A 57264-nucleotide genomic window follows, 5' to 3' on the forward strand; every position below is an offset into this window, starting at 1 on the left:
ACTGCAAGCTAAAAAGAAGCTGACTTGACAAACCCCGGAGACAGATGGTGTGATTTAATTGTTAGGCCTATAGCTTTTTAAAGAAATGCCTACATCTCTGGCACACAGACTAAAACTTAGGTCCAAAGTCTTAGGATAAATACGCAATTAAGTATCTCTTTAAGTATTAAGTATTACATTTTGAATTTCTAGGATACAGAGAATAAAATATACTAGGAGATACTACCAAAGTTCACATTTTACTCAAAATTCGAACCATGTGCCAAACAATTAATTTTTATCATATAATAATATATGAGCTGTTGTTGATGCAAGAGACTTCCATTTAACTGTAATAGCACTAGAGTTGACCAGGGTAGAAGTTTCACGAACTGATTTGTATTGAATCAGACATTCGAATGACAGCACCACATTTAAACTCACTGAGCTCTTCAGTACAACCCGTTTTATTACCAGTGTTTGTCTTTAGAGATTGCATGTGTTTGATTTTTTTTTTTTTTTTTTTTTTTTTACACCTCTTAGCCATGGTGTGGTCAAAACACCTGGACTAAATAATTGGGAGGGGTTTCCCCATACCTTGGCTGTAAATGCCCATTTTAATCTCCACTCTTCTCCAGACTAGCATGGATCTATGGATTTAGACAGCATTCTCCCAAGAGTCCACAAGGTGTCTAAATCTGATGTTTATCTAGGCCATAAGGTGTATTCACACATGGTGCAAACTTTCAAAGAGTCTGCATAGGAAGTAGGTTTCAGCAACCTTCCTTGTGGAATTTCCCAAATACACACGGCAGCTTAAAAGAAAAGGTATGATTTTGATTAAGAATTTTAATTTAAATTTAATTACCATATGTTCTGCATGGCATGAGAGGTGTGTTGAATTGTAACTTTTGTTTTAACATTGATTATAACTTGTTCAATAACAGTAGGTCTGCTGGCTACGACAGTATAACTTTTTCTGTAATCTGTATTGTAAATTGCATACTTCTACCCTGGAGGGCAGGAGCCTATCTGATGGCATCAGGTAAAAAAACTAACAAAAAACAGCAAAAAAACCCAAACCTTTGAGTGCCAGCAGCAATTATTAAATGCACAGTAATGTAAACAAGCATGACAGTAATAGATATGTAGGCTACATCTTGCTTCCAATATCACTGACCACTTCAGTAAATCCATGTCTATCAGACTGGAGTCCACACAGCAGCAGCCTGGAGATTTATTTGGGGGGGGTAACATGGTAGTAGATAATGTACTGGGATGATTTGCAGGTGATGCCAGTGTTGCTGGCCTGATCTGTTGCATGAATCTGCCTACACTGTAATGTACAGACTTGCACATGTGAATAGACCAGTAGGCTGGTAAATACCAATTTAGAAAAGAGATATGCAGAATAATGTTTCTACCAAACATACAACAAATATTATGTTGTAGCACAACAATAGCACAATGCAGCTGGTGTTTTGACTGGATGTAAAATCTTTGTGTAGTGTGTTAATTGTAAAGTATCCTTAGATACTGAGAAAGGATCTATATAAGCGTAACTTCATATCATATCATGACTAGAAGACTGATAAGTGACAGTCAAATTCTAACAGAGGATACTTCTGTAAAATTTTAAAGCTAAAAGTCCAATTGCATGAATGATGCTTTTTTTAAAATCTTGGTTTCAAACATCTAGTTCCAAAAATATTATTAAGGTATATTTTAAACAGTAAGCTAAACTTATATTTCTCATATAAGTGATCTTAAATAGTCATTGTTATTTAATTGCTTTGCATCATTGTAGCCTGATTACAAGTCCTGAAGTTGCTCATATAAAAAATGTTAGTCTGCTAAAACTCCTTGTCATGCTCTAATTACATTAGGGACTGTAGTTTTTCGTCCATACATTACACAACAGACTGCAATGCACTTTACATAAAAATAAAGATATTTATGAAATACAGTGATGATTTGCAGTCATCATATATATGTTCTGTTTTTGAAATCTTGAAAAGGAATGGACTTATTTACTCTCCAATGTTGCCCATAGGCACACTCCAGCTTCACTTATCATAATGTCAAGTTCATTGCTAAAAATACAATCGCAGCCTCGAATCGCTGTGCTTGCAAAGTGACCCCTTTCAAATGCTTTAGATCATTTACGTCATTAGTAGAAGCAAATGGAGGGCCCTGTGCGTAAGCACCACAGTGTGTTCATATGTATCCCATCAAACCCTGCGGTTAGCCTGGGGTCCTTTGGCATGGTTTGAGTACCTCGAGACCTAAGCCTTCTTACCTGGAGACGACAACCTTTATAAATGTCTCTGTATGGGAGTATTTTCTATGTAGACTCTTAGCAGTCCTACTTTGTTGGTCGATGATACTGGTTGATTCTTTTTTTCATTCCACTATTTATGATAGTACTGTATAGGAGGCATATGCTAGAATACACTGTGAAAATTCATATGTGCAGTTATAATGAAAAAGGTTCTTCTAGGCAAAGGGAATGCAACTTAGCATATTTTCCCATTTTATGTGTGCAAAAACAGCTTTTCAGCTTTCACATTCAAGCCATAGTTTATGGCTAAACAGTGTTTCTTCTCTCCAAACTAAGCAGAAGCCGGTGCAATGATAATCTGACCAACCACATGGTGCAGAGTGTGGCTGCATGAATGATGACTGCTTAGTGTCTGTGGCAATCCACAGAGGGCTGACCAGTCAGCTGTGTAAGCGGAGTCTATTTGCCGCATGGTTACCCTCAGAGGGGGGGAGGGAGGCAGATCCTGGTCTGAAGCAGCCTGGCTCCTGGCTCACGCTGCCAGCCGGGGCGCCTCGTACCGTGAACTTGTTTGGCAGGCAGAGCACGAAGCTACAGAACAGAAAGTGCGACTGTGAAGCAGAAGGTCCCGGTCCATAATTCTGAGTGAAAATGTATGTTGTGTATATATATGTCCCCCAAAACTCTTCCCCCCAGATTTGTTTTAAGTGTGACAATGGGGAAGTCTAACTTTGGGCTTTTGAATGGCAGATCTTTTGAAGTATGTTCTCTAAAGAGCTTATAATTTGAATGTCACCATGTCCTCGATGGCATTTATTCATCAGTCAGAGTTTCTCTCCTTTTCAGAAGTCTCAAAGGATTAAGAAGACAGTATATTCTTCTGTACAGGCTTGTGCTTTAATAATGAGTACTGCCAACAAATTTATCAACAGCCTGAACAACTGCATTACTGAACAAAGCCCTTACGTAGTCCTGCATGTCAAAACCCAGAAGAAAACTGAACTAAAGAATAAATGTGCATAAAATTGTACAACATGTATATTTTTGTTCTAACATACATTCTCTGATTAATTGTGAAGCAGAATTCATTAAAAAAAACTGAAACAAAAGTTTATCAAACAATTGCCTATTAAAATGTTTTCTGTATATTAGATTCAATTTATAAATACGGAAAGGACTGCCATTAGGCATACTTGTCTTTTTAGCATACATGCAGAATGGAGCAAGACGAGACAGGGCATAGCACAATTTGAGTTGCTTTTAACTAACACGGACATGTTTTAAAGCCATTTCACAGTGAAAGCCCTCCTTAGCTGCTGTGCCTCCCCTGATGTCCTTATGTCTTGTAGTTTGTCCTGCAGGTGCATGTCTCAAACAAAGAGAAGCATGTGTCCTACCGTATGACGCAAGAGGGAACAGCACACGATTTGCCGCAACCGCACTACCACTTCCAAAACAAAAGCCACGTAATAAAGACTAGTGAAGGCGTGAGGAACAAACCAGCATCCCTCTCCAGGTGATGTTTAAACGTACGTTCTTACTCTGCATGTCCCACGTTTAATGGCAATTGCCACAAAATGGTTTTGATGAATCTGTCAGCATCCATCAGTGGCCCGTTCACCAGCCCGGAATCTCTGCGGACCCGGGTCTTATCTGTCCTGCTCTGTACGAGAGAATGGGCTATGGCCATGTCCCGACACAGCCATGTCCCGCTACAACAAGGTCCCGCAGGCTTCAGAACAGCCTGTGCTGTGCTTGCTGCACCAGTGACAGGCGGTCACACATGGGAAAGATGATTGGGTGCAAGACCCTATTACCCCTTGCAGCAAGAGTGTAAAGTAAGGATAGAAAGCCATTGTGTGTATGTGTGTGTGTGTCTGTGTGTGTGTGTGTGTGTGTGTGTTTGGTGCTCTCACTTATACACGTATCTGTGTTAGCTTGCAATAAATGAGCAGTGTGTGCCCATGCGGAGCAAGCCTAATGGGAAAGCGGAGAGCATCATTGCCTCAGATGATCTGTACGTCTCCCTATTACTTGACTCTTTGGAAAATGCGAACTGGACGCCCTGTGTTGTCTACATGAACATTTTTTCCAGATTTTATTTTGTCCTAGACATCTATAAATGGTGTAAAACACCCTTAGATAGTGAGTGTTTATATATTTTAGCCAAGCATTCTTTTGAATTATTAAGAAGCTATGCACAGAAAACATACACTAAATGATATTCGATTGAACTAGAGGTTTTGCTTAAATTTGCAAAAACTTGATAGAACTGCTTTGCTTCTTTAATTTTGCTTGCTAAATGTCTGGCAACCGAATGATTTCAACTAGCTACTACGTTCAGACTTTGGTTCAAACCTTTGGTGAGTACCAGCTCCGTAGTGAACAAAATTCAGTGTTCTTGGGAACTTTTCATACATGCTGCGTTCTTGAATTTCAAGTGTAATGCCATCTCCCTGTCCTCTTTTAAGGCTTGTTGCAGCAACGAGTTTGCCTGAGGATATGCAATTCTTGGCTTGTCTCATCCAAGGCTCTGGAAATGCCTCCTGCGCTTTCGCTTACAACTCACGGAAGAGCCGATGAGAGAAGGAGATAACTTCTATGGCGTTATCACTCCACCCGCGCCACCATCCGCATTTTTTATTCCCTCCACCTCTTTGTATCCTTCACAAAGGGAGGCAGCGTGCCCTCTGCAGTGCAATGTCCTCCGAAGCCTCATTCCCTGAGCCAGTTCTGGGTTTTAAACATAGTCCTGTAGGCTGTAGACAGCCTTTATGTCCTGAGGTCGGTTCCGGGATGGGGAGCGGTATGGTGAGCGATACTGACCCCCCGGCTCTAGATGGGGCTTTTTTTCGGTCACGGGCTGCTCCAGCTGTTGTCCGTCCGCCTGAAGCTCCTTGTCGTACGGCTTCTCTTTGTGCTGCTGCTCCTGGTCTGGTGACTCCGTCTGGCTGTGTTGCTCGCGACGTTCCTTCTTGTGCCGGTCGTCCGTCGTCCGCTCCTGCTGCGGCTGCGGCTGTTGCCTGAGCGGCTTGTCGGGGTGGGATGAGCCGGAGTCCAGTGGACCATGACTTCTTCTGGGACACGACAGGCAGAAGATCACACCTCCAGCCAGGAAGAACCCCGCTGATATGAATGCCACATACACGGCTCCTCCTGGCTCGTATTTGCTGCTCTGGGGCACTCTGGCATCCAGGAAAGTAGTGATGACCTCATTGGTGAACCAGGATGCAGGCACGAGGCACAGGACCCCAGCGATGACGAAGCAAGCCCCAGCTGCAATCGCTGTGTGTCCTTTGGACCGATGACTGCCTCCCCAGTGTGTGCATTTAAGCCCCAGGGCAGCCAGGCAGAGTCCGAGCGTCGCAGTCATGCAGGCAAGCACCATGGTGGTGCGGGCAGTCTGCAGGTAGGCGGGCAGTGCCAGCACGGAGTACTTGAAGGTGCAGCTGAACACGCCCGTGCTGTACCAGGTGCAGTCCATCCACAGCCCTTGCATCTGCGAGATTGCCGTCATAATGTTGGAGCCCACATCGGCGCTCACCTTCCAGTTGGGTAGCAGCGTGGCTACCGTGGCGCCCAGCACGCCGAGGAGCGCCAGGATGAAGGCGAGCATCTGCATGGTGGAGGACGGCATGGCGGGCACCCCGGCCCCCCGTGACTCCCTCCCGCCCCCTCCCCCCCAACTCTCACTTTGCGGTGGCCCCTCGTTCTTGCTCTGCGTCACCCTATCAGCTCCATGCAGGTCCCGCCGGCAGATAATTCCTCAGCACAGGCTCCAGTGGACTGCGATAAAGAGCGAAATGAGAATTGAACCGAGCAGGCAAGCGTGACGTTCTGACAGATGAGGCGCAGGGGGCTGGTGCCTTGGAAGGGAAACTGTATTTTTCTGATTCGTTCTCTCCCTCCCCCCTCTCCATTTTTTAGGACATTAACACTCAGAGCCAGACTGCATTTCAGCTCTGCATTTAGCTGTGGTGGAAGTGACTTTGTAGTGTTTTTGGTCGGCTAATTATTCTTTATGGTTTTACAGCTGCGGAGAAGCCCTCTGGCAGTTGGCGATGGGGTTACGCCAACCTTCTTGTCAAAAAATGGCAGGTAAAATATTCCCATAGAAAACTGATTCTACTATGTAGACGGGCATGCATGTTTTGTGAGAGTTAATTGATTTTTTTCTTATCTCTCCCAGCCATTTGACAGCATGGGGGGAGAAAAATAACAAAATCGCCCCTTTCCTTTGTTGTTCTTCCAACTGTGATGTCTTTCATTCGTAGATAAAGACATGCACATTGTTGAAGTAAACGATGTATTACTCTACAAAAAAAATAGAGATCTGTATACTTGCCTTCCTGATGGTTTTCGGTGTATGCTAAGGTGCGAAGAGCAGTTCGCAGAGATATACCGCTGAGGAAGAGAGGAACGGACCACTAGAGAACCAAAAAAGAGTCAAATTGTTAACCTCCATCACAATAACATCTCCTTGGTAGCAAAAAGTATGTTTCCGAGCCTTTCTGTGTCTTGTTAAATAAATAAATAAATAAATAAATAAAACCATTCACATGTATCCTCGATGTGACTGAGGCAGGGTTCACCACTGGACTAAAGGCAATCTCCAGCACTGCGACCCTGCAGAGAGCAGAGAGTTCCGGGCTTCTTACCTGAAGGTCGCTCTTGCGTACGTGGCTGTGCAGTGGAAATGTACCCCCAGCAAATGAAGATAATAATAACAAACTGCCATTCATTTTTTCAGCACAGCAATTTCCCAGCCGCAAAGAGAAGCATGAAATTAACTTCTATTAGCTATGACAACTAATTATATAGCAGGCACCCATATTATCTTGGAAATAACATGTGAGTTCTAAAGTACTTTTTAGAAAAACATTGCCATTTTCTAACTCCCCTTCACAGATAGTTGGAAATTACAGATGGAGGCAGATGAATGCTCTCTTTCTGAATTCTGTGAGTAAGTTGTGATGGTACAAACCAGTGTAATCCCATGATTAACGTAATCCACAGTAAACATTGTATATCCTCAGCTACTGCAGTAAATGGGAGCCTCAAATGGGGCCACCTGCATAGTGCTGGGTTAAACAGACACTCTGGCTGTCTCTATCTGCCACCTCCTAAAACCCCATCCTGCCAAACTCCCATCCACACACTCCTGCAGCCTGCATATCCAAACCCATAGAATCATTTAATGTATTGCAAAGCTATTACGCAGCAATGTGGCTTGACCCATCAGTCATTTCACTGCTTTCCTGTATAATCTATGACCAGCCAGCAATAGCAGATTGGGAGGGGGGGGGCCTCATGTCCCTTTAGTTGACACATCCCAGCTGTAATGAACCAGCTCCTGTAAGCAGAGGAGCCCCACACCCCCACCGCCCCGGGCCAACATCACAGGAGCTACTGTTGAATGTGGAGCAGTCAGGTACAGTAGGCGTAGATCTCCTCCAGACTGGATGCTTTGACACCCAGCTGGTATGGCAGTGGCGATGTACTCATGGTATTAAGTGTGGGTGCTAGTGTTCTTGAATGTCATACAGTGTTTGTCCTGTACTGGGACATATTCCAGTGTTTTAGCATGTTTCAGTCCCACTTTTGGAACTGTGCAGGAGGTTATGGATTAATAATGCAGTTGACTTGTACTCAGGGAGTTCTTCTATGTAGGTCCATACTCATATTATTGCTCCCGTCATTCCCTTGGTGAGACTTTAGTGCTGTCACTGCAAAATAGCTAATGAGTCTATCTAACAAAAATCAATATTAGATTTCCAGCCATCACAATATATAATCAAGTGCATATATTCTTTACAAACACAGCAGCAATGTCACAGGTTGGCCTACATCCTGATCTTGTGAAAATAACTGGGGCAGGGTAAAAAAACAAAAAAAAATACTGATTCTGACCATGTTGTGAAGTGATATTTGACTTTGAGGCAGTCAGTACGATGCATCACTGCTGTGTGACCCTCATGACGTAGATTTCCCTAATTTCAAAGGTTTAGGTCTGTGTCCCCTTGTCCACTTAGGAATGCATGTTTTTGTCCACTCTCCAGAACATGTTCCCCTGGGGAAATGGAAGTGTCTGGAGTCAGAGGACCAGGCTGGTGAATGTCTAGTCTGTGCAGTCCAGGCTGTTTGAGAGTGAGGGAATGGGAGACAGGAACTACCACATTCTTTCTGTCTCTACGTTTCTCCAATAGTGCTCTCATTATGTAATACTCAAAGACCACATTCAGTGCTATAGGTGCCGTAGACATGAGGTTTTTCCAGTGTTCTTATCATTTATTCAGAGCACTTATTTATGAAGAGTTATTTATCACTGGAGTCTATATTGCAGTATGATTAATACTGCACCCTGAGTGTATCATTACATATCTCATATTAAATAAGGTCCTGGGAAATGTAATATTAACTGAGCAGCACTTGGATGTTGTTTTTTTTTTTTTTTTTTTGTTTTTTTAAACCAAGGCTGAAGTACTGCTCTAATGGTCCAGATGAATTTACTGCTCTTATTTTTTATCTTCTTGGAAAAGGGGCCCATAGTTGTTGTGCGATACAGGAACTATATGAAAAGTGTATTTTATGTGCAAAATATAAAGACATTCTCCATAAAACAAGGTGACTTACAGTCCTGATTAGTACTTTGAGTATTGCTTTTGTGTTTTGTGCAAGGTTTACATACCAGCCTTGGATTTAAATGATAGAAATACTGCAAAACCACCTTTCCTGGACAAGTTTCATGCAGAAGAGCTTTCCTTGTAATTCTTCTTCACGTTATCTTAAAAAGAAAAAGTCAAGCGTCGTCATCGTCATTGTCTAGAGCGTGATGTGTGACGGGAGCTGCAGTAAAGACCCGAGTCTCTTTTGTAGACATTGACTGCTTGGAGAACCCTCACAGAGGAGCACTGTTGTACACCTGCCACAGACCACTGAGGAGTGCTGATTCAAGTGGAGGCATGCCTGCCGAGCCACTTGAGTGGACCTGCTCCATCACAGTGGACGGACCCGAATGTAAACGGCTTATTCATTTCCACAGGCAAACCCGGCGCTCACTCTTACAGTAGGTGGGTGAATGATGGCTCCCGCTTTGCACCGCAGGAAGCCGTTTCTTCGCGTCAGTGAAAGTGAAGGTTTTCCTCTGAGAAGTGATAGAGGTACTCTGGTCTTTTTTTGAAGGTAATAGCCGGGACCATGGTTATGTCAAATGAGAGACACTTTTGACACTGTTGTGATAATCACATGCAAGGCATAACTCAAGTTCAAGAAAAGATACTTGCATATTGTTATTGCATGTATGTATATAATTATAAATAATTGTATTGAATTATTGAATACATTTTATATTTTTACTCATTTTGGAGTAGTTAACAGAAAACAGGTGGTTACTGGATTTATATTTAGCATTACTGTGACTACAGTTTTATTATTTTTTAAACAATCTACTTCCTAACTAATGAGAAAAGACAGAAATGGAAAAAGAAACCAAAATAGCTGTACAGACCTGAATGCACTACTCCAGCTTGTAGTAAAACCCAGCACTTATCCCAACTGTACATGTATGAAACATATGAGTGCACCCAAAGCATGTCCACAAGAGCTTGCCGTCCATAGCCCTGTGTGGGAAAGAGGATATGTGAACGCAGCACATTCCAGAGTCTGCACAAAAAGTGAGCAGGTTCCACTCCTACACAGTGCAGCGGGTCGTGCCCTGGTAGCCCATTATTAAAGCCTCAGGGCTGAGTGCTTGTCCAAAGTCCTTCCTAGGCTGTGGAGGATACGAACTGGATCCATCTCTCGGTGACAGGAGAACGGAGCAGAGAGCGTGACTGGGAGGGTAAGCCCTCCAGCAGGATCGGACAGGTTTGAGAGTGTCCCCAGTTTGTCCCCTTGCCAACATGTGCTCAGAAAACCCCTTCCCCTGGGTTCATTCCCCTTGACTGCCTGCCTCAGCGGATGGGGGCATGGGGCTAGAGCCTCATTTACCATTTATGTGAGTGAAGTGGGCTGGCTTTGCACTCCTCCACACACGTTACTGTGGCAACAGGAGAATCGCTAGCTTGCCATCACAGTCAAGTTTTTTTTGTTGTTTTTTTTTTTTACTGTGCTGGTGACATCTGCATCCACAGGTCTCACTGTTTAAATGATGCCAGTTTATTCAATAAAGGTGAGCACTCAGATTTCTCCCATCACAGTTGATTTCACACAAGATGGATGTTTTGTATAGAAAACATCTAACCTTTCCCCCACAGTAGAGAACATGTACTTCAGCTTTCTCTGATCGAAAAGGTGACAGGCTATATTACACAGAGAGCTGTTACCAAAGCCCACCTCCTACACCCTCACGATTAGCATCGCCCACCACAGTCCTGAACAAAGCAACAGCTCCAGAAAAAGAGGTCATAATGACTCATGTGAGTTTTTTTCTCTCTCTCTCTGTACAAAGGCAGTCTATGCTGCTGTGAGAACCAGTATGTTTCTGAGTCCAGAGACTCCATTAACAAACTATTAATCTGAAAGGATTAATTCTATAGGACGTTCTACTACAAAATGAGACCCAGTTTACAAGCAGAAGCAGAAGAGTGCAAGAGAGATTTTATTAAATATTACAATATAAGCTTATTTTTTTTTACAAAGGTCAAGCACTCTCAAGTAGTGAATATATCATATTTTACAAATAAATTACATAACACTACAAAAGACAATATTTTAGGAGGTACTTACAGTACAGTAAATTGCCGTAAAGCACAAAGGAATGTATTCCAATATTTTTTACCTAAGGTATGTGAGTTTACCACATCAGTCAGCAAACATATGAACACTGGAAAAAACTACACACACACACACCACATAAAAATGACATACATTTATAATTTAGAAAATATTTAGATTTAGGAATTTCCTTGTTCAAGTTAAAAAATTCAAACATTTGTTCAATTCATTAAATTAAGATGTTCCAGGACTGAAAAGCCTTTGTCAGAAAGCAGAACTATAAAGCCACAATATTCACAAAAAGGATAACCTTGGCTTGCTCATACATCAGCTCAGAGAAGGCAACCTGTGTGTGTAGTGCTCAGAATGCAAGGCAGTGTGTTGGACAAACATACACACTGCAGCTGATCTTTATGTTATGTCTTTACGATCTATCCACAGTCTGAGTAGAGGTCAGAAGCCAAGTTCATCTTAGGTTTAAGGTCATTTGTGGGTGTTCTCAGAATCCCAAGCCATTGGTCCCTCCACAGCGAAAAGCCTCAGGGTTAAATTAACACAACATTGTTTATGTAAGTCCAGCTGGACAAAAGTGAACACTGTAAAAGTAAATTCAACACTGTAGGTGTTACGTCAACACTGAACCATTTTGTTGTGTCTATAGTGTAGGGATAGTGGCTTTCTGGATGCCCATGACTGTGTCATAGAAGCAATCCTCGGTCACCACAGAAGACAGACTCTGCACACTGTAGTCCCTGGCCAGCAGGGAGCTAAGGTCCACTTTACTGGAATCCTTGAGCAGGGCGATCTGACTGGCCTGCAGGTCGTTGGACGGCCGCCAGCTTGCTCCTGGCGGCTCCTCTGAGAATGTGAGGCTCTGCAGCTGGGCCTCCAAGGAGCTGGTTAGGGAGCCTAGCCTGGCCCTCTTACACAGGTTGGAGATCTTGTCTCCAGGTGCGCCATGCGGGTGGCTGGGAAGCGCGGGCTCCGAATGCGTGTCTCCACCGAGCAGCCCGCTCTCATTTAGAGGTCTGCCTTTATGAGCTTCTGCCTGAGGATGCAGCCTCTCGAGCCAGGAGCCGCTCCTGCCTGCCAAAGGGTGGCTCCTCCTCGGGAAGGTGAGGTTGCCTCTGAATGCTTTCTCAGGTGGAGCGTTCCTTCTGGCATTTTCTCTCAGGAGACAGCGGATGGCCTTCACTGCCCTGGCCTTGCTCTGCAGACTACTGTATGTAACACACAATAACAGAAAATTTATGAGGTGATTGCACTGTCACATGAAGACAGGCACTACTGTATAGTTGTTATTTTTCTTCAGACCTTGTGCTGATGCCACCTTGATGTCTGCTGATGTCTCTTGTAGGTTAGAGATAAAAAGATCTTTTACAACCTGAAAAATCAGCTAGTTTACCTGCTGCAGAGCTGGAAAACTGTCTCTGGTCTTCCTTCCAACTCTGACTTTGTATGAACTAATTCCCAAAGACAAGGGTTCTCAGATCCTGTAGAAAAGAGGGAGGTAGGAGGTACCTGAGCAGACATTCAAGTGGGCCTTAAGACGCCAGACGCAGGAGTGGGAGCTAAAGAGGTTTAACCTCAAAACTAATTTTTATGTACTGAAAATCAGACAAATGTCTGCTCAGAAAATCTCACAACAGCAAAGAACTGGATAAACACGTCACCTGCTGAGTTTCCAGGTCGAACATGTAGACACGAGGAAGGAATGAGCCATCGGAATTTGAAAGGGTCCAGATCACCAGAGCGGGAGGCAGTCTGCATCAGCAAGCCCAAACCACAGAAAGATTCGGATTAGAACTTATACACAACACAGACTACGATTTTCCAACTTCAGCACTCAAGCGTATTTAGCGCCCGCCACCCAGACTCACCATCCTTTTCTTCAGCTTGCTGCTATCACGATACACCAAAATAATAGCTCGTTTGAAGACTGGTACAAAACAAAACAAAACAAAACAAATATTTCATACTTTAATGTTTAACTTGCTTTAAAGATACTTTAAAGTTTTGCAGTATTCCTCAGCGTTTTACATCATTTTTATTTTTGAAAATCAGGGGTTTAAAAAAAATTTTTTTAAAAATTGTAGTTTCCAGACCTGCCCTCTCATTTCATAGTCAGGCTTCTACTGATCCCAATACTACTATTCCCTATAGTCTATAACCACCCAAAATACAGTAGCAATGACCACTTTCACAATACAGCCCCTTTAAACATCAGCTATCTTCTGTTGCCCACTGAGTCATACTCACTGAAGAGTGTGAGTTCAGGCTCTTTCCTCATGCGGCCCAGAGAGGGCAAGGGGTTCAGCCAGAGTGCGGCGCTATGGATGAGGAACTCTCCTATGGAGATCTCCGTAACCTGAGAGACGCACACATTACAGTCTTGAAGCTTTCAGCTAAGGCCTCATCTGTTCATTCATCAAAAACAGGATTCAAACTTACGTTACTCAGTTCTAAATTACATACGTGCAGAGCTCTTACTAAGTTCCAGTTCATCCAGACTCACCTCCTTCTCAGTGCTGCTCTGCTCTGCCACCAGCTGGTCGAACACAATGCCGTAGTCTTCGTATATCTTCTGCATCTCATTGATGTGGCTGGCCACCTTCTCCATGGCCCTCAGCGCCTCTGCATCAGGAAGACCAGAGGAAGAGTTTACATGATGCCAGCTACTGTGCACAATAAATTATTGTGCTAGCAACCACGGGACACAATGCAAACAAGTTGTGTTTCAGTCGTCCAACCAACGCGTGTTGATCTTCCTTACTTTCTGTGCGTGTAGGAGCTAAAGCACTAGCTTCTGTTATTTGATACCTCCTGCTGTGTGAAGGTCTTAAGAAAGCTTGCCAAAACACCTGTAAGATGGCTGTGCTCCTCGCTCTCTGGGTCAGTCAGGGACACCAGCTCCCTCAGCAGTAGAGGGTATTTGAGCACTCTCTGCACAGGCTTAATGAGGTAGGACTCCAGTGTGGATGAGTGCTGCTTTGTGGGGTTCCTGGCTTCCAGGAACTCTTTGAAAGCTCTGTCTGTCTTTGCTGCAGATGTGATTAGGGGGACATGAACATAAACAGGAACATGATCTGTGATGCCCAACAGAAAGTTGTTTATATCTTATATGATTCCACTTGTATTAGACAATGTGTGAAGTTGCATTCGAACTAGGACTGTGAGGGAGATCTTTGACTATGAGGTTGTTTACCTCGTTCTAGAACTTTCTGGACTTTAATGTGATTGGCGCAGAAGCCACTGTAGAGTTTAAAATGATCAGCATAGTACAGAAAGGATCCACCCAGTGAGAAAAGCATTTTCTAGAAAAAGGGGACAGTAATGCAAAGTGTCAAAACAAAAACAAACACAAACAAACAAAAACTAGACATGGAACACTTACATTAAATCAAAAATATGTGCATGTGAATATATGCCTATTTAAAGTTCATATAGTGAATTACCTTCAGCTGTTCTGGAGTCTCGAGTGTTCTCAAATCCAGAGGTGATGTAGTCCTCTCCTCCAGGGTCTGCAGGAACACTCTCTGGAAATCCAGCATCTCTGGAAGGCTGCCAAACAGAGACTCCATCTAGTGGTGGAACAGAGAATTACAGAGATGCCATATTAAAACCTCTTGTTTCTCTTGCCTTTATCTTTACACAAGAATGTGAGCAGGCAGGAATCTGTAGAACAGCTGTCACTCACCTCTCCAAGACTTAGAAATGTTTCTCTCTCTAATGGTTTTAGGTAAATCTCAAACAGACAGCCCAGATCCTGACCAACAGGCAAATACAGATGTCAGCATTGGACAAAATCGATTGCAATAAATTGTACAGTACACAAAACTAAAAGGAACAAATCTCTATAATACCTCTACAACTGACATTTGTACCCTATTTATAAGAGGGATATTAGTGGGACGCATTTGTCAGCTGTTTATTATTAAGGTGAGGTCACAGGCGGTGCTGTGAGTAGAGCATTCATGCCTGTGGAAAACAACAGATCACTAAATGCGCTGAGCATTGAAGCAGCCCAAGCATGTTCTGTCATCCTACCTTCACATAGGACTTCTCAGTGTCCACAAGCTCCTGAATAACCTTCCACAGTCTCTCAGTGACAGACATGTGGCGTGGGCTGCGCCTGGTAGGGGCGCTGTCAGTGGAGTAAGGGCTGTCGTGGCCATCCGCCGTGATCCCTGGCTCCTCTGGGAGGACCTGGCACAGAGTGTTCAGTGTCTCCACGCTCTGTAGAGGAGAAGGAGGGGAAGGCCACCTTGAACATTAAGCACCTGTGCCGTTTAGTACTGATGGCATCAGAATGTGCCGTTACACAGCGTAATCCGCAGGAAAATCATCACACAGCAAAATCCCATCACATTTATTACACATCAAAATCCCCCAGCAAAATGATTTCACGTACAATTATTATGAAATCGGCTGCAAAAATGATCCAGCTTACACTCTTATAGTGCTGGATTAAGACCTACCGCATGGGGTTAACACAGAGTGCTGAATTAAGACATACTGTAAGGAATTAACACCTACAAAACTGAACCATCAGTGTATTATTCTACCTCATAGTACTGAATCCACACTAACAGTGCCAAATTAAGACCTACTACGTGGAATTAAGACCTAGTGCGTTCCATGAAGTCCAAATGGACAAAAATAAAATGTTGAGTATGTAGCATTACCAAAACCATTACCAGAGGCAACTTTACACACAGACACAAACCTAAATTGTAACATTCCTTACATTTATTTTCCTTATGGTACACATGTCATATATTGACACAATGTTGCAGTTATGGACATCTGCAGGAACCTGCACTGAGCGGTCATCCAACACTGAGCATGGCTGAGAGAACAAAAAGCACCCTACTGTAGTCACCTGGGACCAGAGGCTGGCGGAGGGGGGTTCTCTTAAACAGTTATCCCAGTGTTATTATACTGTAGGTTCAAACGAACATTCCCAGCCGCTACCATATAGCGAAGGTATGACACGCCCTGTTTAGATGCTGTTAAAGCATACTGTGCATTTCTCCTTGAACAATTGGTATTATGCAGTCACGTGGATAAAACAGCCACCGCATCAGAATAAGGAAGCCAGCTGGCTTAATGTGTGTGGTTTGGCGCAGGAGTCGGTGCCTAGAGAATGGAAATGAGCTACCGGAGCTTTATCTCCAAGAAACACACGGTCCACCTACACTGCACTGTGTAAATGGTGACGTATCGGGGGGGTAGATTTCCAGCCATTTGTCATCATAATCAGTCCTGCCAGAGAATAATACAGTGCTGACATATTGATAAATTCCCCAGGGAGGCAGTTGTGCAGTGCTGATCTCAACGCAATGAATATAATGAGCCTAAAAAAGGCAGAAAGGTGCGGAATATACAAGAAATTAAAGTTTAAAAACGGCTCCTTTTAATAACCCGTCGCCACTTGAAAAAGCATTGTTAGGCATGATCAGAATAAATTCAGGAGCTCGAGGAATAAGTGGAGTCAAGTAAAAGTGTGTGTATGTGAGAGAGAGTTCTGAATGTTTCTGTGTCCTGAAATAAATTGTACTGCAACATGGTCTTTTCAGGCCTATGGTCTAATTACCAAAGAAAAGGTAATTACAAAAAAACTGAAATGTTGAGAATGATGAGAATGATCAAAAGAACAAGAACAATGAACAAGAGAAAGACTCCCACTAATACTCACACACAGGCACACATATACACACTAAACAAAGCCAGTTACATACTGACACCAACAGCTATACACACAAGACCATAACAGTGCCGGTCCACACAGGCCCCAAAATCGGTCCAAGTGAAATCAGGTCATCAGATGCCTTTCCACAATCCACAGAGGAAGCCTTTCTTCAAGCAGCTACTAGTTTGTCTCCATGAAGCTTTTAAAACTAAAAAGTCCCAGATATTCCAGTTACATTACACGTGCCTTTGAAAAACCACTCCAATATTTAGCAGTATAGATTAAACATAAGCATAAGCCTTCATCTACAGTCAGTCATTGCAGAACTTATTGTTATCTGAAGGTATGGAGCACACAGAAAGAATCTGGAATTTCCCTTTGCATGCCTCGCCATCCTGTGACTGGCACCCGATGTGGTCCTGACCCCACCAGGCACACCTTCAGGTCCCCGCTGCCATGGGGAGACCGCATGGAAAGATTCCACTCCGCGATCTTACCTTTCTGCACTGGCTTGCCTTGTTATGTGCCTCTTCAGGCAGGGGTGACACATCTGAGGGAGAGAAGAGGTGGTGGAACAAAACAATTGGAATGGATTGTTGGTTTGTGTTAAGCATAGGGTGCAGAGCATGACAAACAGAGCGCTTAGCTCAGGGGAGATTTACGTTGAGCATGCTCTGGGGAGGCAGAAACATAAGCACAATTTACTGGGGTAAACCACCATTGATTTGATTTCAATAATGAGCTTGTGTGCAGAGGCAATTAATTCCCCCAAGGCTCAAAGCTTCTCAGTAAAGGAAAATTACAACATCTCCAATTAGACTGATTAACCCACTTTAACGTGGTTGTAGTGTAGCACAGAAACACTTTTGTGGGAGATTTCTTCAGTTAATTATTTAGACAATGTGAGGGCAAACTCTTCCAATAATCATCTTTTATGGGTATACATATTTCTAAACTGGCTCAGTAATACATAATTCTGATCAGATTTCAAATCTATACAGGGGTCTATAAATAAGTGTGGAGTGTTGTGTTTTTAATGGATCATCATTATGTCACTCATACTCATGTTCTCGTAAGATAAGCAGCATGAGGTTCATTAGTTCCAGTCATAGCTAAAGAGGGCCAGCCTGACTGACTGACTCTCTGATCAAACCCTTTGTGCCAGGTGCCATAGCTGGACGACACAGCACTCCACTCAGACTTACCTCACATCTGTTCATAAAGCAAAATCTAGTCCTTTGACAAGAATTTATTAACATCTAGAACTTATTGATATCATATTTATCAATCTAAGGCTCTGGAAGAGTAGAATAAAAGCTTGTGCTGTCTGCTGCTACTTGCCATCTAAGTATACAATGGTTGAAATGTTCACTAGCTGATAATGTAGATTTTGGGCAATTGTGTTTAAAACAGCCTCTGAAGTCCTACCTGAAGATACCAGCTGTGTGTGGGGGCTTTGGCTGAGTGGCAGAAGTGGGCAGTAGGGGACGCTGGAATCGCAGTCTGGCCAGATTTTGCTCTGCTCATCGGGTTCCTCTCGCCGGACAACCAGCTGGAGGCTCTGCTGGCCGAAGGAGGTCTGCATAAGGCCCAGGTCCAGAGTGGACATGCTCAGCCCATTCACAGCCAGGATCTCATCTCCCTCCCGCAGTCCTGTGCACAGCAACACAGCCAGCTCGTACAACCAATCAAAGGTCAGCATCCAAACCCACATGCTTAATAAATCGAACCTCACAGCCAGCTAATCTAATCTGGTGTGTGTCATCATATAATTCATTGTTTGCCTGTAATGTAAATAATCATCATTTCATAGCAAAGTCAATATTATCATTTGTCAACAGGAATATTGTAGCCTCACTGTACACTGGATTATTGAAATGAATTACCCTCGATGAATGCCAGGCTCCCAGAATGCACCTCACTCACGTAGATGTGAGTTCTCCTCATGCCATCTACGTGGCCTGTCACAAAGAACCCTGGACACAATGTACGAAATGAGGGAAAAGTAAGAACCTTATCTACCATTCCCTGCTCATTAGGGCCACAACATGACAGACACAGTGTTTTTCCATAGTCTGCCATATTTGAGTTAAATCAACTGCCAATTGTGATCCACCCAAACCAGACCTGAATCTGTGGTTTCAAATGTGTGGACCTCCAGGCCTGGGACACCTCCACAGACAAGGAACTCTGGGTAATTTAACAGAAAAATGCACATATAATACACATACTGCATCTCACCAAAATCAGTGTCTGGGCCTGGTCGTGACATGTTGAAGCTGAGCAAGTCAAGAGGGCGAACCTCGAGCTCATCATACACCTGTTTGGAAGGCGGAGACACAAAGTGGAATAACACGCAGTGACCACTTCACAGCTGTGGTCTAGGCTACAATATACAGTACAGCAGGGTACGTTATTTTCTCACCAGGTCTCTAAGCAAGTCAGAGGGAGCCGGTGTGCTCGTCTCCACAGCCTCACCCGAGCACCTCTTCACACGCAGGCAGTGTATCATCGGGTCCAGCTGCCTGTCCTGGAGCACCACACCCAGAAATACATCACAGCTTCACCAAAGCAACTAGACCTTACTGCCAGTGTTTTTAAGAGCAAGGCTGTCAACCAGGATCTTTAATATTCTGTATTGAAGAATAAATGGTAACTAATGTGGAGACTTCGATTTATCGTCAGCTTTAAGACAGCTCGCTCTTTCATTTCCACTCCTTTCGTGAGGTCTTCGCCAACCTCAGTAAAGCAGGAAGAAAGAAAAGTGCTGATTTAGCAACAGCGGGGTCTTTCACAAGGTCTCGGAGTATGGGAAGTTGTGTGAGGTAGGGTTAATGGGTTACCTTGCAAGCCAAAGAGAGAATGTCAGCCACTAGGAAATCCTGCTTTACAGGAATCCTGACAGTCTCATCGTCAAGCATGTACACGGTCAGCAGGCTCTCTGTGCCGCAGTCCCAAGAATGACCATCGGGTGGCGCTGTAGAATGCAGTTTGCCAAAACTGTCCAGTCTCTGCTGGAAATGAAACGAAACAAAGAGGAATAAAAAGTGCTTTCATAATATCCATCTGCTTACTGTTAATGGAATATTTAAATGTGTTATTATCTAAGACTTTAATTCCTCTGTAATTGCCTTTACTGAACCAGAATGTTTCCTGTAAAAAAAAAAAAAAACTACTGCCAAAAAGTAAAAAAAATTTTTTTTAAATAAAACAAATAAATAAATAAATAAATATTTTATATATAAAAGTAAAACTTTCACTGTGTAAATGCAAAAAGTCACACTATCCTAACTGAATCTCCATGGGAAAACTGCACCGGGTTGGGGATTCACTGACAATAGTGATGAAATGAAGCCCCTCCCCCACCTCTGCCGAAGGTCCTCTCATACTGCCTGCCTATTTGCAAAGCATAGTGTCAACAGATCAGCGGGCTGTTGGGACAGCTGTATAAGCCCAGACTCCCGAGAACAGAGCACACCCCCCCCCACCCTCAGCAACCCAGGCCTCTCCACCCCTTCAGGGGATTAAAGAGAGTGAGAAACGCCCGTCCAACAGTGGGGCTGGCACCTGTGTCTGGCCAAAAGACATGGAGGAAAGTGAAGACGTGACGTGCGGTACCTCCGAGCAGCTCGGAGTGGGCGGATGGCAGAGAGGTCCAGGGGGGTGTCCCTCAAATATCTGCAACATGGAAACACACACAAACACAAGCACGCGCACAAACACAAATGCAGTCACGTATGAGAATGTATTCATGGTCCCTGCTCAAAAAAGCAGCACGGCTTCTATCTTTGCATCTAATTAGAAACCACATTCCCGAGTCAACCGCTTAGATACTATTCTAATCCCAGATTGGAACAGAGATGGCCTCTGAGGTTTGGTAGGAAACGATCAAAGTTCTGAGTTATGCTGTAATTACAGCTCAGTGTGGGCGGGCTAATGCGGTAGCCTTCATCAGCACGCCGGGCAAATGCCACTGGCTCCCCTAGACACCCATCTGTCCCTCCCCCACAGACACCCGTCTGCGGCAGCTCTCCACAGCACCACAAGGAGAGACCCACTAATACCACACAGCTTTTACACACCAGCAGCAACTTGGCTAGCGAACAAATTTCACTTACGCCAACTCACCACAACCATCTCAGTCTTCGCTAGCTTCTCCTACACCCCAGACCCGTGAACCTCTACGGAAGAATACAAGCACACTCTTTTCCAGTCTCCTTTGTCTACAGATAGTGTGATTTCCAGAACCCTTCTGCTTCCCTCCTATTCTCCATCTTGCAGCAATTAGTCACATGTGGATTACGGTAAGGCCCTGTTGGAGGGGTCTGCCATTAGGGCTCGTCTGGCTGAGATTAGGCTTCTCTGGGGCATTAACAGGCTGGTGGATCAAGGCGGTTGTCTCGGATCGCATTCCAGGCAGAGAGAAAATCATGTGTGTGGAGGGAATACCGAGTCCCATCGCGTAGCAGCCCTGTGCGCTCTGGTGCTTTCTGCCCTGCACTGTCTAGTGCTGGCGAGCGGCACACGGGGGGCTTCTGCACCCTGCGGTTTTACATTCTTGTCTGTTTAAAGACAGGGCCTTTCTGACAAATAAAGGAAGGCCTTTAATCATTCTCTTAAAAAAACAGAAATTAAGAACACATTAACAATAAACACAGTTTGTCAGTGATAATAAAGAAGAAACAATGCTTCAGCCCAGTGCTGCCCAGTCCACAAGCCCTCAGACACGCATGCCCAAGGGCAAAATGTGAAAACTGCATTCCAGGAAACAGGGGTTTAGAGGACATTTATAAAGTAGGGTACTCTGTTTCAAACAGAGGGGCTTTAGAAATGTGTCACTGGTGAAGGTTCAGGCAGCCTTTCAGAGAGCTGTTTACACAGGAGATAAAAAGACACAACGGCCAAGGTGAGTGTGCCAAACGCTGCCCAAAGCATTCCGCTGTAAAGAGCTGGTGATGCTGAGAATTATCAATGTTATCGTGCTTTCAAGGTCGTAACATTCACTGCGCTTCTCGGTATGGTATTAATTTTAACTTTAAATTAAATTCAATTTATGAGGGTGATAAGAAAAAAAATTGTCATCTAAAATGGGGGTACATGTATATATGTGTGTGTGTGCGTGCGTGTGTGTGCGAGCGTGGGTATTTAACGCTTATACCAACATACCTGGGACAGAGACTGTCTCTTTTCGCTGTCGTGTCTGCTCAGGCTGTCCAGACCCTTCTGAGAGGAGAAGATTCCCCGCCTGGTCCTCATGCCTCGAGACTGGGAGCGCCAGCGCCTCTTCAGAGTAGCCTCAGCACGAGTGCACATCTGTGAACACACGCACACAAGAATATACTTTTAGAGCACTTAGAACATACCCTTCTCAACAGATTGAGGAAAAAAAATATAAGATAAAAAAATTTGATTATTATTTTCAATGGGAACATTATTCTATACAGACTGTGGACTCAATAAACTTGCTTGAGTTATTAAGTAAATTTACGCTGGTTCACAGAGTTTTTCCACACACCAGGGCATGGAAAGATGAGACAGAGAAAATTCCGAGGCGGCTGAGCGCCATCTTGGACGGGCGTCCCGCGACAGCCAGCAGGTTCTTGGGATTGGGCGTCTCAGTGCCCTGCAGACTGGCCAGGTAGCAGCGTATGCGGAACAGTTCTACGTTGAACTTCTCCAGATTCTGCTCCCACTGCTGGATCTGCACACAGTGGGTGAGAGCAGCACCCTCAGTGCCTCGTTAAAGAGACCCCCTGCCATTTTATTACCACCTCACTGCTCCCTCACCTGCCCAAACGCACACTTGTGATGAATACACACACTCAGTCTGCGTGTATACACTGTAAATCAGGGGGATTCTGTCTCCAGCCTGTCCACATTTTTGATCTATTCCAGATTCCAGTGTGTTTGAGCAGGACGATTTAGAAGCGTAAAGTCTTGGCATTGTTTTTCAACTGCCTGGGGCGCAGAAGGGCAATTTTGAGAGTGGTTTCTTATAAATAGCTTCATTTTTAGAGCTAATTTAGCTATTCATTAGCAGATTTGAGTGGCTACCTGGGCCATTTTGGCTGTCATCCCACTCCAGCTCACCTTAGCTTAACCATGGAAAACAACATGGCCATGTTCCCATAGATTATGTCATTAGTCTAAACTCTCTTTACAAAAATCTAAACTCCATCAGGAGAAGGGATACATTCAGTCCTTTTACACTGTATGACACCTGTTGTAATTGCATATGTAAAATACGACTTCTTGTAGTAGCAGTAATTTATAAATAGATTGTACTCTTAAAATAGCCATTAAATCATACATTCATATAATTAATATTAATTCATGTAATATCATTACACTTCTCATTATGATAGTAATCAAAAATTTACTTCCACCGACATAAAAGATACTCATATTGACATCAATGTTTTTTCTGCAAGAAACATTTCCCTTACACACACACACACACACACACACACACACACACACACACACACACACACACACACACACACACACACACACACACTAGTTCATTGTGCCAAGCTGTAAGTCTTTACTGAAGTCAAAGTGGTAACTTCCCACCTGGCTCTCGACCGCCTTCCTGTTCTTCTGGTCGCTAATGACAGACAGCTGCAGCTCTGCCATCTTCTTCATCTTGCCATCCATGTCGATCTTCTGCAGCAAGGCTCTGCTCTGGTTCCTCAGCAGCCGCACTGTGTCCTCCCTGCCCTGACGCTTGGCCACGTGGGACGCGCAGGCTGAGTGGATGGCCGTCACCCAGTTCTCCACGTCCGTCTGGTTCGCAGCCTATGGGTGGTGTGTGGGTGAGTGAGGCAGCACAGACAGGTGTGTTATGCACAACCGGCTACGTTACGACTGTCCCCCTTTCAAAAGCACCCACTCAGCATGAAGACTCCATGGAAACCCCTTGGGTTATAACTTGAAGTGTGGTGTGGCAAAACTGATCTTTATGGTTCTATATGGAGGAGGCAGCAGTGGTGTGATTTGTTGCTGATAAATCTAATTTACCAGGGCATCATCTGATCATAGTAGAGCAGAAGAAGCAGGGAGGAAGCTCTTAACACAACTTAATCCTGAGGTTTTCTCCTCTTCACTTTGACAAAGTGGGGTCATACAGTGGACAATAAACAATAAACAAACCTGGACATGTAACCCTCCAGCCAAATTCTCACCAGAGTGCACAGTTTACCAAGATGCAATTATGAAACAGTTCTGTCAGGGAACATTATGGCAATGTGGAAACATTATGTAGACCAACGTAGTCATTATGAGCTAGAGCAAAACAAATAAAATTCTGAGAAAAAAAAAAAAAAATTCTGAAAAAACATTCTGAAGCATAATGTGGTTTCTGAATATATTGCTGTTACAAGTTAGCAGACAGCAACTCTGAATGATATATAACACCAAATACTTCATACTCTGTGGTATGTGTTGAATGAAAAAACACAATCAAACAATCAAAACAATCAAAAGAGTTTGAAAATTTGGTTTATATCTTGCTGTATGTGACAGGTCAAGTGCAGCGTTAAAAATCTGGCATTGATTGGATTCAGACCTGAAACAGGTAGACATCTCCAAAAGCGTTGCTCAAACAGAAGACGTATTCCTTCTTTGGGTGTTCGGGGACAGCCTGCACGATGCTGTCCTCTGCCAGCAGGGCGTAGCGTGGGATGGTCTCCTGCTCCAGACAGCCCTTGCTATTGGCTTCACTCAACAGTAACATGCAGCCTGTTGGACCACGGCAGAGAGTTTTACGGGAAACTAAAAGCATCAGTGACAGCCTGGTTGTGCTCTGTTCTGGTGCTAAACCATGACTGGCATGACCTCCAACCTTAATAAGAACTCAGAATAGAGTGATTTATCCTCAGTTATCAGCACTATGTCCATGGCATTGCGTACAACAGAGAGGAGTTATTCAACTGAGAATTTGGTGTCTACACGTTTTGGAGCCAGACCAGTGGGGACGGATAAAATGGTACAGTCATTAATGAACAGCTGAGCTGCAGTGAGGCGGAGCTCAAGCTTACCTTTGAGTGTGACCCAGTACTGCCTCCACCTGCGGCGTGCCACCAACTCCAGCTTGCGGTCCTTATGAAGGCTGATAAGGGGCTTGAAGGCCAGCCACCCTGCCCTGCGCACCACCCCTTGTTCTTTCTCGAACAGAAGGTCCATCTGCTCCAGGGAGCCCAGAGAGCTGCTGCTGCTCTCGCCCACATCGCCGCCAACCTCCCACGCCTGGAGGGCGTCAGCCACACCTCCTCCGTCGCTGCCTGCCTCCAGCTCCTGCATGAAGTTCTTGTAGATGTTCTGCCGGACGGTGGCACTCTGGCCCCGCTGGGCATATGGGTCGGTCAAGGAGCAGGACGACTGCATCTGGTTGGACGCCAGAGTCCACCAAGGGCTGACGGAGTCTCCCGCCAGGCCGTCCACCCCGCTGATAAAGGCCTCAGAGGCTTCTAGGGTGCTGGGGTCCTGAGAGACAGGGGCATTCATGTAGAAACATACTGTGAAACAATCACTGGAGTGCTAAATAGGTGCATAAATGTTAACACACACTTGCAGTACAAGGCAAGAGCTGCACCAAATGCCAGTTTACACTTTCTGCTGCTGGAACAAAATGAATAAGGGAGCAAACAAAACACTGGTAAGTACACAGTGATTTACAACAAAAGCCGGAAAAAAATGCATGACTATAAATGCCAGTGTTGTCTACATAAATCAAGAGGGCCTGGACTTTAACAAGGAGCAAAGTATGCAACTCTAATAATACTCTGGCAAGTGTAACCGCCTTGCGGAAATTTGCCTGAAATTAATCTTGTGACTTCAGAAAAGTGATCCACACCCATGCAGAAGAGTCTCAGCTTGTGCCAAAATCACACACAGACCTGAATCACTCGGTGCCCCACACGGATCTGATACCATTAACACAGGTGTGCAGGGTGCGACCGTGTTATGCAGAAGCAGACAAACGCAGAGGCTGTTTTGAGTCTGCCCGCATCTGCCTCACGCAGCACCCCCATCCCCACCCCCACCCCTCCCCTCACCTGCAACCTCCGCTTCTTCCTGCTCAGGCTTCCCGTCCAGTCGCCAAGACGGCGGATGCGGCTCTTGAGCGAGCCTTTCCTGGTGTCGCCGTCGGGGACAGACTTTCTGCAGGGCAGGGTGAGCGAGGAGAACGCCCAGGTGTCCGGGCTCTGCTCCTGAGAGGGCGCGTCCAGGTGCTCGGGCTTGGGAATGTCCTGGTCTTGAGCTGCAGGGAAGATGTCATGGGTGGGAAAAGGCACACTCAGCTTCGGGTGGGTGCACAGGTCGGTAACGGAGCTCAGCTCGAAGTCCTTCTGCTCCAGTGGGAGCAGGACCAAGTCGCAGATGCCGCTGTCCTCATCGGTTAGCCCGGTGGTGTTGCAGCTGTTGGTGCTGCAGCCATTTCCAGTGCACTGGCTGGCGCTCAGCCCGGCCTGGCAAAGGAGCTGGCTCACCTGGCCCTCCATCGGGGCCGGAGAGCCACCCACGTCCTCGGTCTGGGTGGAGGAGAGCGTGGTGTAGCCGCTGCTGTCATCTGAAGGCTGGCCAGGGGTGAAGACGCTGTCACAGAGCTCCATGCTGGGGCCCCACGGGGAATCGTACCAGGAGGCCTCGGAGCTGAGAGAGCTGCCCTTACTGTCCCGCAGCGTGGAGTCGGAGGTCCCCGTAGCGCGGCCGGCCAGAGGGAGCTGGTCGTCCATCTCTCGCCTGCCAGTCGTGAACTCCACCCTCAGGCTGCCGTCTTCACTGAAGAGCACCTTGGGACTGCTCCTGTTCTGAAGAGGCTCTGAGGAGGAGTTCTGCACCGTAGGAGAGGGGCCACAACCCTCGTCCTGTCGGCTGTATCCAGCATAGCAGCCGGTCCCCTGGGCCGTGAGTGGCTCATGGTCCCGCTCGCTGCAACGAAGGGACCCAGGATGCTGCTTATTGCTAATGTACTCGTAGTGGCAGGAGACGTAAGGCTGGTTGCTTTTGTGCTGGGACAAGCCACTTCGGGACGGCCAGCGGGCCTTGTAGCCTGGTGCCCCACCTGTGCTCCTCCACCAGCTGTGGGGTGAGAGGACCGCTTCTCTGGAGGGGTGCAGCTTCAGTGAGCATGCCCGCGGCTTGCCTGGGAGGGTGAGGCCGCTCTGCTGGCTGTCTGTATTTCCCATTCTCGTCTGGACGGCCCAAAAGAAAGACAATGTTTATCAGTATTAAAGAGCTGGAACTAATCCAGATGTGATTCTCTTTTTTTGCATTTTCTCACGCATACACACACACACACACACACACACAGACACACAAACACACGTGTTTAAGAGTACATAATACATAAGTAACAAGTTTCCTTTGCCAGCTGTATTACCAGTCCTCAGGACAAACCAAAATAATTCTTCATATTCCGTATAGTTATAATTTGTCCTCTTTAGAATGACGCTGCTCGTGTTACTGTTCCCTGTACACCTCCACCTTGTTGCTCCTGTGTGCTGCTGTGGAGTTCCAATGGATCTGATCCCTCTCACGCTCTCTCTCCCGCTTCGTCTTTCTCTCTCCCAGATGTTCTGCGCTCTCGTTTGCTCATCTGTGGGAGAACAGAGGGGGAGGGCTGTGCGTCAAAAAACAGCCAGTCCTTGTATGTGCGCTGTGCGGCAAGAACCCCCACCCCACATTTAAACGGCTCTTTTGCTTTCCTATGGCTTCCACGCATTCCCTGACAGACACAATATTATACAAGGGCAGGCTTTATACTGTCACTCATTTTCAGGTGTCTATAACCATAATGGCTTCAAGGTAAGAGAATGCTTCCGAACACGCCACATGAATGAAGCGCTCATGAAAATAGTTGACATTGTTTTTGTTTTGGTCTACGTGACTGAAGTCCTTTTTCCTAAGGGGCTGTTATGTGCGACTGGAAGAATTCTCTTTCTGTCTACTGGGGAGTTCTCATATCCTGTGAAGGCCAGTGACAGTTTTTTTTTTGTGACAGTTTTCTTTTTTAGGGGGGGGGGGGGGGGTGTTGGATCAGCTGCAGCTAGGCATATCACCCATCCTGCCTTAGGCTCAAATCGCACCACCCTTTTATGACCTTTGACATCGTGATGACTTCTCTTGAAAGGACACGTCTAGAGCTGAATACAGCTGCTGTGCATACACCGCAAGTGCTCAGTGGCAGGCAGGCCGCTGGTTAGTGGCAGGCTGAATGGAGCAGGGGGCTGGATCGCAGCAGCCGGCAGTGTGATGCGATGAATGCGGGGACCTTTTCAGAAGACAGCCAATGAGGCGGACCGGTTTCAGACATGGGGTCGCAGAGAGGCAGAACAAGAGCATTATGGGACGCCTGCCCCTTCACTCTCCGGCGAGACGGTCTGAATGACGTGAATGGCAGGGTTTCACTCTGTGGGTCTTTTTGTGTGTTGGCTCCACTGGCCATCTGCTGCCTTATAGAGGAGTTCAGTCACCTCCGAACCCCCAACTCAGAGTTTCCTAAACACCATATTGCAGACCCCATCTGATGGGTCAAATGCACTTGTTGAACTTCTGTATTAGTGTGTATAGGAATTCCATCGGCTCTTGATATTTACAGACTTTAATATCAAGACCATCTGTAGCATATGTGGGGATTGTTATTAAACCACAAAACCTACAGAGGTCCACAGACTTAACTGTGTTTTTCTGAGAACATTAAATAAATCCACCAACTATAATAGCTGAATGGCAGTTTTATCTTGGAAGTGGATTTTCCTTAAGCTGTTAAGTTTACCTTTCTATAGCATGGATGGAAATATCCAGAAGGAAAATATAAAATATTAGTTAGTATCTGGAAAAAACAAATTTGGTGTGATTTTATTGGAGCTGGGGTAGCGATGCATCTGCACATGGCTGCACAGAGTGGTAAAGGAAGAAGATATAAAGACAGGAAAACTCTCATCTTTCATTCATACACACAGAAAGAACCACTCTAAACATATTCCCACTCATATGGTATGTGTACGCAAAGAAGTGTGCACGTACAAACAGTGCATGATAATGGGCTCGGGCAGGCCTGCAAAGTGAGCTAATAATGAACGTATGTATTTTTCTCCTGGGCAGCGGTGGCTGGAGCTCTGAGGACAGCATTTTTGGTGGCGGTGGTGGGGGCTGCAACTGTGGTTATGGCAGCACGTCGCCTGGGAAACATCATGACTAGGCCCCTTGTTTGGACCGGCATACCACAACTTCCAGCTCCTCAGGCAGACTGCCGCACCGCTGCCCGTGCCCAGAGTGAGGCAGGGAAAAAAGCGGGAATAAAAGCCACGAACAATGGAGAGAGGTTGTTGCTGGGACCAAAGTGTCGAGGTATGATCACATGCTAAAAGTGGAGCTTTTAGAGCAAAGCAGACTGAAAGAACCAAGCAGTGCTACGCACTTCATCTTCAGCGTAATGGTACCCATTTGACTTTTAGCATTATCCACCAAGCAACATAACACATACCTAATATTTTCCCGTTTGCTTTTGGCTTACCAGTTTGTTTACTTGAAAGCTATACCTCGTGATGTGATGGAACTAAAGAAGGGCAAAGCACTGCCTGGAGCCGCCATAAAGGTTGAAACTAGCCAGACCATCAGCACAGCTAACCACAACAGCACTGGAGTCAGCAAGGCACATCCAGTTGCCAAAAAACATTTTCTCCACCGCTGGCTTTAGTTTGTGGTGAGATGAAATAATGTTCAAACGTCGCCAAAGACGGAGCGCACGGGCTACATGTTTCAGAGGCACAAGAGCTACACAATGTCCCGTCAGGCTGAGCTACTCTGAAGTGGATGTGGTCACCATTACTTCAGAGTTCACAGGATTTGGTATAGTTTAACTTTGCAGTGATTTGAAACTAAACAAACTTTAAAATAGAAAAAAAGAGACAGAGGGAACATTCGGTCGGGAGGTCGACCAACACGAGTGCTGATCCCGTTCGATCCCAACATATCAGGGCAGGAAAGCTGTTGCATGCGTCAAAGGACAATCCGGAGAGGAAGGAAAGAGCTCCACGGCCAAGGTGGCCAGCTCTGGCTTGCAGGAAGAACCGGGATGGGGGCTGGATTTCCAGGCTGGGGGAGGAGTCCCCGTAGTCCGAGCCTCTTCCCATGGGAAAAAGGCTGTGATAAGGCAGGTCTGGAGTCAGGGGAGCAGCAGTGGCTACACAGGAAGCTGAGCTGGCCCCATTTCCTCTCGCTGCCTGAGAGGAGCCCTAATGCTTCGCTGTGGACAGAAGGGTGGAGCTTGGCTTTCTCCAGGTGGGGAGCAGAACAGTTCTGGGTGTGTCCACACAGCTGCTTCCCTGCAGTGCTATGAACTTTTTCCCTTTGTAAACATGACCACACTAGCGCTAGCACCTTGAAAGGCCTTTTTGTTCCTCTTTGTAACCAGTACATGAAATGCTTGGTCTACAATTTAAGGTAGTACGCTTGACTAAAAATATGGTGGTTACCGTCTCTGGGATGCCTGGATGCCGGCTGTTCAAACACGGTTATGTCAGATCACCTTACTTGTAAATATATTTCATTTGGAAGGGAATCTTCAATCTGCATTTATTAAATATCAAATGTAAATAAGCCTGCTGTAATGACCAGTGAGTCAGTTAGGTATGGATGCCATGGAAAGCATCAAAATATGCCTTGTGTTATTGAACTCAATAAATTCAATTACTATTCCTCCCTCTAACTGTTTTTTTTTTTTTTCTGGGTTGGCATCAAACCTAAAAAGCATAGTTAGTGTATTGAATTACTACAATCATGTGAGAAATTCTGTTCTTAAACGTAACAAAACCAAACTTAGTCATTACAGTTTTTGAAAGATTTCCCCTTCCTCAACAAAAAGACACTCTCTTATCCTGCTTATCCTCTTATCCTGAAGAGAGCGGTGTTGAGGCACAATGCCAGGGCCAGCGCCAGCGTCTGGCACGGGCCAGGCTATTTAGCCTGTAGATGCCAGTGCACTATACAGGCCCGCTGAGCCAGCACCCATCCATCACTGCCAGCTGAGATAAAACACCAAGCATAAAGGTCATAGGGCAGCACCACTGTGCGTGGTGCTCTCGGCCTACAGAGCGTTGTTGTGCATCCAGCTGGCATGGGCTGCTGCTCTGGAGAAGAACCACACACGATCGCAGCTGCACCCAAAGGACGGAGGAGATATGACGTCGACTTTTCAGTTCATTCTTGATTTTTCAGTTAATTTGGGAAAAAGCAAACATTGATTACCAGCCATTTCCAGCACAACCAGAAAGCTATTGAAACAGTGATTTAATCTCAGTTAAATATTTCCACTATTAATAGATAGCAACAGTGAAGTGCAGTTAGCTTGTCCATGGCTTTTTTAACACCTGGCTCCTACAGGTACGTCCACATATATCTGCTGGCCTCTAATGGGCAGAATACTGTGCTCATTGCTAAGCCTGTGTAAACAAACCAATACCACATACAAACTGCACACATTTACTTATACACGCATATGCAAACACACTAGCTCACTATGCTAAAATGTTTTACTTTTTTTGTGTGAAATGTTGCAATTGGATGTATAAAAACAATGCTTACAAGTGCTGTGTGTATTAAAAGTAGGAAGCACAGTTGCATAATACCTGATAAAATCAGTCCTAAAGGTCAACTATGTCTGCCCACTAAAGAAGGAATGTAAAAAGCTTAAATGTAAAATGTAGAATCAACTTTAGAAAAATAAATAAATCCAACCCACCAAAAACAGCCAGACCACATCCACCAATTGTGCCATCTATGTTGACTGTGCACTGTAGAATCCAGACCATAAACAGACTAGTGCATGAACAGACGCGCTCCCAACATGGAGACCGCAGGCCTGCAGATGATCTCAATGTGAGAAAACAGAGAGGCCTGCTGCAGTTCTTTGTGCTTGATCAGCTATGAACAATACCCCGACACACTTTGAGAAGACAAAAGCAAACAGCCTGGCTCATAACAAACCAAGAGCGTGAAAGCCAGCTAGGGAATTCTGCCGACATTCTCTTTAGGCAAGAACCTGACAAATCTCACTATCCCTCCCTGCTTCTCTCTCTCTCTCTCTCTCTCTCTCTCTCTCTCTCTCTCTCTCTCTCTCTCTCTCTCTCTCTCTCTCTCTCTCTCTCTCTCTCTCTCTCTCTCTCTCTCTCTCTCTCTCTCTCTCTCTCTCTCACACACACACAAAAACCTGGTCATTTACTGCTCTTTAATCCTTTCCTTCCATTTGTCATTAACCAATCAGATGAGAAAGTTTTGCTTGAAATTGTGACACAGGATCCAAAGAAGGGAACCCGACTCTTCCTGACTGTCTGCTTAAGGCACTGTCAAACTATTCTGAAAAATGGCCGCGGGTCACCATTTTATGAGCGTTATATAATTTCTCTGCCAGTGGTGAAGGTAATGAACACGGTCTAATAACAGTATAATGTGGGCAAAGCCCTCCGAAGCCCTGAGAACATCATGACATGCTACAGAGAGGACTACACCATTCCTTTTCTCCCTCTCTCTGGCAATATAAACTGTGTGTGCAACAGGAACATGTAAAATTATTGAATTTGTAAACACACCCAGGCTCGACCCTGTCCATCCTCCAATCCAGTTCTCACTTGAAGTTGGTGCTGTTTTGAAAAAGTCACTTCCTGCCCTAGGGTGTCTCCTCTAGCTCAGAGGAACATGTTAGCAGGAGAGAAACAGACACGAACACAGCCTCACCACTCTTACATAACCACAAAAAAACCAAAAACAACAAAAAAAACCTAACTTTGGTTGAGTCCCACAAAAACTGATCTCACAAGGAGGAATTTAAGAGCCATGTTCCTTATGCAACATTGTGAGTGGCAGGCATGCACAGGACCATAAAACATGCTCCCATAAAGACCCAGATTGAGCAATGTCTAGAAGTGCTACCATATTAGTTTACACACACACTGTTTAAACGGTTTCCTACAACAGCTCATCTAAGAGATGAAACACTGAGAAAATTCAACACAGGGTTTGTGTGTTTGAGTACACGCATCTCAAGCAGATGCAATGCCAACCAAGCCAACGTGTGTGTATACTTTTAATGCACAGACAGTGCTGATGAAAGAGCACCACAGGTCTCTCTCTCTCTCTCTTATGGGAACAACAGAGAAATAAAATGGGGAAACGGAGGATGATGTGCAATTAAACACAGCTGTGGCACAAGGCCTCTCATTATCCAAGGGAAATGCCTGGGAAAAAACAAGGATGATGTCATTAGGAGGTTATTGTGAAAAAAAAAGTGTGTATTAAGAGCGGTTTATTCTACTGCAATAGTCACTCCGGAAGCAACAGGAAGACGTTCCCATCTGCGCCTCTCCTTGGCACCAATGAGACTTCACTCTGAACAAAGCCAGCAATTAAAATGGCGTCAATTTTCCAACTTGGTTCTCTGCACTGAGGGAAAAAAAGAGAAGGCTACATTTTCTGCGTTCTGTAGTGGCAAAGCACCAATAGTCATATACCTTTAGCTCAAATAAAAAAACAAACATTACCTTTGTACAGAACATAAAATAAGATGCATGGAGAATAAAAACGCTCCAAATAAAAAGTACATGAGTAAATGTGCACCAGAACTAAGCATTTGGACATTAAGACTAACATACCCAGCTTGTTACTGGAAGAATTGGGTAAAATGATATATAAACTTAGGACAAAACCGACTTTGGTACAAACATATCCAAAGCTAAACTAATGTTTCTTTTAAAAATGTGTAAAGTCTGAAGATGACAGGACAACCTACTGAGTTAGAAGTGGAAACATAGCGCTTAAGGTGTCAAAAGACCAACAGTGTCACGCGAACATGCGGCCAACGAACACCACACAGGGCAGTTCCGTGGCCTGGTACAAACCAGCACGGGATGCTGATAAGAATAAATTTACAGTAAAAAGACAGAGCAGGAGTCCTCAGATGGGGCCCGGTTTCCAGTGCGGCAGCACCGCAGCATGCATTTTTTCCACACATGACGAAACGAACAGCCCAGCGCCCAGACCATCGGCTACCCAGTCACTCAGCTGCGGTTCAATCAAAGCCATGTAAAGGAGTCTTAGAGATACTAACCAAATTACATCTGTGGTCATTTTGTAACCCTTATTCTCATGTACTACATGTTTAAGGTTTTCTCTTTCCATAGAACTTATGCCCATGCACGAGACAGTTAAACTCTGACAGTGGATTATACGGACAAGCATGAAGGCCAACCGTGTACTGGCTGCCTTTAACATGATGACTAAAATGGTAGAAGGAAAATTCCTGCTGATGTTGTATATTATTAAGACTGAAATTAAGACGGAGTAAGTGCTTTAGGATACTGTGGCAGTCTTAGAGAGGAAAATAAATGTATTTAATAAGAGTAACACTATTTAAAAGCCTATAGTCTCCTACCAAGGCACAGTAGCACCTTTTGAATGAATGTAGACCCAGAGCTAAATCCAGACCTATGACTCGTCACATCGAGCTGAATCCAAATGTGCTTTTCCACACGTTTTTAAAAAAAAAGTGGGGGGGGGGGGGGTGCATGTAGGTTTGTCAAGGCCAACACTGGATGTATTTATTTTGGGAAAGGTCTGCACCCAGACAGAACCCTTCCCTTCCTCTGCGGCTGGGATTTCAGCAGGCACACACCGATGCTCAATGGCTCCTTGCATTCTAAACCTGTGGGTTTCCAGCTGAGCTGGGAGCACGTGCCAGGGCTGGGCTGGGTTTCCCGCACTCACTCAGGTGTGAATGTGAGAGGCAGTGGAGCGGGGTTGGATGGGTTGGGGATGCTCGTATAGCCAGTGGGCTCAGTGTTTCAGTTGCAGCTTAACATAATATTAAGAAAAGGGAATGTTAAAGACCAGCATGGGATTAGTATATAATTCAGTAGTGAAAGCAGTGAGTAATCTTTCAGTCTTGACAGGCCAAATGATCAGCACATAGCCAGTAAAATATGACACATGAAAAATATAAAAATACGACATATGGAAGCTTTATTAGTGCTTAAACTCTTCGGACACCCTAAATAGATGGTTATCAGAAAACTGTAGTCAACAATTTAACCAGCTTGATGAAAAATGGATCGACTAAATCTCATAAGCCTAAAAGTATATCTAAGCATAAATATAAATAAAAACAATCAATTTGAATGTCTACCCTAGTGAGACTTTGGTGTTGTAGGCCACAGGATTCTGGTGTGAATAATTGAGCTGAGTTTGCCTAAAATAAACTGTGAAGATGTTATCCCAGGCCCCTCCTCATCTCTGCTGGTGCCCAGTCCATGCTGCCTTTGGGGGAATCACACGGTTCCACTGGGCCCCAGCAAGCAGGTTAATGTTGTATTTGAACCAGGCTTAAAAAAACAACTGAATGTGAGGAGCACTAAAGTCATATCACATTCCTCCATCAGAAAAAATGCAGCCATTTGCACATGAAAATGGAGGTTAATTAGGTAGAAAATCCACCACAAATTCCACACGCCAGTTCAGACAGTTGAAAACAGAGGGTCCTTCTACGTTTGCCCACAAAAGAAGGCACTTCTGAAACTGGATTGGAAATGTAGCCAGGCAATGGTCCAGCAGTGATCAACACAGGGAAAAATCAAAGCAGGAGACTGATGATGCCAAGTCTTCTCTCACTCTCAATCTCTCCGTCTTCCTCTCCATGTATCTCTCTCTATCTCCATGTCTCTGTTTTTCTAGTATTAGGCATGACCATAAAAATGAGCCCTAAAACCTGCCTTTAGAAGTGAGCGATGACAGACATACATACCCATAGTTTAAGAGCAATGGGGATGAGAATATGAGTTGGGAATATAATATCATATCAATTATATCTCTAAGGCCAGTAAGCAACATTCCGAATGAACTCTGCCCCTCTGAAAAAGGTCTATGAAAAGACAGGAAAATTACTTGAAAATGACTTTACATGTGTTATATACTGATATACTGATTACATCTTATATTGCTATGCTTAGTTCCAGCCTATGCCCTTCAATTATAAAACGGGGAACAAAGAAAATATATTTTGAGCTAAAATAACATGCCATGAAAATAAAGCCTACAACAAATCTACTGGTTTACCATTTTAATTCATTGTTATTATAAAGCAATCAGAATTCAAATCAATACCTAAAAAAAGTAAGAGGAAACAGCAAGAGAAAAAAACTAAAAAAATCTCAGAAAAAAGACAGCATTAGGCCTGTTTTATTTGACAGACACTTGGCAACCCACTCTAATCTATGCTCCACTGCATGACCCTTAGTTTCCCTTAGGCCCCTTTAGATTTCAGATGTCACCTCTGGATCAATATAATCTATTTTGAAAGGAAGCCATCACTCAAACTAATTATATATAAACTCATTCAAACACTTACCAAGTCATACCCATCAACTTGTCAACACACATTCGTATTGGGGGTGAGGAGATATAGCCTTGAAAAGTCTATATAGCTACGTCCTTTATGCTGTACCCTAAACACCTTTGTTGTCTGATCACTATAACCTGTCATTTTTCATTTTTGATCAATTCATTTATTCACACAGAGGTTTGGAACCCAAACTGAGGTTGTTAACCATGGAAATGTGAAGCTGCCTGGCATTGTGTAAACACGTGAGGTGGCTGTTGGCATGCTCCTGTGAATCCCTCACCTGGCAACAAGGTGCAATCAAGGGCTTCACACTGGGGTCAGATATTAGCTACCTTTCCTAGCAACCTAGAAAGAACTAATGTGTGAAGCAGCAAAACCTTTAATTCACAACAACAAACTAAAATCATGAACACTACGCATCTTTGTGATGAACTGATGTGGTGGGTAAATTCAGAATTTAGCAAATGGTGTGCGACACTTTTTCTTGATTTCTTCCCATATTCTCAAATGGGCCACATTTATTGGTCATGTCATGTGACATGACCCTCCTCCACCCTTAGTGAAAGCCTGTTTCTAACAAATCCTGAGTAGGTGTGCTCTACATGAACCCTAATTAGACAAACAATAGCTTGAATGCCATTGGCCATATGGTCTGAAAGGCAGGGTAGACACTCATCTATTTTCCCCAGAGAAGGGGCAGTCTCAAGAGGTCAGCAGGGGACTGAGATGAGAATGTCATGTGGCGTCCAAGGGAGCTGTGATAAAAACAAGAATTGCTGAAGAAGTTAAATTTAGATTAAGTGACTAAGTGTATACAAACTATACATGTTAGTCTAAAAGTATCCCAAATATAATTTAAAGCATCTAAAGCACATATAGTTTATTTCAAAGGTACATCCCTGCACATATATTTATAAGCTACACATTACTTTTGTCAGGAATCATTACAGGAATCTTTAGAACCTGAAAGTATATAATTAACTGTGTAATTCTATTCCAAGTTCAGTATCTTTAAAAGAATGGACGCAACAAGCCATATGCAGCACAGAGTATTAGAAATATTATCAGAGGGAAAAAAAACTTCAATTTTGTTGGATGTATGAAGCATCTGCCATAAACCAGAATGGGTCTAAACCAGTACAGGTTTAATTTTTGCTAAGGAACAAAGTACATTTTTTTACTACTCCATTTCACCATTGAAACAAGTCTCTATAGACACTGACAGGTTGAAAAGACAGATGTAATAAACAATAAACAAACTCATATTTTTGTTCATTTATAATTACCACATGGGTTGGCTTTGTTGATACTCTACTATTGAATAACACAGACCGTCCCTGCTTCCGCACAGACAGTTGCTACTCCCACAAAGACAGAACTGGATCCCATCTGCAAGCTGAGACATCTGGGAGAGTTCGTCAGCAAAAAGAAAACACAGACTGCAACAGTGCTGGACAGGAGCTGGATTGAGAGACGCTGGCCTGAGTACAGCATTCCACAGCCACACTTTAGCTGCATGTGCTAGCAATCTAACCAGCTCTTCATCAGGGGACCAGCGTCAGCTGGCTAAAGCTCTTGGCCAGATAAGCGCATATAAATGCCCCTGTACTTGTGCTCCACTGAAACCAAACAACAAGGCTGATTTGTTGCAATCAGGAGATTGTACATTATGCGGAGTGCCTGGACTAAATGTGCCTCAACTGGTAATGCTTGCTTCTGTGCCAGATGGTTTCTGGGACTACAATGAACAACCTGCATAGATAAATGATGTACGCTGTTGTAGACTAGCATGTTTAGTACATTCTCTTACTATTAGAGTTTGTGTAAGTTGAAGACCTTCCCTTACAATTTGAGGCATTTCAGTCTTTTAGTTCCCGAGGACACAGAAGAAATGTGTTCTTTTTTTGCTATTCCGATTGATGGGTTGGATTTGTCAAATATAGCATTTTGAATGTATGGTGTTGTAGGCAAAACTCCAAGCAGAACTCAAAAATACAGCAGAGACTGCATTCCTGCCATCCTGATCAAAAGGGCCAGACATATGTAGAGGCAGGCACTGGTGAACATAGAGCGAAAGACTGGTCATTATAGGGCAGCGTTTCCACAACAGAGCTGTCTTTGTGCCATATGCAGTAGCCTGGAGAGAAGCTGTGCTTTGGAACTGATCTAAGCGTAGCTCTCCATGCTCAAATCTGCACCTCAGCCAATACTGGACGATCTCTGCTTTGAGCTCCATTCTCCAGAGCCATGGTCCAGGACTGCAGCCAATCCTTTTGTGTTCTCTTTAGTAACCTGTGGTGTAATGCACTCCCCTGCAGCACGACGAAGAAACGCTCGCTCAGCTAGGGCGAACTGGAGCCACTTTGAGACACAACAGAGAGGCATAAGGACCCTGTATTGGCAACATGCAGGATATCTTTGTATTGTGTTAATCAGACAAGACGTTTGCACAGCAGCTGCAGATTTTGCAAAGTACTAAACTTGTGCACAAAGACTGCAAAGTAGACCATGCTGTAGCTGAATGCAAAACACATCTTTAAACTGGGCAAAAGGGATGAGAGGGAGGTTGTTATATTTATGCATAATTTTTGTCTTTAGTGTGAAATTGGAATTTCAAGTAGGGAAGGTTAGTTAATCAAGCTAGGCTAGAGTTAATCATGTCACAGATGAACCCAGAGGTGGGTAACTAGATAGATACATGGTCAGATATGCAGATCTGAGGGGGGGGGGGTGAAAGGGGGGTAGAGTGTCTGTCTTGGCAAAATGATTATGCACAGAGTAGCAGGTGTTTCTTGAGACATAAGAATGAGAGGGCCTCGGATCCCCTGGGGTCTGCATTGTTTTGTCACTGCTTTACAGTTCACAGAAATCTATGCTCCACAGAACAGTCAAGCTCCCTCCCCACCTTCAGTAAGTGCATCCAAACCCCACAATAGTTCTTATACTTTTTCCTGATTTAAAGAATAAATGAGTTTATAAAACATGCAATACAGCCTGAAAGACCATGCACGACTCCTTAGATTAATGAAAATGATAACAAGATTAAAGATAATTTGGTACCTAAAGAAGTCTTACCATCTAGACCATCTTACCATCATAATTTTTGGCGATGGAAATAGTTGTGCATCCGCCCACATGAAGCGCTAACAGTTGTGTAATGCTAATTCGAAGAGGGATGTCTCAAAAAATCCTGGCAAACAATACATTCAGAAATAGATTTTCTCTGAACTATTTCAGAAATAAAGAAAAACAGTGACAAAACTGGTATATAACTACACCCTCAACCCATGCAAAAATACTTAAACGAACAGCAGAAGACAAAGCCCAATGTGTTCGTTCCAGAGACCGTAAAAGTGGGAAAGAAAAAAGTGAGTGCTACTCACCAGACGCTGAAACAAAGAAAAGCAGAATCATCCGTAATATTAGTCCATCATTTTTAAAGTAAACTCCGGCGCAGCCTACGCTTGCGCCGCCTTCTAACTACGCTTGGTCGCGTCCTTCTCTGTTCTCTGTTAACGCCAAGTGATAACTAGCCAGCTGTGTATCGCATCGCTCTTTTGGTGGAAACCACACCTCCATCCCTGAAACATAACCGATCCGTTAACCTCTCAGAGGCCATTTACTCTGTCTCGCTTTCTTTCCTGCTTGCAAGATGAGAAATATGTGAAAAATATGTTGATTATTGTAGACAGTAGAGGAATGACAGTGTGCCTAAAGGTCCTGAAGACTATTGAGAAGCTACCAGTATATAACGCCTTTAAAAGGGTGCCTAAAGGTCCTGAAGACTATTGAGAAGCTACCACTATTTAACGCCTTTAAAGTACAATATGTCGCAAATTTAGGTGTTGCTTGTCAGTGTTTCTGCTTGTCAAATGGCCACGTGGCCAAACAATGGAGCAGGAGGTCTCCATCGTCAGTCCATCCAGCTGTTTCTTAGAAGGCATATTTTAACTACTCGTAGCGCATATTACCAAACAGAAGTTATTTCCGACCGTTATCTCTATCTGAAATTGTTCATTTCTAGAGGTGATATGTTTCATGATAGGTTTAAAACAATGGTTTTTCCCCCTCAATATATGTGATTTAGTATAAGTGGGTTGCTAAGATTAGACAAATGTCTTTCTGATCGCTGATATGGTGTGAAGTTAGCGTTGTATTTGTGAAATAACGGACAAGAGTAGAATAACTAACCCCAGATCGCCAATGTATGTCCTACGTTTGTTAAGGTGGTTGCGCATTTTTGTCATTATTGTTTTGAGGGCTGGCAATTGCAGAGACTATCTGGGCAGCACAGGGTGCAGTATATGAGCCACCCCTGGCACACACACGGGATGATTTAGCAAGCAACGTTATGTCTGGGGACCCTAATCAAGCACATTTTTAATGGAAAAAACGTTTACACACCCTATAGAATCTTTACCTGTCTTCTTACTTACCTGTCTTCTTACAGACCATCCTTATATATATATATATATATATATATATATATATATATATATATATATATATATATATATATATCCATTATTTTCTTTATTTTTTCATCGAGCATTTCATCGTTGATTCTAAAAGTCCCGCTTAGCTAGCTAGCGTGTTACGGTATCTCTCTGGTGTCAAACAATTAAAGAAAGAATGAGTTTAGATGTTTTGCTGTTGCTTTTTCAGTCAACTTCTTATAGCCAGCAGGGGCCCACCTGATCTTTGGCGTCTTACACATTTGCATGGTTAGCGTAGTGGTATATAAAAGAAACGCTAGACACACACACACACACACACACACACACAGAGACTCACGGGTGCCGGGTGTCGTGGTGTGTGCGTTCTCTGGGGTTGGGGGTGAGCGGTGCCTGAGGGTGGTGTTATGGCCGTGGGATGACAGTGCTAGCCACTATGCCACCAAGCCGCCCACTCCTCTTCCACTGCCTGTTCAATTCAATCTCTTGCGACAGCAGTTCAAATATTCCCAAATGCCTCAGATACTACAAGCACAAAACCTGTAGCATACTGGAATGAGAGCAGCTTGTTAAAAAAAACAGGTGCATTTTAAAAAGGAACATTCTATGCATCTTCTTGAGCATAGCTCAACCAGTTACCTTCCATAACCACAAAAACCTGCTCTGAATGGGCCCTAAGACCGCATGTTTTGGTTCTCTAAATTACGTTTTAGCAGCAAAGTACTTACTGAATGTTTCTAATAAAAACTCAAACAGGTGGAGCTTATTCCGCCAGTCCTGCTTTCATGCATTCAACATGAAGGAATTTAATAAAGGGTTTTTTAAAATGTTGAAAGGTTTGCTACTGATGAAAAATGTCTAGTACCAAGGTGTTTGCAGGACTCACTGCAGTATGAAAAGGTGAGTGAAAGCCTTTTTATGTTTATGTTGTTTTTATTATTTATGGTGTGTATGTATACACATGCATGCTTCATGCTGTCTGTCTGTGTGTGTGTGTGTGTGTGTGTGTGTGTGTGTGTGTGTGTGTGTGTGTGTGTGTGTGTGTGTGTGTGCAGGTCATGTCTATTAGTCAGCCTGGTGACTGGGGACACATGGGCAGTACTCACAGGGAAATCAAAGTCACTGCTATTACCATGACCCACTTTCCTTTAGAACAGAGTGGGAGATCCATCCCAATACACAAACTAGCATATTTCTGCTGGAAGCTCCTGACTTAAATCTCACACAAGGTTAAAGCTAGTAAGCCAGCTGGATGTTTGGCTTGATTTTCTTTGTGCCTGATCATTTAACCTGTTCTTTGGGAATGTGCCTATTGTTCCTAATAACTGATCACTTTTATCCTGCAGTAGTCTGCACCCTGTGGTTCTGTGAGGCCCTTATCTTTACAAACTGCTGCCTCATGTCTCAAAATGAAGGTTTCAGATTTAGCTGCAGGGCCTGCAGGCTGTCAACAATAGGAAAACACACACACACACACACAATGCTATTATTACCCATGCTCTTCTGCACATTTAACTCCATTCATCATTACCATTTGTCTCACAACCTCTTGTTAATGACAAGAGAAACAACTCTCACCACCTAATCATAGCCGAGAGGCACTGGGATTTAAAAGCTACACACTGGGGGGAAAATATCATCATTTCATCCTTTGAGAAAGCAGTGAGGAAGTGCTCTGGGGATAACGGACCTCCCAAAAGTGGTTATATATTATTATTCACGCTGGTCCACTGAGGCAGAGAAAACCCATTAAAGAGGAATATTGACAGTGACGATGAAGCCAGATTGGAATTTGTGCACTGGGACATGGGGAAGAGTTCAAGGATACAGGATGGGGTACTTGGCTTTTCCTTTGTTCAGGGATGTATAGTGATATTTTGGGGGTTCTTTCATTAAAGAAATCTCAAGCTTAAATGTAGGGAGAGATGCAGGAATTTCTGATGGCCTTGGTTATTTTTGTGTGTCCATCAATAAGCATTAAACAAATGCACACTGTGGAATATTCAGTTACCCCATGATAATAAATTTTCATAGCAAAGTACCACAGTAACAACAGTAGGTCTTTGGACTTTGCTCTCGCTCTGAAGTAGAGAGAAGAATGGAATGATGAGCCTTCCCTTTGTTTTCACTCAGTTGCAGGCTATCCCAGCAAGGCTCAAATCCAGACACTCCGAGGAAAGCATGGCTTCCGAGCTGTGGCGCAAGTCCAACGGCACATTGCTGCAGGTCGTCCAGGAGGTTGAAAGAGCTTGTTTTGGTTTACTAACCCCAGAAATGGTTCAACTGGGAATGTTTTCCCATCTGTGGCACAAAGGTTGTATCAGGGTGGGTACATTCTAAGATATAAACTTGTCTGAGACAAAACATCTGTCTATGTAAAGCTCATGAAAAAGGCCAGGAGTACAACAGATATCCAACCCCCCCCCCCCCCCCCCCCCGACACACACACACACAAGTATGACTTTCTAAAAACATAAGTTGCATATAAGACACTAACCTTAAAAATAACTGTTGAGATAATGAGAGAGGTCAACGTCTAAATGATATAACTACACATGGGAAGGTTCATGTGCCCATTCATTGTCTGGTATCTGTGTGTGTACACTTGAAGGGCATGTGTGAGACAAGGGAGGGGCAGTGAAGGATAAACTCTTCAGTGCAGAGCTTATGTTTCTCTACTCATTCCTGAGGAGTGCAGAAAGCTCTGACAAAATTATGGGCATTATGGGTGAGACTGCTTTGGATCGGCAATGATGCTATGGAAAAGTTACTATGTAAATGTCACATAATTCATGTGCAGTCATGTGCTAAACATCACTGCTGCTCTGCTACTCTGGCATGGTCTCCATGCACATTATGTGAATTTCCACTTTAGCACTGCTGTAAAAGCCACAGTGCTAAAATAATCTTTAATTGGATTAGACGTTTGTCCAGATGATTCGGTAAGGAGCAGTGATGCTGAAATGAATGTTTTCTCTTCTCTCACACACACACACACACACACACACACACACACACACACACACACACACACACACACACCTATATTTACATCTATAACTCTGTTGTTTACATCTATATGCTGTCAGACAGCAGCCTCCAGCTAGTTTACCCAGTTGAAATTGAAGAGCTCAGTAAAACAGTTATTTTGTTCCTCCTGGACGCAATTCCACGCGAGGAGCTACATGATGGAAGTGCTAAACTATTGAACAAGATTTTATGCTCCAGGTAAGAACTATATGGGGAGAAAGGAAACCATGTTTATTAGATCAGAAAACCCCCACTGGCACAAACATTATAGTCCCGTGGCTCCCAGTCCCAGCCACGGGAGCCTCATGGATCCCGTGTTTTTGTTTTCCCTGCTCTAATACGCCTGATTCGGCTCAACATCTGTGCTAAATGTCAAGGCCTTGATGGGTTGAGGTAGGGAAAGCAGGGCTCATTTCAATGAGTATTGGATGGGGTTCCCAAGATTTGAACTCGTCATCACTCGTGTAGCAGCACCGCTCAGGTCAATATTTAGCACATATAGCACAGTGCCACCTAGTGGACAGACGTTCTTCAGTCCTCATTCAGCGTCAGCAGTGGCGCTGAGGAACGGCAGGCAGCTGAGCTTTTTCCGCTGCGACACAAAAGGCAGCAACAGATGGCTGAGCATAATCTGCACATTGGTGCCATGCTCTCGAATGTTCTATTGATCAGCCTTTTGGGAACGTTTTTCATTCATAGGCTTCTTCATTCATCACTGCTCACACTCGCAGATGGCATGTCGTGGCCTACTAATCAGCCTACTTTGTGTAGAGCCCTGACAAAAAAAAAATCAGTGTCTACTTTTCTGGTTAAAGATTTTTTAGAAGTCAGTACAGAAAGACAAAGATTTCTTCCATGTGCATTTTGTGTAATGGCAATTTAATAATTTTACCAGCATTATATTTACAGTATAACTGGTTTTTAAAAACAAACTAAAGTTTGTAACAAAATTGGAAATCCCAAAGCAGTCATGCAACATATACATTAGATATTTATATTCAGCAGTAAATACATTCATACATAATAAATTAAAAAAAAAATTCCCTGCCACTTAAACAAGGATTGTTCATGGCACTATTGACCTTCATACCATTGTCCTGAAAAATAATTTTTAATTGACACAGAAATATTTTTTCTGTGTGACAACCACTGAACAGGTCTGATTTCGGACCTGAATGAGTTATTCTGATATTCAGATATTCATTTTGCACGTATGAAATTCGAAACTGAAGAATCTGTAGACCAAATACATTCTGGCAGGCCAAGAGATGTCTTTTAAAGTAAAAAGCATGTAGTAGGAACTTGGAATACAGGCATCCATCACAGTGTATGTGTGATAGAATCACAGGAGGTCATGAGTCGGGGAGTGTTTTATCCTTTTGTAAAACATGTATTTAATTTTAAATGCTGTATGTCCCTTATGAGATTTGACAGTTTCAGGACTTTCTAGATTTCTTAATCAATCATAGTGTGAAACAGATCAGCTCATGAGAGTCAGTGATGACATCCCATCCAGTTCACTTTAACTTTTAAAAAAACATTAATAACAACAACAACAACAACAGCAAAGAACAATGAAAATCAGTAAGCAGGGGTGAAATATAACTTGAGTCACACATTAAATCCATCCACAGCCATCATCTATCAATCCATAAACAGCATATTGGTGCTACTGCTCTAAGCAGGTGGCCCTGGGCGCTTACAGGCTGGTCTCTGCATACACCGTCGGGCTGAGGTTCTGCAGCTGCACCTGCACAGGCTGGCTGGACTGAAGTCTCTGACTTCCCCCTGCTGTTGCTGCTGCACATGCCTTCTGACTGATCTCCTCCAGCAGGACTACATTCGCTCTCCTCCACTCCCGGTACGTACCGGCATCCACAGTTGAATTGGCCAGCGCCTGCTCTATGGCTAACAGATCCGCCTCTTTGGCCTTAAATGCAAAACAAACACACATACACACGCTCAGAACAATGCATGCACAACATGCTAAGGACCTTTCTAGAACAACATGTGAGAATACATTATGTTAAAACTTTTTTTCTTTCCTGTATATGAAGCTCACAAATGCACACAAAAACAAGTCTCAACCATCTCAATACTGCCATCTGCTGTCTGCCTCAGACAATGTCTCAGTTTTATTCCATATCAAATTCCTAGATGGACACTTCCCCACAGTGCTACCTTTAAAGTGCTGTTGAGGGTTCGAACCAGGTGCAGCTTCTCATTGATGGTTTCATCCTTGCAGCGCCGGATGAAAGAGGACCTGTAGTCACGCTTGGTGGAGGGCTGAGGTGCTCCACATGGCGACAGGCTGGCACATTTAAGATGGAGGTACAGCATCTCCAGCTCATCCGATGGAGGCCCTTCGGGAGGAAGCGTAGTCAGGTCACCACTTTCAGCCATGCTGGGGATCCAGCTCATCTGATCTCAGCATTGAAGAGTTACATATGTGCTTTGCAAATCAACAAGTCTCAACTTGTAAGGTGGGATGCAAGCACTAACAGACCACTTTGGACACCGACTAGAAAAGGTCATGGGGATAATAAATGTAAAATTTTAAAAAGAATTTGGTGCTGTGGCTTTGAAACTGACTAGCTAAGTACATTATTGAATAGAGGAAAAATATGAAGGTGATATGAGAATGCTGGGGCTGTTCAGGAGACAGATGCTCAGGCAGATTAGAGTGCCCTCATTGGTCACTCACGGTCATCACCATGGCCTGGGTTAGCGTGCTTGCTGAGGGAGACCTGTGGGATGCGTGTGTCAGAGCTGAGGTCCAGCCATGACTCGCTGTCTGAACTCGGACCCTCTGCATCATTACACACCAGAGACGCCAGGGGGAGCACTGCCTGACAAGGTGATGAACAGGACCGTGGAGGAGGAAGGCAACCCTGCAGAAAAACCGTGTGTAATTTAACACAATTCACGTATATACATCCGGACAAGGGTGTGATGCTGTACTGTTCAGCCGTCGCTCAAACATAAACCACATTAACTCAAAATAGCATAGATATCAATTAATCGATATTTCTACAGAGATTTTAGCAGTTTTACAGGTGTCCAGGTCTCCAGCAAGTCTCCAGCAAGCACACCAAAGACAACAGTGGGCAGGAAAATCTCCCCAAAAGAGAGTTTGAGAAAGAAACCTCCAGGAGAATCAAGAAGTAATCAAGAAGGGCCACCACATCCTCATCTGGCGACGCCAGACAACACAAGACTTGTCAAACTACTCTAGAAGAACCACATGAGAGCGCAATCTATGCAAAGTGAAGTGTGACAAAAAGTGAAGCGTCAAACACTTGCTTTCAGATTTTTTTTTTTTTTTTTGTGGTTGCTATAGTTGGTAAAAGCTGTAATTATAGACAAAATTCTGTTTATGAGCAGTTAAACCAAACATATATGAGAATCAAAGAACCTGATATGACACTAAATGCACAGGTCATCAGAGCGAGTGCATACACACCACACTACTCACATTAATGGAGTCGGCAGTAAGCTGTCCAGAGTACTGGGCACCTGTTTCTGCTGGTGTATCTTCATCATCATCATCATCATCATCATCATCGCTGGCTTCACTATAGCACTCTATGCATGCATCATATGCACACACACACACACACATGCGTGCACGCACACACATGCACGCACGCAAACACGACCACACACAGTGATGGAAAGCTATGATCAGCAACTACTTTGGGTTTGTGGTAACTGAACAGGTGGTCTGCAATGACACATTTGGGCTATATATAAACAGGGCAGATTATATGTAATGGACAGATACAACAAAAATGTTGTTACAACTGTATGCATGTGCTGTGCGCAAGAATGCGTATAGAATATGGGTATCGCTACCTTCACCGACTGCATCTATAGGTTCCTTTTGACTAGAAGCTGCAGTCAGCTTGCTCAGCCATCTGATACCAAAAAAAGCAAAACAAAAAATAAAAACAAACAAAAACAAAAGCCAGATCAGTGCCACTTCACTTCTCTCTTCATTCCCCTAGCCCCTTCGTTTCTTTGATTTGATATTACCAGCTTCAAAGGCACAATTAGCTTTATAGCACAAAGTTTTTCCCTGCATACTTTCTCCATTCTTTCATACAGCTCTGCTACTAATACACTGTAAAGTACCACCCCGTTGGGGGAAGGTCGCAAAGCCTGCTGGGCGATATGCATTCACAGGCATCACAAAGAGAATATATGAAGCTAGATGAAATGTTTGCCTTCGCATCCAAACGAAGACTGGTCCAACATAAATCATGCACTTCTATGATTTGGTGAAGCTGAGACACACAACTGGAGCAGTCCCGTAGATGCCGACAGTACAGTACTCAATTAGTTATGCCTTGGAGCCCGCTATAGGCAGCCAGCCTCTGACCACAGAAATACACTCTGCTCGCCCCCTTTCTGCTATGTCACACTCACTTGTGCATATCTCTCTTGTTCTCAGCTGCAAAGAAGAGTGTCACAATTTGCATGTGGCTGGCCTTTATTGCACTGTAAAAGGCAGAGAAAATGTTCACAAGGTTAACATCTGACAACACAGGTCAAAGATACCAGTTACATGTGTTTACTGAAGGCTGGAGAATCTAATGTGAAAAAAAAGAAAAGAAAATACATGCATATCTATTGATTTATACATATTCCAACAGCATATGGTAACTGTCTAGAAAGGAAGTAAGAAGACTGCTGTAAAACTGTCTTCACCAGGCTATTTCCTGTGTCAGGGGGGTGGAGGTGAAAGCATGTTATTACAGCAGATGCTTAATACCATACCGAGAACACCACCATACAACTGATTCGGAGCTAATGTGAGGGACCAGGGACTTTAACTGCATATAAACCCATACATTTTACCAACATAAGACAAGCTAAAGAGCAGCACGTCACTATAACTCAGTATCGCCAATGTTACAGAAAGGTCAGTGCTAATTAAGGAACAGGAAGACAATACCATTAGTTGGTGGTCCTATATCTTCACATGTACAAAATCACTCATGGAATAATAAACTATAGGAAATAAATACTTACTACTTCCTCCTGCACTCTTGTGCTTGGTCCAGAGTGAAGTCTTTCAAGATGATGTAGCCCTCTGCCTTCTCTGCCTGGAGCAAAATGAAGCCGTGAGCGCAAAATATCCGCAATTTGTAGCTGTGGAGTTAACATCTGAAAGTGTCTGGGGCCAGCTCTACACCAACAGAACACTGAATAGATTTCATCTTTTGAACTGGAAATAGCTCAGAACAATAAAAATGGCTCTTTTCAGTCTATAATCTAATCAGGTTTGGCTATGGATTGATCACTTTTGAGCAAGGGACCCCTGCCGTGATGATAAGCCTGTTTTCTTGTGCTAATTATTTTCCATTTTGTTCCCAAGATTCATGATGCTGGAATTTAAGCTATATACACTCTCTCCATAAAGATTCTACAATGAACAGTAATGTTTACCTATGAATCTTGCAAATGATCATCATTACAATAAACTGCAAATACATCTCCGGACAAAATACACTGCAAGGGAAGAGACAATGTCACGGGCAGGAGAAGAGAGAGAAAGACTCACCGATATGTTCGTGTACCAGTACAGTGAGCTGCCCTTTAGCACAAACCAGTATTTTTTCCATTTGTTGCCCAGGAAAGCTCTGCTCTCTTTCTTCTTGTAGAGCCAGCCCTGGCAGTCCACTTTCCCCAGCTCCTTCACAGACACCCTCCTCCGACTCATTGTGACATTGCCTATCAGCCATAGAAAAGAAAAATGCAAACACACACCACACAGAGGATCGTACAGTGATGTTGTGATCAGATGGTAATGAGGGCATACAGCCATAGCATTATGTACAGGGCTGAATACAAGATATTAAGCCTGATTAGGGTTTTAGGTTAAACACTTAGAGTGTATTAAAACAATGTCAATAACGCTACACCACTCCTGTGATATTGCTTACCTCGACCTCTTGCTTTGGGGAAGTCTTGCAGATGCAACTTGAGGAGAGTAGAGACAGAGGGGCTGGGTTGTATCAAAAAAGCCCCAGAGCAACACTGCCATCAGCCCACACAACTCACACAGATAAGTGCAATGACACAGGGTACAGCTCAAGAGTACACAAACTTCCCCTCCCACAAATGGCACACACACACACACACACACACACACACACACACACACACACACACACACTTGTTCACTGGTCTAAGTGAACAAGGTCTAAGTGGAGGCCTGAATACTTACAGAATCCTCCATCCTGGTCACCACTACAGTCCTGAGACCAGAGGAAAGTAAGTTCTGCAAAGGAGACATGAACATTCTTAGTGACAGGGGAACTACTGGAGTTCAGAGCAAAGAGTCTTTCATGTCTCCATAAGGATGTCACTGATGAACTGTAAACTAGGTAGCTTTTTATTAGTGGCTGCCAGAAAAGCTATAAATAATGCTACCAGAGTTTGAAGGTAACTACATTTGTTGTTTAGCTACAATAAAAAAAGAAAAACCAAAAAAAACTAAAGAAAACCGAGATTTAGGCTGTGTTGGCAAACAAGACGTTAAGCTTACCCGTAACCAACATTGGAATACGTGCAACTTCCGAGCTGTGAACATGATAGCTCCAAGAAATAGTTTCGTGGACATTATAAGGATTAGAAGAAGTTCTGCGCCAGTTTGGCAAGACAAATCGACTTACTGCGGCGGCTTTAGTCAAAACAAAAATGCGCATGACATTTTAATCAGCATGACTGATTTAATCAGTTACCGCCTGTAAATATGTAGCGTACTGGGGATCATTGAGCAACTCTCCATAATATCATTATCTCGTTTGTGGAGTGTGCTGGCGCCTCACTCCACTTCAATCGATAACTCAGTTGATTGAACGCCATCGGGCTGTTTAACGTACTTCACCATGTAAACACACGATGTCGCTGCTGAACTACGACGTAATAAGATAAAGGTCGACACGTTAGTAAAATAAACTTCTGCGTGACCAGTTTTATAATTAAATTAATTTATTAATTTAAATTCCGACATCTACATGGTCATGGTAACAAATGCACGTTCCAAACCTGCGTATTAATGTATTTGCACTGAAGTACTGCAGCTTTCAATATTAATAAACGTGTGGAGAAAAGGCCACTGTTAAAGTAGTTATAATTTATGTTTTCCTATTAAGAGTAATTCATTTCTATTTATACTTAAAGGCTTTAGATTATTGCATATTTGATATTAAAATTAATATTACATGTGATAAACCCACGATATCGTTATTTCTTTGGGCCACATAACTTTTAAAAAAACCACTTTAAGAAAACAGTAGTTATATAAAAATGTACAAGTGGAATTCTGCAATTAGTTTTTTACAGATCACAGAAACACAGCTCAAATGCACTCTCACATACACATTTTCTCTCATGCTGTGCACACACCTATTTTCTTGTGATACATACCTTTTGTGATACATACCTTTCTGTACATAGTACACACATTTTCATCTTTAAAAAAAAACCCCTGTGACCCCATTAACACCTCAGAAATAAGGCAGATAAAATCCAAGTTAATAAAAGGTAATACATTTTGGTAAGCTAGATCCCAGCAAATATGCAAAAAAACTGGACCAACACAGAAAATATGCACAGTAAACGTTCAACACAAATTAAATAATTTAATAATAACAAATGAAACAACCAATTAACAGAGACAAGGAGAACGCTTTTAAGCTTGATTCATGATCTTTCTCACTGGAAAAAAATAAAATAAAAAAAATAAAACTGTCCACAGCATTGTTAATGCACCGGTCTGTACTGAACATTTTTGATGACTGAAACAAAACCACAAAACCCCCAAAAGTGTCACAGAGAAATACCGTAGGGCACTCCTCAGAACTGACACCTCAATGGAGTATTTTACTTCAAATCTTTTAAAAAAGCTCAGACTGAATAATAATACTGAGCATAGACAGCAGACACAGTGAGGTGGTTTGACCAAACGCACAAGAAAACAGCAGCAGCCGCGGCACACACAAGCAACGTCGCAGGGCTCTACATCAGTGTGTGAATAGCTTGAGTCTGGCGAGCCAACTGCTGAGCAGCGAAGGCTGCGAAGGGGGCCGCTCGGAGCCGCGTGCCGCGGGCCCCTTCTTGGTCTCCGTCTCCTGATAGGGGATGGTGGCGCTGTTGTGCAACTCGGCATTGATGAAGCACTGGCTACCGCGGATGTGATCGACGCCTCGGACCAGCTGCCTCTTGCCCACCGGGGGGCGATTATACGGCACAGGGAAATGCGGAGCCTCCTCAGAAATGGCGGGGATCCGCTCATTACTCAGATACCTGTGAAACACGTCCTGGCCTGAGAAACAGAAATGTTATTAGATCCTTCTGGCAATATAACAGGAGAGGAAAAGAGTAACATAAGTAATTTTATTTACATACATGCAAACACATGCATCTACAACCCAGATAAAAAGCTTTGGATTTCTTAGGTGGCTTGGGACTATACTGTATCTGAATTTAAAGAATGTATATAATATACATTCTTTACAATTAAAGAACACACACACACACACACACACTAGTCTATGTAAGTTAAGTCAATTATGGCATGTAATTTAGTTCCATATGAGGCTAATTTCAAAATCATATTTAAGAAAAATTTGAATCTGACAAATGAATGGTCTTGGTGACCACAGTCTTCAGTCTGTTTTTTTTTTTTTTTCTTGGACATCTTCCTTGTGTGACAGCTATTTAAGGCCTTTAAAAACAGCCAGAGGTATTCTGCCTATTAACTCCTAATTAATGACATTTAGCAAATCAGAACCTCATAAAACTAATTATATGAATTCCTGGACTCTTCCAAATGGAATAATGAGGCATTCAGTTTGGTATGTAAACCTTTGAAACACTGGAAATCTATTATAGTAAATACGTGATGCAGAGGAATAAGTCTGCCTCTAATCAATTGTTTATTATGACCTCTTATGTCTTACGGCCACACCAGCCTGACAACGCCTGATCTCGTCTGTGACCTCTTATGCAAACAAAGTAGATGCTCTGATTGTCTTGACAAAATAAATTGTTTAAGTTGTGAAAAATTTTAGTTTAAATGTCTTTAGCCTGGGTGTATGTAAACCTTTGCCCTCTCTCTCTTACATCAGCACAGGAGCACATTTTAATAAATGCATTACATTAAAAAAAAAAGCATATTTATAGTGTAATTGATCCTTTCTGTGATTATTGATCTATAAACATGGTGCAGGAATGCAGAGCACATGAGAGTGGTGTTAGGCCTGCTGTGTCGCAGTAATTAGGCATGTGAGCTCTGCTTGCTTTGGGTCAGGTTGAGACACAAGCAGGATTTGCTCCTACCTTTCCTTCCCAGAGCCCAGGGCCGGTTGTGGGGTTCGGACAAGCCCAGGCAGGTTTCTGCTGGCATGGACACGGGCCGTGGTCTCCCTGTCGCACACCCACAAGGACATAATCAGTCATGGGTTTGGGCTGCTCTAACATCTTAGCCATCTCATAATGCTATCATCAAGTATGTTGATATCTTGCTTCATTTGTCTGCACAAATGTAGTAGGGCATAAACATGAACAAATACGTTTCTGGTGTTTTATGTATGCGTCTGCTTGCTGCTTGGTTATAGAGAAGGCGTTCCTACCCACTACAGATGTCCCCATGCTTTTTACAATTTTGTGCCTCTCTCTTTTATTACAAAGGCATTTACAATAATCTGGTAAAATGAGTCAGGTGTTTTAAAACAAAGAAAACTCAAAAAACATGCTGTACGTATTCCCAGGACTGCCACTAAGAACTGATGAGTTGTAGTTCAACGATTAAAGATGTTGTTCTAGAACTGACCTCTAGAGGGCGTGCGCTGTCGAAGTCTAGCCTGCGGGACGGGGACCTGTGGAGGGGAGATGCTGATACTAGGCTTGCTGGTATAATCTATGAGATTAGAGCGTCGTCTGGCTGCCCGGTCCAGAGATGAGTTGGGTGACTCGGAATTCTTCCTTCTCATTTTGACACCAGTACATGTGTTGGACTTCACATCTCTGGAGACATGGAGACAGACACAAAGAGGGATTAAATTATTATTGTTATGGCAAGGCCAAAGAAGTGAATATTATCTTTATTACACGACATATAATCGTCCACTAACTCTCTAGTTAAAGGCACATGGGGAACACCTGTTCTGTTTCCCAGAAAGGTTAGTCTCTATTTGCTGAAACGCAGGAGAAATAACTTTAGAAGCAGGGGCCACTCACCGTGGAGCATATGGCATAATGGGGGGAGGGGGAATATACAAGTCCAAAATGGCTGGCTTCTCTTTCTTAACGCAGGAGCTCTCCACAGGGGCTTGGCAAGACTGTCCAGGAGGACTGTGAAGACTGCTCTAAATGAAACAGAATCAAAACAAGCTTTGGATGCTGATTAAACGGAGACAAATATCCACACATAAAGTTGCATAATTTTTCTGTTAGTTACCTTCAGTCGATGCACTCTTCTAAAAAGGCTGACATTTGCTATGATAGCAAAGTTAAAGAAAGCACATTTGCAGGCTGCTAAAACTACCAGACTCCCAGCTTCAGTCTGGTCTGTTTTCAAAGCACATATCCAACTTTTTAAAGTGGGATTTAGAGATGGTGTTTATGGTGTAGAGTCATTCACAGATGTTGATCTAAATCTCCACATTAAGATAATCTGTAGTAAGTAACTGTTTCATTTTCTGGTTTATACTTCTGTTTATATTTTTCTGTACATACACAAGGGCAATTTTGGCAAGGAAAAACTGGTAATTTTACGCCAGAGCATAAATTACTGGGTACAGCATACATCATTTTTTGTTCCTAATTCGATTCTGGTTATTATGCAAACATTTATTTCTGTTCTTCTGTCATTGTTCTTTATAAGGGATGTTTCTTTTTGAATTGTACTGATTAGTTAAACAGATACAGGAGCTTTTGGTTTTAGGCTACTAGATTATTGAAAACTGATGTGCATTTACCTACAATGTACTCTTATATTAAATGTTTCCTTAAGCTACAATTGAGAGTTTAACCTTTGATGATGAGGTGTGTGGGCAGTGAGTTGCCGGAACAAAAGAGGATTCAGGGTAACACCTCATAAAATCAGCTGGTGTTCTGACATTTGGAGCAGAAGCATAGTTAAGGCATAGTAAATCAGTTTTAAACAGCTTTTGACACTGCTAAGATAGAGGAACCTCCTAGACACACCACCATTTTTTTTGGACATCATGCATTACATGTAGATATGTAATGTCAATATCAGATTTGTATGAAAGATGTGTGCATGTGCATGCATGTGTGTCAGTGTGTTTGTGATTGTGTGCGTGCGTGTGTGTGTGTGTGTGTGTGTCTGAGAGAGAGAGAGAGAGAGAGAGAGAGAGAGAGAGAGAGAGAGAGAGAGAGAGAGGGAAAGAAGGGGGGGTATAAGTAGACTGATGAGATTATGTTTGTCTAAAGAGTCATTGTTCTTTGTGCTGCGCCGCTATAAAGCAGCCCATTAGCACATAGTCTGGGTGGCAGGCAACTTATATTTTCTTGACTGACCAGAACTATGCAATGGTGCAAAGAAGCTGAAAAAGGTGCAAAATGTCACAGCACAAGATACCATAAATCACATTACACACCAGCTTCCGCACACAGCTATTCAAGTATTTGAAAGTGCATTTAAGCTCAATTAGCATAAGAAAAAGGGCCTTTGCACTGCTCAGGACTGTACCTGCACAGCAGCGGGCTTCCATCGCATGTTCTTCAGTGGGGCAGGGGTGAAACTGCAGGTTCCTGCAGGCCTCTTCTTCAGCATCAGAACCACGCTCTGAGGATCCTCCCTCAGCTTGGCCACCAGGGTCTTCAGCTGCCAGCCTACCTGCCACAGGCCAACACACCTCCTGTGAGACTCCCCAAACAGAGACCTACTGCAAACCTCTGGGACATGGGCTGAACTGAGACACCAGTGCTATTATAGCATCAGGTCACCAGGACTGTTAGCTGACACTGAGATACTTAGAGTGAGAATGATATTAGCCTACAGTGCAGTAGGCTAATAGTCATTCAGTCCTAACCCCTTTAACTATAATGTGTTAATAGTAATTAAAAGCAAAACTTTGTTTAAGACATTCTTTGTAATATACAAAAAAGGTCACGTTAAATTCAGTAGTTTCCTCTCCCTTATGCCACCTAAATAACGCCACACAACTCCCTCACGTGTTGCACATAACCTCATCTTCTCTCATACTTACACACTTTCAGGCAATCATGGGCTAAGACTGGCCACTGGGACTCACCACTGTCTGTCGGTTGACCTGCACCACCTCATCCCCCGCATGTATTCGCTGAGTCCTGTCCGCTGGAGACTGTTGCCAAGCAGAGAGAGCGAGAGTTCATCAGTAGACGTGTGAGGATCAACGGCTTGACAGTAAACGGGGGGTTGGCGTAAGAGTGTGTTTTCTTGTTGGTGAACTCAGAGTAAAGGACTGAAGCCTTTAACGTTGGAGAGCAGAATGGAGAAAGCAGGATCGTTCGCTGAGTTTACAGCTGCTTTGAGACGGAACAAATTTTGCTTACGTTTTCTGAGGTTCCAGTGATAACATGCAGCCCATCATATGTGGACTTAATATATATCCCCTATGGAAAAAAAAAACAGATGAGAACAATCATTTGAGTCATTTATGCGCAGTGACGAGGTTAAATACATGTGCTGTGGAAGGTACCACTCACTAGGCCCTCTGCGGGGTTGATGTTGTTGATGTGGACTTCTTCCAGACATGCTGTGCGGCTCTTCGAAGGGTCAGAGGTCATCCTCATGGTAGCATCACAGATTCCAGTTAAAATTCGGCCCTGTTGGTAACAGAAATGATAATTTTGTAATATTTTCATCATCTGCTAGAACGCATCTAAATTCAGGTTCTTACAAATTCAGAATTTTCCCCATATTTCCAGACCACATTAGGATGATATTTAATACCTAGAATGTGTCAAACCAAACACCAAATGACAGTTACTTCAGACCAAGGTGATTTGACTGGACAAGAAACATTCCACGAACGCTGATATAGCATATAACAGCACTAGGACTTTGAACTGTATACAGTACATCACACAATTTCACTGCACAATAAAGGGAAACATATAAAAATGAACATGATACAAAGTAGCCACTCTACAGTAACAACAGACCTACGAAAGCAGAAAGCCAGTGTGCATGAAAATGTTTATGTGTTACTTGGCCAGATTCCAGTCCCAGTCCAGTTGTGGAACTATTTGTGTTGGTGGGGCCAAATAAATTATTAACCAAACAAATCATAACTAATAAATGACACTATTATACTCTTATACTGAAAATCAGCACATCTGTCAGCACAAGACCGTACCAATTTTCAATACCACGGCACTTTTGATATTGCTTAAATACACCATATTGACATCAAGAACGAAACACTTTTTTTTTTTTACAGAACAATGTCATAGCGCTGATCTAAAAAAACTGCAGGTAGGAATCACTTGAATGACATAGCATGAATCTGGAATCATCTAAACACAGTCGTCATGAGACATATAAAGCAAGTTGCTAACTCATACGGTTATGGAATCCCTGGAATCTGACGCAGGGTTGAAGGTTAGCCGCAGAGGAAAGGTGTGTTGCTAAACTAAACTTTGAATGGAGGTTTCCGTACATCAAGTACATGATAGACTCCACAAGCAGAATGTG

General features: G+C 43.6%; 3 protein-coding genes across 9 annotated transcripts in view; all 3 read right to left on the bottom strand.

Annotated features, from left to right (window-relative positions):
- Positions 1-5000: 5000 nt before the first annotated feature.
- On the bottom strand, positions 5001-10101 carry cldn20 (claudin 20). 3 transcript variants are annotated; one of them, XM_081718454.1, is made up of 3 exons: positions 9768-10101; positions 6606-6687; positions 5001-6046 (listed from the first exon to the last, which is right to left on the bottom strand). In XM_081718454.1, the coding sequence occupies exon 3, from the start codon at positions 5895-5897 to the stop codon at positions 5001-5003; it is 897 nt and encodes a 298-aa protein (XP_081574580.1). In that variant the 5' UTR covers positions 5898-6046; positions 6606-6687; positions 9768-10101. The 3 variants fall into 3 exon arrangements, with proteins under 3 accessions (XP_081574580.1, XP_081574581.1, XP_081574579.1); XM_081718455.1 differs by lacking the exon at positions 9768-10101 and adding an exon at positions 8949-9756; XM_081718453.1 differs by lacking the exon at positions 9768-10101 and having other exon boundaries at positions 6606-8918.
- A 737-nt stretch (positions 10102-10838) lies between these two features.
- On the bottom strand, positions 10839-39599 carry tiam2b (TIAM Rac1 associated GEF 2b). Of its 5 annotated transcripts, none has more exons than XM_035524235.2 (26): positions 39447-39599; positions 27159-27270; positions 25727-26866; positions 24710-25154; positions 24238-24410; positions 23244-23468; positions 22183-22368; positions 21834-21980; positions 20286-20345; positions 19511-19678; positions 19093-19197; positions 18909-18987; positions 18554-18643; positions 18096-18320; positions 17165-17217; positions 15023-15211; positions 14673-14741; positions 14431-14556; positions 14181-14289; positions 13837-14016; positions 13491-13609; positions 13235-13343; positions 12856-12914; positions 12649-12739; positions 12381-12468; positions 10839-12195 (listed from the first exon to the last, which is right to left on the bottom strand). In XM_035524235.2, exons 3-26 carry the CDS (start codon positions 26858-26860, stop codon positions 11631-11633), a joined length of 4794 nt encoding a protein of 1597 aa, XP_035380128.1. In that variant the 5' UTR covers positions 26861-26866; positions 27159-27270; positions 39447-39599; the 3' UTR covers positions 10839-11630. The 5 variants fall into 5 exon arrangements, with proteins under 5 accessions (XP_035380128.1, XP_035380127.1, XP_081573815.1 ...); XM_035524234.2 differs by having other exon boundaries at positions 19511-19681; XM_081717689.1 differs by having other exon boundaries at positions 20235-20345.
- Positions 39600-44405: 4806 nt separating this feature from the next.
- Positions 44406-57264, bottom strand: part of cnksr3 (cnksr family member 3) — a 24225-nt gene continuing 11366 nt past the window's right edge. Inside the window, exons 6-22 of the mRNA XM_081717606.1 lie at positions 56274-56393; positions 56121-56180; positions 55841-55909; positions 55276-55422; positions 53799-53926; positions 53392-53585; positions 52899-52985; positions 51590-51882; positions 49496-49589; positions 49114-49283; positions 48582-48655; positions 47976-48047; positions 47403-47464; positions 47023-47132; positions 46252-46438; positions 45729-45910; positions 44406-45477 (exon numbers count right to left, since the gene is read on the bottom strand). Of these exons, the coding sequence (XP_081573732.1) occupies positions 45247-45477; positions 45729-45910; positions 46252-46438; positions 47023-47132; positions 47403-47464; positions 47976-48047; positions 48582-48655; positions 49114-49283; positions 49496-49589; positions 51590-51882; positions 52899-52985; positions 53392-53585; positions 53799-53926; positions 55276-55422; positions 55841-55909; positions 56121-56180; positions 56274-56393 (2280 nt within the window). The 3' untranslated portion in view covers positions 44406-45246. The remainder of the gene's footprint in view (positions 45478-45728; positions 45911-46251; positions 46439-47022; positions 47133-47402; positions 47465-47975; positions 48048-48581; positions 48656-49113; positions 49284-49495; positions 49590-51589; positions 51883-52898; positions 52986-53391; positions 53586-53798; positions 53927-55275; positions 55423-55840; positions 55910-56120; positions 56181-56273; positions 56394-57264) is intronic.

The sequence above is a fragment of the Electrophorus electricus genome, chromosome 7 (assembly GCF_041902795.1).
Source record: "Electrophorus electricus isolate QZ-2024a chromosome 7, ASM4190279v1, whole genome shotgun sequence".
In the NCBI taxonomy this organism is placed as follows: domain Eukaryota; kingdom Metazoa; phylum Chordata; class Actinopteri; order Gymnotiformes; family Gymnotidae; genus Electrophorus; species Electrophorus electricus.

Bases quoted from the DNA above. Each gene is read 5' to 3' on its own strand.
- tiam2b (XM_081717689.1), bottom strand. From the start codon at position 26,860: ATGGGAAATACAGACAGCCAGCAGAGCGGCCTCACCCTCCCAGGCAAG. The intron at 23,469-24,237 runs GTCTGAATCCAA...CACCACCCATAG, and splicing joins GAGATGTCTACCTGTTTCAG to GCTGCGAACCAGACGGACGT. The intron at 13,344-13,490 runs GTGAGTCTGGAT...TGCGTCTCTCAG, and splicing joins AGAGCAGCACTGAGAAGGAG to GTTACGGAGATCTCCATAGG.
- cldn20 (XM_081718454.1), bottom strand. From the start codon at position 5,897: ATGCCGTCCTCCACCATGCAGATGCTCGCCTTCATCCTGGCGCTCCTC.